The 70,043-nt window shown below is 35.8% G+C and overlaps 2 protein-coding genes and 1 long non-coding RNA gene across 3 annotated transcripts in view; 1 reads left to right on the top strand and 2 right to left on the bottom strand.

Moving 5' to 3' along the window:
* Positions 1-19,439: 19,439 nt before the first annotated feature.
* On the top strand, positions 19,440-39,266 carry LOC138328011 (uncharacterized). Its single transcript, XR_011209151.1, has 3 exons — positions 19,440-19,592; positions 22,553-22,745; positions 39,190-39,266. It is a non-coding gene; the product is annotated as an uncharacterized lncRNA (long non-coding RNA).
* Positions 32,880-40,891, bottom strand: LOC138328008 (oncoprotein-induced transcript 3 protein-like). Its single transcript, XM_069274571.1, has 6 exons — positions 40,721-40,891; positions 40,378-40,584; positions 39,436-39,600; positions 37,894-38,082; positions 34,429-34,522; positions 32,880-34,057 (listed from the first exon to the last, which is right to left on the bottom strand). Exons 1-6 carry the CDS (start codon positions 40,776-40,778, stop codon positions 33,883-33,885), a joined length of 888 nt encoding a protein of 295 aa, XP_069130672.1. The 5' UTR covers positions 40,779-40,891; the 3' UTR covers positions 32,880-33,882.
* Positions 40,892-67,021: 26,130 nt separating this feature from the next.
* LOC138328001 (mucin-2-like) overlaps positions 67,022-70,043 on the bottom strand; it is an 18,289-nt gene continuing 15,267 nt past the window's right edge. Inside the window, 1 exon segment of the mRNA XM_069274553.1 lies at positions 67,022-70,043. This exon segment is cut by the window's right edge and continues 2,145 nt beyond it. The gene's annotated coding sequence lies outside the window, so the exon portion shown is untranslated.

Here is a 70,043-nt window from a genome sequence, read left to right as displayed (position 1 = left end):
CATGACAATATGGACAAGCTGCTATCCAGCTGCCGATAAATAGCCCGCGCTTGCTTATTGCTAACCATACGGACAACTAACTATACCATATAACTTTGTAACAAACTATCGATTACGAACAAAATTATAAGTGAATCAGAAGTATGTACAAATTAGTTAAAAACAGTGTGCATGAACAATGAACCCAATTATATTTACATAGTTTTTTAGCATTAATATTTAGATTTGAATAACAACCTGTAACGTGGAGCTGTTGATCCATAAAATTGGTGTTGTTGACCATGAAAAGTGGGCCATCCATTTAATTATTAATATTATGATATCCCATTTAGGTATTTTAATTAAGAATTAAAAAAAAACCACCTACATAGTGTGGTCCCCCCTCCCTCCCAATTATTACTGTAATATTAAAGTAGCATGTTATAAAAGAGGTGATATTGTTGGAAAAATATGTGAATTTTGAACTTAGACATACTATACATTTAAAATATATGCATGTATATATATGTGTACAGTAACTCAGTCAAATAAAATGAAAAAAAAACATGGAACTTTTTGCAGGCTTTTTTCAGCGCCAAGGATATAAATTATCATCTATATACCAAAGTGCTTATTTTATATATATATATTTATATGTTATATTGACTGATATCCTCTTATATAACTAGCACATGGTATTATTTACATCCATGGGTGCTTTAAAATAAATGATTTTTATCCAGATATATTACAAAAAAGAGAGGTAACTCTTATTGAAATATAAAGTATCCGGAAATGTTGAACGTCACTTTTTTCAAATTTGACTGAAACAACATAATATGATAAATATCATAGAAAATATTTCAGCGCTATGACAATTATATGCGCTTAGAATTAGCTGCTTTTGGCTGCAACCCTCGACTTTCTCATTCCCCACCATTTCTTTAATCAAACAGTTTGAATAAGATTTATTATATTACTATACGCAGTTACAACGGTATATATTTTTCCAGAATGTTTGGGTCATTTCCGGTAGAATCTTCAAATATTAGAATCTTTTCTACATTTCCGGACACATGGATTTGTTATTTCTTTTCTCTCTCCTAGCGATGTCTGGAATGTAACAGATACCCATGATGATATTATGTAAGTTTAAACACTGGTTTTAGTTACAATCGTATATAATGAATGCAAATATTACCTAAAAATATGTTAACGTTTTAGGCCTATCTTCACGAGTGCATTACATGAGCTTGACGTTCTGTCAACAGTACAGTGTGAGTGTGTAACGTAAAAGTTAAGCTTAAATTGATACTCCTGTGTTATATAGATGTTAATTAAACTTTAAGAGGGTATTTTTTGTATATTTTTGCAATGCATTGTTGGCGGGGCGTCGGGCTCTGTTATATATATAGCTACATGTACCTGGGTAATATTGTAAAACATCTTTCTACTTTTTGTCTAGAAACATGTTATGGTTTTTTTCTCTCTCAGTCTCTGTGTTTTTTATTTTTTGTTTTACTACTACATTTGAAGTTATGTTTTCTGCTAAACACTATATTCTTTCTTTTTTCTCTCTCATCTCTCCTGACTACGCTTTATGCTTATTATTTTCTTGGCTATGGAACTTTGGTCTGACAGGTCGAATTATTCAAATGGATAATAAATAATAAATACAGATATCATGGAAGATATAAGAATTTTATCAGCTAATTGTCAGGGGCTAGGCGATAAAAACAAAAGAAAAGATGTATTTTTATTCCTAAGAAAACAGAAGTTTAACATCTATTGTATTCAAGACACTCATTTCACACCAGCAATAGAAAATCTTGTCAGGGCAGAATGGGGATACACATTTCACTTTAGTTCTTTTAAGTCAAACTCGAGAGGGGTAGCAATATTATTCAATAATAATTTTGAATTTAAAGTTGTCATGGAAAGGAAGGATACTGAAGGGAATTTCATAGCTCTAGACTTATCTCTTAGTGGAAAAAGAATAACTTTAATTACAGTGTATGGGCCGAATACAGACACGCCTGATTTTTACAACTAAATTTTAGATGCTGTTTTCAATTTTGATAGTGAAATTCATATTATTTGTTGAGACTATAATCTAGTCTTAGACCCAGACCTAGACTATAATCGAAGTTATAAAGAGACAAACAACCAAAAAACTAGAGATAGAATTATTGAGATTATTGAAGAACAAGGATTGATTGATAATTACCGACAACATCATCCAGACACTAGAAGATACACATGGAGAAGATCTAACCCCTTAAAACAAGCACGTCTTGACTTATCAGGAAACATGATAGGCAATATACACAGCTCTAATAGAGATACCGGATACCGTACAGATCATTAATCACCAAATGTATCAGTTAGATTTAATGATTTTAAAAAGGGTAAAGGTTTATGGAAGTTTGATAATTCGCTTTTGCATGATATAAAATACTTAGACACAATAAATAAGCTTATTTCAGAAGTAAAATTGCTATATGCTATTCCAGCATATAACATTGATTCACTTGAGAACATTTCTGATAGTGATATTCAGTTTCGAATTAATGAACAACTTTTTTTTAGAAACGCTCCTACTTGAAATTAGAGAGAAAACAATATCTTTGTCATCCTTCAAGAAAGAACAACAAAATATTGAAGAAGATACTCTATAGAGTCTATTAGATATTTAGAGGCAAGAGAAGACAATCATGATTTTGAAGAATTAGATGAAAAAAGAAAGAGTTAGAAAAAATAAGGCAACATAAATTGAAGGGTAATATCATACGTTCCAAAGCCAAATGGATTGAAGAAGGGGAAAAACCTACTAAGTATTTTTTTTAACCTAAAAAATCGGAACTATATTTCAAAAATAATTCCAGTTATAGAGAAAGATAATGGAGAAATCATTTCAAAACAAGAAGACATTTTAAATGAAGTAAGATTATTTTATGAGAATTTATATGCCAGTAACAGTAACGAAATTGAAGATATTGATCTTGATACTTTTTCAAATAATGATAATGATGTTCCAAAACTAAATCAGACAGAATCTATGTTGTTAAAGGGAATTATTTCTATTGAGGAAGCTGCTAATACTTTAAAGAAAATGAAGAATGACAAAAGTCGTGGTTCCGATGGCATCACTGCAGAATTTTTAAAATGTTTTTGTGGAAAATTAGGACACTTCATTGTTAGGTCTATTAATTATGGTTTTATAAAAGGGGAATTATCTATAACTCAAAGGCAGAGGATTGTAACAATTATACATGTACCAAAGGGGGATAAACCTAGACAGTTTTTTAAAAACTGGAGACCAATCTCATATTTTAATATTGTGTATAAAATTGCATCTGGCTCAATTGCATGTAGGTTAAATTTTTTTCTTAACAAATTGATAAGTAGAGATTAGACAGGTTTTTATTGCAGGTAGGTATATAAGTGAAAATACTAGATTGATCTATGACATTATGGAATTTGCAGAAGATAGTAATATACCTTGTATGCTTTTAATAATAGATTTTGAAAAGGCTTTTGATTCTGTTAGTTGGAAATTCATTACCAGGGTTCTCTCTTTTTTAATTTTGGTCCTGATATTTGTACACGGATAAAAGTTTTGCACTCTAATGCACTTTCTTATTTAAATCAAGGTGGAAATCTTTCAAACTTCTTTGAAGTCAAAAGAGGCTGTCGTCAGGGTAACCCCGTTGCTCCCTATATATTTATTTTATGTGTCGAAATACTTGCGATTAGAATTAGAAAGAATGAGAATATCAAAGGTATAAATATAGAGAGTATTCCAATAGTTCTTTACCAATATGCGGATGATACTTCCCTAATTTAAGACGGTAGGAAAATATCTTTGAAGGAATCTGTGTACAAGCTTAATAACTTTGCAATAATATCTGGTCTGAAAATAAACAAAAGCAAATCACGAGTTGTGTGGATTGGTAGTAAAAAAATATAGTGATGATATATATTTCCTTTCCCAGAATGGAATTTGCAATGGGGTATAACAAAATTTACAGTTTTAGGTATAAACTTTAGTGTTGATTTACATGGAATCCACAGACTAAACTATGATAAAAAATTAGTTAAACTTAAACCTTTGATAAATACCTGGAAGAGAAGAAATCTCACACCTGATAAATAAAATACATATTATCAAGTCTCTTCTGATATCTCAATTTAATCACCTATTCATAGCATTGCCAAATCCGGATAACCTATTTTTAAAAAATGAATACAGAACTCTATAACTTTTTATTGAATGGTAAATCTGAGAAGATAAAAAGAGATATAACTATTAAAAGTTTTCATGAGGGTGGACTTAAAATGATTCATTTAGAATCCTTTATTGACTCCCTGAAACTCACATGGATACGTAGGTTGTACACATCAGAGGGAAAATGGAACTTGTACTTTAAAAGGTTTGGTAATGAAAACACATTAGCGCATTGTGGTAGTGATTATATTTCAAAATGTCAACAAAACTGTAAAAACCTGTTTTGGAAAGATGTTTTTCAAAAGTTGGTGTAAATTTACTTTAAAGTCTGAAAATATTAAAAAGAAAAATTATAATGTTCTTAAAGTTCCTATTTGGCATAATAAATCAATAAAAAATAACAATAAAATTTTTTTTATAAAGAATGGTTTCAGAAGGGTGTTGTAGTCCTGAATGATATGATAAAAAATAGTGAAAATGTTGAGTTCTACAGTCTATATGAGTTAAATCAGAAATTTAATATGCATACAGATTTTCTTACATATCAAGGTGTAATCAATGCCATTAATAACCTTTCTCATCAGATGAAATTTCCAATAGGTTTTTAAATTACCTATTCATCCCCAAAAACTTAGAAATATTTTTTAAGCATATAAAAGGAGCAAGTGATTTTTATAAGGCACTGTGCCAGAATACTGCTGTTGCTATAAGAAGAAAAAAATGGGATGCTCTTTTTGGTTTTGACAATCAAAAATGGAGACAAAAATACATTATTCCTTTTATCGGTACAAGAAGCACAAAATTGCAGTGGCTTCAGTTTAGAATTAATCAGTATATTTTAACCTGGCCCTGCAGGTAGGGCATTAGGATTATACCTGCTGCCCCTATTGCATGATCGTAAAAGGCGACTGAATTTAGGATCTTATCTTTTCTCTTCTTCCTAACTGACTTTATCTTTCCTAATGCCTCCCTTGGCAACGCCTCACTTTTGGCCTTGAGTTGAGCGTTCGCCTCTGTGAGGAAGGCTCTGGGTGCTGTCCCCTAGCCGAGACACACCAAAGTCTTTAAAAGTGGTAGTTTCTGCTCCTGCTTAGCGCTCAGCATACAGGGAGTGGGACGACTGGTTGGCCCGTTGTCAGTAAAATGTGACTGGGTGGGGTGTGTTGCTTGGTGTCTTCGGCGGCATGCTTCAGTGATATAGCACTATAAAAAGGGCAACAGTTCCACTATACAAGACACAACATGAATATACCTCAGTCTCCCAAAACACGCACCTCGCACAACATACACGCATCATACGCATACATGGGAGGCCGTCCTTACATGGCCATAGCTGTTAATAGGACGTTAATTAATCAAACAAACAAACAAACAGTATATTTTAACCACAAATTCATATCTGTTTAAAATAGGCCTTGAAGACACCCCTTACTGTCATCAGTGTAAAACTGAAATTGAGACTATAGTTAATACATTATGGGACTGTGAAAATGTTCAGTTATTTCTATCAAATTTTGAATTCATATTAGAGATGCTTTTAATTCCATTTACGTTTAATGAGGAATCTTTCATTTTTGGACTCTCTTATTGTAAAAATTATACAGATAATGTTGTCCTTTTAGTACTAAAGCAATATATTTATAGTGCTAGATGTCTCCAAATTGGTTTATCAATGGATGCGTTTAAAAATCTTTTGAAGGATATGTACAGGACTGAAAAATACATTGCACCCACCAAGGGTGAAACACATATTATGAAATTTGTCAATGAGTGGAGAAAATGGGAAAGTTTTTTTTAAATAATGTCACTTTTTAAACTTTTTCTCTTAATATACTTTAATTGCTTTTTTGCATGATCTTGGTGTGGTATCTAATCTTTATACATATGATTTTATAAATCTCTTTGAGAATAATGAGCCTTGTCAGTCCATTGCCACTTCTTCTTTCTCTCAGTTCTTTCTACTATTCTCCTTTTTTACTTAATCTCTTCTTTTGCTTTTATAAAAGGGTGCAACTTGCAAATTTCTGTCATTAATCGTTCAATTAAAACTCAAGAAAATTACTATCATATTGTATAGGGAATACCTGGTACTGTAAACCACTTTGTCTACACGGCAACTAGTTTTTTTCAGATTTGATATAATTCAGTCGAGTATTATATATATGTGAAAACATATAATAACTAATTAATATATATAATGCATATATACATATCTACAGAGAGGGTAATTTTTTTTCAATGAACACCTTGAGAGTGCATTATATCTAGCGGCCCTTGTAAATAACTTGGTTTACATTATTCGAGAAGTTCAAAGTTTATAAATGAATATTACGATTTAAATAATGAATATTTAATATTATATGTAAATGCTTTTTGTACCCATATGAAATCTCTTAAAAAAATTTAAAAAATGCAAAAAAAAAAAAAAAAAAAAAAAAATATGGCTTGGGTATTATTTCAATATGTGTTATGTTGTTGTCTCTGTAGGTAAGATTATAGATCTCAAACTTGTTACATATAACCTTTAAAGTGTCGTTCAAGGTAGACACCTATGATTCTCGGAACTAAATGTTTCGGAGAACCGTTTTGTGATATATGTACTTTACGGATGACCTACTGATATTCTGTTACACTAATGCGTGTTATCTGATCTATCCGACAATGTTAATCCCGTAGACCCAAAGAACTGCATTACATATATATATAAAAATAGGATCATTAACCAAAGTAAAAAAAATGTTTCCGCGTGTAAATACGCAATAAATGACCATGTTTGTAATTGTAATGCGGTACAAATTTTAAATTGGCATTTAAACAAAAAAAAATATTCAAATGTCGAAATGTGCCTCTAATGCACCTATATCTGTACAGTAATTTATAGAAGGATTTGTTTGCGAGTAAAACTAGTATAACAAATTGTGAATTTATTTTGTCAGCTTCCAGTGAGTTATTACTTCACCTTGATTTTAAATGACCATTTCTATATTTCTACCTGCATCTAAAGGAACTTTACAATAATTTTAAAATGAATTCAAGAAACATATTGTTGTCTATTTGTTATGACTCATATAGCTTTATGAAATACTGAAACATGTATATCTGGATGATACATATACTAGTGCGCGACATTTTATCGTGATTTTGATTGACGGGACATACGAAACGCGATTTTAAACAGTTTCGTATTTAGAAAGATGACACATACCATAATCATCAACAATATTTTCATTTTTAAACAAAATCCCGCCAAATTTCATTAGTTCTTACTTTACCGAATTAGTCAGATGGATGTATGATATCAGTTTTATTCTATGATAATTAGTCCTAATTCATATATCGCCTGCTTTCTGTGCTTACTTAGTGCGTTGGACATGTATCGTACTGATCCTAACGAACTGAACTTTATGTATATTAAAACGTTGATGTAATAATCAAACAATACTCTGTTATGGTTCCGAGTTCCGTTTAACTTCAACGACACTCGGAAATGGGAATCGATCAAAAACCAAATTAAAGTGGAATTACCACTAGTAACTCATGGAAAAAGACAACAGGCAACATATGTCATCTGATCAAAATTTCTTTAGTCTTATAAAAAAAACATTAATTAATTTCTCTGAAGGAATTTTACCATAATGTTAATGAAGTCAAGAAAGAATTGTTGTCTATTATTTATGAATCATATCGCCTGATGACTGAAATATTGAAACACTTAGATTTGGATGATTCATATACTGGCGGGCGACATGTCATCGTGAGTTTGATTGACGAGGCATACCAAGTACGATTTTGAACGTTTTCGTGTTTAGAAACAACACAGTAATAATCAACAATATTTTCAAATTTTAGCATCAAACTGTCAAATTTCACTAATTCTTACATTCTTGCATTAATTTTCGTAACTCTTATCGGCAATTAAAAGAACAAATCTATTAATGAATGTTATAGATAAAAGGCTTCCAATTAAAAAGAAAATTGTTATCAGAGAACAGACCATTTTTTCATTAAGGGTGGTATTTCTAATCTATATAAGTTATACCATCAATAATGTAGGTATCACATAATCCTCTGGATTAATGTTCCTGTTTCTTCTCGTTAAAGTATAGTATACTCTTGTTTATAAATAATTCAACAGTTTATGGATTCTACAACTGATTGGTGTGATTTAGAAAACATATTTGCGTATTAATGGTCACTTCAAACTTTAAACATGTGTATAATTCCGGAACAAATTGAAAGACGAAATGTGGAAAGTACCTCTTAATTACGTCAGATAACGTAAAAACAATTAATGGAATTACATTGTTTTATATGGTTCGTACATTTAAAGTGTATTGTGTATAAATTCAATTTTGTCATACTGTTGTCTCAGTAGGTAAGATTATAGATCTCAAGCTTATTACAAATAATCTTTAAATTATCCTTCATGGTCGATACCTATGTATGGGTATTTCCGGGACTAAATGTTTCGCAGATTTTTTTGTGATTTATGTACTACACGGATGACCTACCGATATTCTGTTTTACACCAATGCATGTAATCTTTTCTGTTCGACACTGTTTATACCGTAGACCCAAAGAACTGCATTGTATCAATATACGATAGATTAACAAAAGGACACAAAAAATTCCTTTGTGGGCATGAGCAATAACTAAACAGCTTTGTAATTGTTACGAAACAGTAAAATGTTGCAACATAACTTAAATTGGCATTTAAAGACGCTAAATCAAATGACCAAGCGTGACTTTAATGAACCTATATTTCTTCAGTAATTTACAGCTTTAGAATTATTTCCTCAGTTTTATTTTAAAAGGCAATTTCTTTATTCAAATTTATTTTTATATATTTCTATCATAATGCTAAATGTAATATTGAAACAATATATATTCATGTATCGTCTGCTCCCTGTGACGACAAACAACACGTTCAAAAACTATATTTGTAAGGGTAGTAATTAAATCTAACTTTACACAAAGAATATCACTGGTCGGGGTCTCCCAAGCCCTTCGGACCAGATGATAAAATACAGCAAGTAATTGATGGAAACACGTGAAACTTATTCATTTTACCAGGAAAAGATCGGTAAACGATGACCGCTTCATTTCCCGTTAGCTTAGCCAAAAACCAAAGGATTTGAAAGGTCATACACAAAACTCGTTTTCTCACTTTTACGTGACTTTCAAATTGGTATATTTCTTTAAAAAGTACAAATATTAATTAATTGGCTTCATCAAACCACTAATTTTAATAATTTTCTGGGAAAAATTACGATAATATGTTCGGTAACGAAACATGAATACCCTTTTGATCGTCTTTTTCCAGAACGGGTTTTCGGGGGGTTTCATACAAAAATATATTATTAAATTGACTGAGAAGTTAGTAATCTGGAATATTGGGAACTAAAGATAATTAACAAAACTAGAATTCTATATCTAAAGGCAACATTTAGAAAGATATTCGAGAAAATTCACAATTTTTTCACGATAAAAAGACAGGATTTACTATTTTTATTGATCTTAATTGATATAATCTAATTCCTCGTATTATGCGAATTCAACATTATGAATATAAAGTCTTATCGAACAATAGGTAAATTATAATTAAGATCAACTTTCCTAGTTAAATTTTCTGACTATATTAGGATACAGGCCTAATTACTAGATGATCAAATAATGTTTGGTTACCAAATATATATACTGAGTGTAATATTTGCTGAACAGGTATTGTACTGAACCGAATAAAATGAAATTTATATGTATTGATAGTTGATGTAAAAGTCATAAGATAATAATTGTTTTTGACTGCATTTAATCAACGATATATATCACCTCACGGTTTGAGTATATACACACACTATGGGCAGTAACTCCAACTGATTCATAACTGCAATGTGTATCTGGTGATAAGTAATATACCATCCAATATTAGGAATTGGATATATTTTAGCATCAGCTAAATATGTAGCTAAAATAAACAGCCTTTTATTTTTTTTTATTAAACTGAAGTACATGTTTTAGGTTAAGATGTTGAGATGTATTGTTTTTCCATCAATATCTTCAATAGATTGTTTACTTTTTACCAATCTAATTAAAATTAGACATGTAATTCCGCTCCCACTACGAAACTCTACGTTACGCTTTCTAATTTTAATTAGATTGACTTTATACTTAATTTTTGTTTTTATTTTTTTTTTATTTAAAATTATATGTGCCATTATTCTTATTCTCACGAATCATGAAAAAATTTGAAAATAATTTATTTACCACAAAAAAAACCCAACATGTTGATAAGTACAATACTTACAATATTCATAAGCTTTGTTTTCATAGCATTGGTTTCTGGATGATTTGAATAAAGCTAGTGTAGGTAGGAACTAAACACTTTGTAATATTAAACTTAGCTTTGCATTTCAAGATTAAGATTTCGTCGTCCCATTAAAGTTAAAATTAGTATATAGTAAAATGAGATGCTGAATACAGCAGAAAATGCCATGACAACCAATTAGAGGCCTTAGTTTGGCTGAAATTGTCTTAGTATACAAATTATTCAACGAAGATTATCTCCAAGAGTTGTGTGCCCTTGGCCAATAAGGTAACGATTGTCCACTGCCATAGAGACTGATTGCTACTTAAATTAAACCGGAAATGAACTTAAGTCAAATTATTTTTTTTAATCATTAAAGAATAACATTTATAATATAAATTGTCAATTTTATATATTTATTTCATCCACTGGCTCTCCATTCTTTCCTAAACTATCACCATAATAATAAACATACATAGTTGACAATGAAAGTTCCTTATGTGAATTAAATTGTATGTTTATATTATTCAGTTGCATTAAGATACTAAAATGATCTTTTACGACCTAAAACCCGTAATCAAGCAAGCACCAGTAGCATAAAATATTACTGAATAAAATGTGTCTCTTATATAACGGTATATAAGTCCCTAAAATATGTGTCCATTATTTCATCCCTGTCCGGTACTAAAAGTTATCCGTTTCGTCACTTTTTTTTTATTGACTACTACATAAACCTGATTAGCATTGTGTTGTTCCGGAGGTTTCTAAATTCGATCAGATCAGAACATCGTGACCGATGCAAGTTTGTATGATACGCCGCTGTTTACACAAAACGAATGTGTTTAGCACTGTTGTCAAATTACAGAAGAGCATCGTTGACAGGTATCTCTAATTTTTTAAAGGTTGGTGTCACTAAACCACGGCGAAATCTATTATACGGTATAAGAAAGTGACTTCCGGTACCACGTGCACAGTCGGAACTTGCGCATAGCGGTTGTACACAGACTCTACACTCGACGAGGAAAACAATAGGGCGAGAGCACGCTCGCCCTAAAAAAGTTACTTTAGAAGATTAATTACTGTATATGACGATAGCAATTGCTGGGTTGTAATCAGATAAGGTTAAATATTGATAAAATTTTAAAAGTTATAAATAGTGATAATCGATTTCTTATACGAGTTTTACAAAATTAAAGTAATTATTTATGTTCCATTTTAAACAGATATTTCTGAATTTATCGTAGTATAAGCCAAGAAATAAACTGAAAATGGAAAATAATACTAGTCATGAATCATATAGTTCGATAGATGTAAATTCAATCGCACTAACCATAATAATCATATCAAGATACTGCTGTACATGTTTTATCCATAAATCGGTTCAGGTATTTTGACATACACCCAATAAGGACAGTAATGACTAGTACGTAATTGTCATACTTTTGATGACATCATTGCGTCTTTGTCATTTTATATCATGAGAGTAATAAGTAAATGTTTTATACATTTATCTTCACGTTACAGTGGAGTTAAATAACACGCTTGTGTTAACAAGGCAGACAATCAGGTTATCGACATTTGAACATGATAATTCGTGTTTCATTATCATCAATCAAAAAGCATACATAACCGTTTAACCAAAACGATATGTGTAGCAATGCAGGACAATGTAACGGATTTTTTCATATCTACAGACATACGAGTACTATATTGGAATGCGTTCAAGTGAATCAATAATATGAACACACTGGAGGATCATTGTTCAACGTTAAAATTATAGCTGCAGCCCCTTTGCATGAAATCATTAAACACGACTAAACTTGGAATTTTCTTCCTAATGCTGTCCTTGTCACCGCCTAATTCATTCTTTATATCCACTCGAAGAGATACAAATTACAATAAATGTTCAAAAATTCAAAGAGAGAAAGTTCAACACATTTTTGTTGTGAAAGAAAAAAGAAAATGATTAATTACACAGTTATTTAAACCTTGTCCTCGGCCGCGAAGAATACGTGACACTTATTTGATCAGGAGCGGATCTGGGGAATTTTGAAAGAGGGGCCAAAGGTTTGTTTGTTTATTTGATTATTTCAACGTCCTATTAACAGCTAGGGTCATGTGAGGACGGCCTCCCATGTATGCAGTGTGTAGCGTGTGTAAAGTGCGAGATACGTGTTTTGGGAGACTGCGTTATGTTCATGTTGTGTCTTCTTGTATAGTGGAACTATTGTCCTTTTTATAGAGCTATATCACTGAAGCATGCCGACGAAGACACCAAGCAACACACCCAACCCGGTCACATTATACTAACAACGGGCGAACAAAGAGAGGCATTAGGAAAGATAAACTCAGTTAGGAAGATGAGAAAAGATAAGATCCTAAATTTAGTCGCCTTTTAAGATCATGCAATAGGGGCAGCAGGTACAATTCTAACGCCCTACCTTCAGGGCCTAAGGACTCCATGGTAGCCGCAAAATATTCTAAATGCACTATTTATTGTCAAAATCATCTATTTCTTAGCTAAAAAATGGGTAAATTGCCATTCAAAATATGCTAATTCAATTCCATTCACAATGGAAAGTAAAAAATGTTAAAATCATTTTGCGAGTTCATATCTATGTCTAGTAATTAAACTGTAAGGAGGTGACACAAAACTTGCTCCAGATGGTTTAATATTCTATATAACCCAGATGTATGCTCTTGATGTCTTATTGTGCAGTGAAAAATTTAGTACTTAAAAATTGCGCGTAGATACAAGACTGGTCGTATGATGAAGGCATGGCCATCAATTCTTTGCTAGGATCTGAATTTGGTCCATGTCTTCCAAAGACAATTTAGATAAATTCTTCATCTGAGGCATCATCTAGTTAAAATAAATATCAATCCTACAAATATTAAGTTTGTTTGTTTAATTATTTATGTAAGGACGGCCTCCCATGTATGCGGTGTGTAACGTATATGTAGTGAGAAGTCTCAAGCTTAGGCACCATCTAGAGTTAAAAAGGTACCAATCCCACACATATTAAGTTTTGTTTGTTTGTTTGCTTGTTTAATTAACGTCCAATTAACAGCCAGGGTCATGTAAGGACGGTCTCCCATGTATGCGGTGTGTAACGTGTATGTAGTGCGACGTGCGTGTTTTGGGACACTGTGGTATGTTAGTGTTGTGTCTTCTGGTATATTGGAACTCTTGCCTTTTTATAGTGATATAACACTGAAGTATGCCGCTGAAGACACCAAGCAATAGACATCATCCGATCACATTATACTGATAACAAGCAAACCAGTTGTCCTACACCGTGTATGCTGAGCGTAAACTACCAATTTTATAGACTTAGGTGTGTCTCGGCCAAGGGACATAACCCAGAGCCTACCTCACAGGGTCGAGGATAGAGTAAGGCGGTACCAAGGAACACATTAGGAAGAACAAAGTTAGTTAGAAAGAAGAGAAAATATAAAATCCTTAATTAAGTCGACTTTTATCATCAAGCAATAGGGGTAGCAGGTACAATTCTAACGCCCCATTAAGTACTTGTGTAGTGAATCTGTCCCGGACACAGACGGTGACATATACGATCTGTAAATACTCCACCACACGTGTGCATGTTTTTGTGAGACTGGGATGGATATGTCAATAGCTTAAATACAGATCTTGCAGATCCGGTGCTGTGGGTGTTGATTGATCCACAATCCATGAGGATATATTTGCTTGTGTATGTGTCTAAATCTATCAAGCCACATATATGTGTCACGGTTCCTAATAGCGTACTTAATATATAGTTTCCAAATCGGTTTTGATAGGCACTCTGTCTTGGTAGTAAAGCGCGAATAAAACAATTAAGATGTACTTATTTTTTTGTGCAGGTAGGGTGTTAGAATTGTACCTGCTGCCCCTATTGCATGATCGTAAATGGCGACTAAATTAGGATCTTATCTTTTCTCTTCTTCCTGACTGACTTTATGTTTCCTAATGCCTCCCTTGGCGCCGCCTCACTTTTGGCATTGAGTTGAGCGTTCGCCCATGTGAGGAAGGCTCTGGGTTCTGACCCCTGGCCGAGATACACCAAAATCTATAATAGTGATAATTTCTGTTCCTGCTTAGCGCTCAGCAAACAGGGAGTGGGAAGACTAGTTCGCCCGTTGTCAGTATAATGTAACACGCTTCAGTGATATAGCACTATAATCCACTATGCAAGAAGACATAACACGAACATACCGCTGTCTCCCAAAACACACTTCGCTTTTCACACACGCTACACACTGCGTACAAGGAAGGCTGTCCTTACATGATCCTGGCTGTTAATAGGACGTAAGAATATTCAAACAAACATGTTGTTTGTTAGATTAATTAACGTCCTATTAACAGGTCTTACATGACCCTGATGGTATGTTCGTGTTGTCCATGATTATATAATATGTAACTAATTCTCGGATCCCTGTGCTTTCATAGACTTTGGTGTCTCGGCCAGAGGACAGAACTCAGAGCCTACCTCACAGGGGAGAGCGCGCTCAACCAAAATGCCAAAAGTGGGGCGGTGTCAAGGGAGACGTTAGGAAGAAGAGAAAAGAAAATATCCTAAATTTAGCCTTCTTTACGATCATGCAATAAGGGCAGCAAGTACAATTCCAACGCCCTAACTGCAGAGTATAATGTATTGACTGATAACTTAGCCCCCAAAACGGCTTCGGAAATGATATCCATTGATTTATAACAAACCAAAATAAGGATGCTTTTTATGAAAGTCTAGATCATCCTTTTGGCAATAAAGATGCAATCGAAGAAATGACTGGCACTCACCTATGGTGGTTTTAATCTTTGCTTGACTTTGAAAGTCTGTGACAACTAACGTTTTAAACATTTTTTAAAACATACTTATACAGTGCGATAATACACGGCTGTGTTTAACCTTTGTAACTGTGTGATATGTATCGTAGTCGAACACGACCCGATTTTTGACGGGTGACTGCTCTGTTGTTTAGTTCTCGCGCACGTTAGTTTTATTTCACAAGGAAATAAAACAAAAAATCGGCTTCGCGGAATCGCAAGTCGACTGCATCAATGAATTGTTACACAAAAGAATCTCAGTTACGTCATTCATCAGCAGTGTCGTATCGTTAGAAGGACAAAATTAATGTTTCGTTAACGTTTTTAAAACTGCATTGTCTTTAACATAGCCTTGTGTGTCGTGTAAGTGTAAATATCCAGTCTATTACTCAAGCGGTGTTTTTCATTCAAATCCCAATAGACATGTTAAGAGATGTATTCCAGGTTACTTTAAGATATTTGTTTGTTTGATTATTTTAACGTCCAATTAACAGCCAGGGTCATGTCCTTAAGGACGGTCTCCCATGTATGCAGTGTGAAGTGCGAAGTTCGTGTTTTGGGAGACTGCGGTCTGTTCGTGTTGTGTCGTCATGTATAGTGGAACTGTTGCCCTTTTTATCACTGAAGCATGCCGCCGAAGACACCAAGCAACACACCCCACCCGGTCATATTATACTGACAACAGGCGAACCATTCGTCCCACTCCCTGTATGCTGAGCACTAAGCAGGAGCAGAAACTACCACTTTTATAGACTTTGGTGTGTCTCGGCCAGGGGACAGAACCCGGAGCCTTCCCCACAGGGGCGATCACTTAACCCAAGGCAAAAAATGAGGTGCTGCCAAGGGAGGTATTAGGAAAGATAAAGTCAGTTAGGAAGAAGAGAAAAGATAAGATCCTAAATTTCAAATGACCACGAAGATCGGCAGTAAAGACTTCCGCAATCTGCCACTTATTATTTTATAATGGATCATATTAATAGATCGCGATTACTAAGATGCCGATTATTCAGACAAATATGAAACTCAAGTAGGAAATTAATATACATGTATATATTGAAAATTAAAAACAAAATGTATTGAGGATCATATTAGCACAATCATTTTGACTCACTTTTGTAAATATCAAATTAACCTCTAACAATGCTTTATAAGATTGTTGATTGTCCTCGGTCAGTCTTAATGCCGATTTCGCATTTTTTTATTTGATATTGATGTCTTAATAATAATGCTAGCTAAATTCATTGAGTAGTTAAAAGTTGTAGGTTTTTAGTTTTCAATAAATTTTGAATATTCCTCTACAACTCAAAATATTTTAAGAGGTTACGAAATTCCGTTTAGTTGATGCCGATTGGACATTTTACATTGAACATGAACTTTGGTACATTTACAAAAATAATGTACAAAAGATGAATCACCTCTGGTAGATAACATATGATCCTGTCTGGCAATGGTTCCAAATAACCGTTACATGACCTTTTAAGGTCAATAGCTATGCATTTACATTCCAGACCAAACGGTTTCGTGGAACCTTTTTTGTCTGTATAATTATTGCACAGGATTGGCATGGTACAGTCTTTTGTGTAACACATGCATACATATCTTATCCATCAAACACGTATTTTAACCCTACGTACCATAGGTTATACAACTATATTCTTTTGTGTAACACATGCATACATATATCTTATCCATCAAACACGTATTTTAACCATACGTACCCTAGGTTATACAACTATATTAACTATACGCTTGTAAGAAATATAAAGTATAACTGAAACTTGCATGAAATGATCCTGACATGGTCCCGACAAAGTGTTGTTATTTTTCGGATTGATCCGAAATCCAAGATGGCCGCCACAGCCGCCATCTTGAAAACACATTTTGAACTTCTTCTCAAGTTCTACCGGTGCGGTTTGGCTGAAATTTGCAGGAAATGATCCGGACATGGTCCCAACAAAGTGTTCTTATTTTTCGGGTCGATCCTATATCCAAGATGGCCGCCATAGCCGCCATCTTGAAAACACATTTTGAACTTCTTCTCAAGTTCTACCGATGCGATTTGACTGAAACTTGCATGAAATGATCCTGACATGGTCCCAACAAAGTCTTCTTATTTTTCGGATTGATCCGAAATCCAAGATGGCCGCCACAGCCGCCATCTTGAAAATACATTTTGAACTTCTTCTCAAGTTCTACCGGTGTGCTTTGGCTGAAACTTGCATGAAATGCTCCTGATATCGTCCCGACAAAGTGTTCTTTTTTTCAGGTCGATCCGAAATCCGAGATTGCCGCCACAGCCGCCATCTTGAAAACACATTTTGAACTTCTCAAGTTCTACCGATGCGATTTGGCTGAAACTTGCATGAAATGATCCTGACATGGTCCCGACAAAGTGTTCTTATTTTTCGGGTCGATCCGAAATCCAAGATAGCTGCCACAGCCGCCATCTTGAAAATACATTTTGAACTTCTTCTCAAGTTCTAGGGGTGTATTTTGAACTTCTCAAGTTCTACCGATGCGATTTGGCTGAAACTTGCATGAAATGATCCTGACATGGTCCCGACAAAGTGTTCTTATTTTTCGGGTCGATCCGAAATCCAAGATAGCTGCCACAGCCGCCATCTTGAAAATACATTTTGAACTTCTTCTCAAGTTCTAGGGGTGTATTTTGGCTGAAACTTGCATGAAATGATCCTGACATAGTCCCGACAAAGTGTTCTTATTTTTCGGGTCGATCCTATCTCCAAGATGGCCGCAACAGCCGCCATCTTGAAAATACATTTTGTACTTCTTCTCGAGTTCTACCGGTGTATTTTGGCTGAAACTTGCATGAAATGATCCTGGTATGGTCCCGACAAAGTGTTCTTGTTTTTCAGGTTGATCTGAAATCCAAGATGGCCGCCACAGCCACCATCTTGAAAACACATTTTGAATTTCCTATATGATTATTGCCAAGGTAATCAGATGACCGTTAAGGCCCATGGGCCTCTTGTTCTTGGATAATATTCCTCAAAGAAAACCAAAGAGAAGGAGGAATGTTAAAGCTACATCAACAGCAGTATTAACAGCTACATCTTCTGACAACATATCAGGTACTTTATTTAAATTATATTCAAATTGTTTCCCTGCAGGAAGGGCATAAGAATCATACCTGCTGTCCCTATTGCATGATCGTAAAAGGCGACTAAATTTTATCTTTTATCTTCTTCCTAACTGACTTTATCCTTCCTAATTCCCTAGTTCCCTTGGCATCGCCTCACTTTTGGCCTTGAATTTTGAACTTCTCAAGTTCTACCGATGCGATTTGGCTGAAACTTGCATGAAATGATCCTGACATGGTCCCGACAAAGTGTTCTTATTTTTCGGGTCGATCCGAAATCCAAGATAGCTGCCACAGCCGCCATCTTGAAAATACATTTTGAACTTCTTCTCAAGTTCTAGGGGTGTATTTTGGCTGAAACTTGCATGAAATGATCCTGACATAGTCCCGACAAAGTGTTCTTATTTTTCGGGTCGATCCTATATCCAAGATGGCCGCAACAGCCGCCATCTTGAAAATACATTTTGAACTTCTTCTCGAGTTCTACCGGTGTATTTTGGCTGAAACTTGCATGAAATGATCCTGACATGGTCCCGACAAAGTGTTCTTGTTTTTCAGGTTGATCTGAAATCCAAGATGGCCGCCACAGCCACCATCTTGAAAACACATTTTGAACTTCTTCTCAAGTTCTACCACTGCGATTTGGCTAAAACTTGCATGAAATGATCCTGACATGGTCCTGACAAAGTGTTGTTATTTTTCGGGTCGATCCGAAATCAAAGATGGCCGCCACAGCCGCCATCTTGAAAACACATTTTGAACTTCTTCTCAAGTTCTACCACTGCGATTTGGCTGAAACTTGCATGAAATGATCCTGACATGGTCCTGACAAAGTATTGTTATTTTTCGGGTTTATCTAAAATCCAAGATGGCCACCACAGCAGCCATTTTAAAAACACATTTTGAACTTCTTCTCAAGTTCTACCACTGCGATTTGGCTGAAACTTGCATGAAATGTTCCTGACATGGTCCTGACCATTATACGATATCTAATTAATTTCCTGTATGATTATTGCCAAGGTAATCAGATGACCGTTAAGGCCCATGGGCCTCTTGTTCTTGGATAATATTCCTCAAAGAAAACCAAAGAGAAGGGGGAATGTTAAAGCTACATCAACAGCAGTATTAACAGCTACATCTTCTGACAACATATCAGGTACTTTATTTAAATTATATTCAAATTGTTTCCCTGCAGGTAGGGCATAAGAATCATACCTGCTGTCCCTATTGCATGATCGTAAAAGGCGACTAAATTTTATCTTTTATCTTCTTCCTAACTGACTTTATCCTTCCTAATTCCCTAGTTCCATTGGCATCGCCTCACTTTTGGCCTTGAATTGAGCGTTCGCCCCTTTGAGGAAGGTTATGGGTTCTGTCCCCTGGCCGAGACACACCAAAGTCAATAAAAGTGGTAGTTTCTGGTCTTGCTTGGCACTCAGCATACAGGAAGTTGGACGAATGGTTCGACAGTTGTCAGTATAATGTGCCCGGGTGGGGTATGTTGCTTGGTGTCTTCGGCAGCATGCTTCAGTGATATAGCACTATAAAAAGGGCAACTATACAAGAAGACAAAACACGAACATACCGCAGTCTCCCAAAACACGTACCTCGCACTTCACCACACACGCTTCACACTGCATACATGGGAGGCCGTCCTTACCTGACCTGACCCTGGCTGTTAATAGGACGTTAAAATAATCAAACAAACAAGCAAATCGAATTACTTTATCAGATTATAGTTTCCATATTATTTTATCACTTTATAATTCTTGCATGTATGGTCTAAAGTTTGTGTAAAAAGAATTACTGTATAAACACAAATCAGTATTTAGTATAGCTATGTTGTAGCTTCTATGTAGATAAATGAACAGATGTACATTTAGTTTTTAGATTTAAAGTATGTATTTGCCCATCATTAGGTTGTTGAAGTCAGTCAGTGGTTTTTCCAATCTTATGTTTTGATTTTGATCTGTTCGAGTAAAATCTTTTAATTCAGAAGTTTTTTTTTTAATTTTAGCCATTTCTTGGTCCGTAATTTTTTCGAGTGCTTTCTTTAAATCAATAGTAGAATTTGTTTATGTAAAGGTTTCGTTGCAAAAGCACTATAAATTTTAATTTAAGGATGTATTCTGCTGAGGGGTCAAAAATATCTTGTAAATAGATTTTTTTTTCTTATGACTTTTTTTATTTCAAAAGGAGTTATTGACAAACAAAAAAATGTAATAAAATAGCTTCTTGAAAATACCTGTCATTGCAAAGTTTGAGCAAAAAATTGTAAATGAAAATGCATGTGCTGCCATTTGTTTCTTATTTTCATCTGGGTATGATTGATTATGTATCGTATGATTTAAATACATTATTTTAGCTTTTAAACTAAAAATTATCCAAATTGTTGTAAATACGTAATACTCTCAAGCGTACTCCAGACTGGTGATGATACTGTCACCTGCGCATGGTGCATCATCAATCCAGAAAGAGACACTATAAATTTCTCTACTACATTGAACATCATCCATCAATGTTAAGAGAACTTGGACATGCTTTGCAGGTCTACATCATATACTGTATATTATACAGTTAACATTAATTAGCTTAACAAACTATGTAGTAAAATCTACTCGGGTGTGACCTCATAATCCACTAACCAATGTGGATTTTAAGGTCATCTGACCGAAGGTCAGGATGACCTATTGTCATCGTGTTTTGTCCGTCGTCGTGCGTAAGACTATTTATACAAAAGCCTATTCCTCCTTCATCCTTGGATGGATTTCATCCATATTAAATATTATATTTAATGTAAATGAGCCTGGTCCGACCCCTATGGGCTGAGGGGTGGGGCCCCAATAGGGCAAATTTTCTTATTTTAGCTTTAAAATCCTACTTCTCCTTCATCCTTGGATGAATTTCATCGATGTTTAGTGTGAAACATCAATTGGGAAGGACATTTATTTATTTTTTTATATAAATGAGCCTAGTCCGACCTCTAGGGACTGAGGGGTGGGGCCCCAAAAGGGCAAATTTTCTTAATTTTAGCTTTAAAATCCTACTCCTCCTTCATCCTTGGATGGATTTCATCCATATTTGGTGTGAAACATCATTTGGGAAGGACAATACTATTTTATGTAAATGAGTCTGGTCTGACCCCTAGGGACTGAGGGGTGGGGGCCCAAAAGGGCTATTTTTCTTAATTTTAGCTGGTCCACGTCCTGTTTTCAGGTTTCAGTCTCCGATCTCAATGAAAATTGGTCTATAGGGCTTTTAATTGATGCTGAACAATGTTCAAACATTTTCGTAAAGACTTTGGTATTCCAAGATGGCCGCTGACCAACTTCCTGTTTTAAGGTTTCAGTCTCCGATCTCAATGACAATTGGTCTATAGGGGTTTTAATTGATTCAGAATGGGGAACTTTATATAATGACAATCTTATTTTATAAAGGACCGAGCTAATATCCATGGGGATAGTACGGTGGAGGTCCAAAATGGGAGCTTTGCTGAAATTTGGCTTTAAAATCTGACTCCTCCTTATATTGATCCTTGAATGGGTTACAACCATATATGGATGAAGGGCTACCAAGTTTGTTCAACAAATGACATTTACCTATTTCAGAAACTTACATATTCAACTAAGGAGTTCCTTGTATTGTTTATATTAATCCTTAACCACTACTTTATACTGTGACTTTGTTATTTTGTGCCATGAGTCAGTTGACCGTTAAGGCCCGTGGGCCTCTTGTTCCTGGTTCGACAATTTCTTCGTGTCTGCATCTCGGAGTCTACATTGTGATTGTGTGGCCTGTCGTTTGAGGTAACAACGTCTGTAACATTCCCTATTGAATGTTGTATCCTAGACGGATATAAGAAATTATCATAAGCTCCATAATACGGCTTCAATCTGTCATGATGTGAAATCTTTTCATCAGAATTCCTGTTTCTTTTATTTTATATACCACGTCGAATATATATCCTGTAACTATAAATGGTCCTTCCCATCTATCCTGCAGTTTTGAAGATCGTCCTTTTACACGGGAAGTAACTCTAATCCAAACTGCGTCTCCAACATTATATTGAACTTTATTGGATCTGTAATGATAATGCCTTTTTCTGTCTGTTACTAGCGGCTGTCATATTATCTCTGGCCTCATCATGTACAATCCACATTATTTCCTGCATGTCCTTAACATACTCTGATATGGAAGGAGGGTTATCATCTGGAGGCTTTCCAAATACCAAGTCTACTGGAAGTTCTAGTTCTCGGCCTAACATCAGAATACTTGGTGTAAGTCCGGTACTTTCTTGTACTGATGACAGGTATGTAAATGTTGCTAGATGTAGATGTTTATCCCAATCTCGTTGATCTTTAGTAACATATTTACTAAGAACATCTTCTAGTGTCCTGTTAAAACGCTCTACAAGCCCATCTGTCTGAGGATGAAAGGGTGATGTTCTTGTTTTATCCATGTTTAGGACTTCACATAAGCTCTGAAATAACTATCAAAATTGTCCACCTTGGTCTGTTAAGATCTGCCTGGGTACTCCGAATCGACAGATAAACTAATTTAAAAATAAAACAGCGACAGTTCGAGCTTCCTGATCTGACATTGTGTAACATTCTGTCCACCTTGTAAAGTAAACGGTTTTAACAAGAATTTATTTATTACCTAGAGTGGACTCAGGTAATGGACCAAAAATATCTATGGCTACTCTCTCAAGAGGTCCTCGGATCTGATACCGTTTTATATGTTCACGTAGTTTTCGTGGTGGTCCTTTACGTTTTTGACATTCCATGCATTTCGTACACCAATCTTTTACAGTATTGGAACGGCCTGACCAATAGAAACTGGTATTTTTTGCTCCTGCATAGCGCTCAGCATACAGGGAGTGGGACGACTGGTTCGCTCGTTGTCAGTATAATGTGACCGGGTAGGGTGTGTTGCTTGGTGTCTTCGGTGGAATGTTTCAGTGATATAGCACTTTACAATGGCAACAGTTCCACTACACAAGAAGACGCAACATGAATATACTGCAGTCTCCCAAAATATGCACCAAGCACAACATATACGCAACACACTGCATACATTGGAGGCCGTCCTTACATGACCATAGCTTTTAATAGGACGTTAATTAATCAAACAAACAAACAAACAAAAAAGCCCTGCAGGTAGGCCGTTGGAATTGTACCTGCTGCCCCTATTGCATGATCGTAAAAGGCGGAAAGAAATCAGATTTCTTAGTGCGAACTTAAGGCCAGCTGTTCTCATGCGTGACAAAACCTTTGCTAATCTTGAAATATGTGAATCGAAGTCTGTAGAATTTTCTAGACAATGATGTCGTCCAAATATATAAGACATGTCTCCCAATGTAAACTGGCTAATACACACTCCATTAGGCGCTCAAACGTTGCAGGAGCGTTGCAAAGACAAAAGGCATTACATTAAAATTAAATACTGCAGTATTAGTTCTAAAAGCTGTCTTTTCCTTATCAGATGGGTCCATTTCTACTTGCCAATATCCTGACGCTAAGTGAAGTGTAGAAAACCATTTGCTTCGTTTCAAAGCATCTAAAGAGTCATCTATTCTAGGAATAGGGAAACTATCAATGGAAGTGGCTTTGTTGCGTAATAATGGCCCTGCAGGTAGGGCGTTAGAATTGTACCTGCTGCCCCTATTGCATGATCGTAAAAGGCGACTAAATTTAGGATCTTATCTTTTCTCTTCTTCCTAACTGACTTTATCTTTCCTAATGCCTTCCTTGGCACCGCCTCACTTTTGGCCTTGAGTTGAGCGTTCGCCCCTGTGAGGAAGGCTCTGGGTTCTGTCCCCTGGCCGAGACACACCAAAGTCTATAAAAGTGGTAGTTTCTGCTCCTGCTTAGCGTTCAGCATACAGGGAGCGGGACAACAGGTTCGCCCGTTGTCAGTATAATGTGACCGGGTGAGGTGTGTGGTTGCTTGGTGTCTTCGGCGGCATACTTCAGTGATATAGCACTATAAAAAGGGCAACAGTTCCACTATACGAAAAGACACAACACGAACATACCGCAGTCTCCCAGTACACTCACCTCGCAAAACATACACGCAACACACCGCATACATGGGAGGCCGTCCTTACATGACCATAGCTGTTAATAGGACGTTAATAAATCAAACAAGCAAACAATTGTTGAGTAATAAAAATCTGCACAGATTCGTAAAGATCTTTCTTCACAACAGGAACTATGGCAGCAGCTCAAGGTGACTTACTGGGCTCTATGACCTTGGCATCCAACATCTGTTGTATGTCTTTATTTGCGTCCTCACGTTTGCTAACAAGAATCCTCCTTGGAGGTAGCCTAATCAGTTAACCGTTATCAATACGATGATTTATGATACCTGTTTTTCCCAAATCGCTTTTGTCTTTAGCTAACGCATCCTTACATTCTGTCAACAGATGATGTACAGCTGTATGTTGTTATGGAGTTATGTGCTCTTGACATTTTTCATCTAATTTCTGGAGATATTTTGGTAGGCCTTCATCTTGACTTACAGATCTCACTTCTCGGATGTATGGACTTCAGTATTTTCTTTGGGTATACTAACCAGTTCTCCCTTAGCTGCCATAGTACCATTGTATAGGCCATATGCTTCATTGTATATATTTGCCACTCTAATAATGATTTTGTTGTTTTTTAGGATCAGTCAAGGACCTGGCTACCAGTATTCCTTCTTTGGCTAAGCGCTGACTTGATGGCTCTACTAAAACTGCCTTAAGGTCAGTGTCTGATGTAGAAATACCAACAATAATTGCGTTGATAATCATTTCTGACTCTGGATGTATAACTACATTCTCGGCTACACTGATGGAAAATACTGATCCCATTTGACTATCTTCCTTGCATTGTAGATTGTCATAATCAAAATGTAATATTGCCTTCCTCACAGGGGCGAACGCTCAACGCAAGGCCAAAAGTGAGGCGGTGCCAAGGGAGACATTAGGAAAGATAAAGTCAGTTAGGAAGAAAAGAAAAGATCAGATCCTAAATTTAGTCGCCTTTTACGATCATGCAATAGGGGCAGCAGGTACAATTCTAACGCCCTACCTGCAGGGCCAATAAATCAAACAAACAAACAATTGTTGAGTAATAAAAATCTGCACAGATTCGTAAAGATCCTTCTTCACAACAGGAACTATGGCAGCAGCTCAAGGTGACTTACTGGGCTCTATGACCTTGGCATCCAACATCTGTTGTATGTCTTTATTTGCGTCCTCTCGTTTGCTAACAAGAATCCTCCTTGGAGGTAGCATAATCAGTTAACCGTTATCAATACGATGATTTATGATACCTGTTTTTCCCAAATCGCTTTTGTCTTTAGCTAACGCATCCTTACATTCTGTCAACAGATAATGTACAGCTGTATGTAGTTCTGGAGTTATGTGCTCTTGACATTTTTCATCTAATTTCTGGAGACATTTTGGTAGGCCTTCATTTTGACTTACAGATCTCACTTCTCGGATGTATGGACTTCTGTATTTTATTTGGGTATACTAACCAGTTCTCCCTTAGCTGCCATAGTACCATTGTATAGGACATATGCTTCATTGTATATATTTGCCACTCTAATAATGATTTTGTTGTTTTTTAGGATCAGTCAAGGACCTGGCTACCAGTATTCCTTCTTTGGCTAAGCGCTGACTTGATGGCTCTACTAAAACTGCCTTAAGGTCAGTGTCTGATGTAGAAATACCAACAATAATTGCGTTGATAATCATTTCTGACTCTGGATGTATAACTACATTCTCGGCTACACTGATGGAAAATACTGATCCCATTTGACTATCTTCCTTGCATTGTAGATTGTCATAATCAAAATGTAATACTCAACTACCCATCTTGCAGTGATGTGAGTGTAGAAAAGTCATGTACCAAAATAGCTGGAGTGCTAATATCAGCCATGGCCATACGGTGCTTCACCAATTTTCCACTGATCTCCAATGTTGCGTGAATAGCCCCTTCAGACACTAGCAAACTTCGGTCAGCTACCTTAAAACTGGTATGATGTTTACTCAGTACAGGTCGATACTTAACATCAGTAGCAACACATTTATCTGAATGTAATACTGAAATAGTGAAACCTGTGTCCAACAAACAATTGATTTCTACCCACATACTATACCTGGTATAAATAATCAATCATATTTGGGTTTTGATTTAGCCTCAACCATCTTTCCAAACCCTTGATAATTACTTCCGGCTGACATCGGGTTTTCTATCTCAACCTTCTTTAGTTTCCCGCCTTCTATCCAGCTTTTGCTTTTTTCTCATCTGCTTTCCTCTTCATACAATCTCTTCTTATATGGCCTGGTTTGTGACAGTAGAAACATTCCCGATAGTTTATGTTGTTGTCCTGTAATGCAGCAACTTTGTCTGTTAATTCACTCAGTTTATCATCTAATACAGATGTGTTGTCAATGCTAACCTCCTGTTGACTTCTAATCGTTGCCCTTGTAGAGCTTCGCTTCCTACGTCCGGTTTGAAATGCTTCAAACTCTGGAGCAATTCTTACAGTATAAGCTATTGTTCTAGCCTTGCCCTGATGTATGTCCCATTCCATATCAGCATAATTTAATGCTTCAATTAAAGTTGTTGTCTAATTTCATGTGGAGCTCCAGGATAAGCCAACCTAACAAGTCGTGTAATATCTTTTGCAAGTTCTGGCGAGGTTTCATCTTTCTTCCTCAATCTTCCTGTGATTTGAGCTTTGTGTATTTCAGCTTGGTCCTCAGGCTGAAATCTGTCTGTCAACACTGTGACAAGTTCATGATAATTCAATCTCTCGTCCATCGTAAAATCACTCAACATTCCCTGTGCTCGTCCCCGTAATCCTGTAGCAAGCTTCAACGCCATCATCCCATTTATTACATCTTGACACTAGTTCAAAGTGTACTAAGTAGTCTTGCCAGTTTGCTTCGCCAAGGATGTAGCAAGCTTAGTCCCTAGTGATGGTTTACCTCCCTGCTCCTGTTGACTCCCTTGTTCTCCCCACCCTGTCGATCTTGGACCCTATATGCCCCCTCCCTCTCAACCTCACTCTGAGTAGGGCCAGACATACGGTTAAAAGGTACATCTCTCATGTACCTTCCAACACTATCTTGTAAAGATACTAATTTCTTTTGCAGTTCATAATTTCTCTGTTGTAGCTCTGATTCCCGAGAACTACTTCTATAGCTTGAGCCTATGTCCACAATGTCTTTCCTGACATTACTCCGGGATTTGGATTGGTGTATCTAGGTTAATGTCCGCCACAGTTTCCAAAGACATCCCTCTAAATACTTTGGGACGTACGCCCAAACTGCTGTTGTCAACATTACCACTGGTAGCAGTTGTTACTCTGAATTGTATTTCTCCACTTGGGGAGTGTAAATTGGTAAATCCACACTACCCAATAAATCCACCTCATCTGCAACTCCTTGAGGAGTTTCTTCAACATGTTTATCTTGTTGATCTGTATGCACTTCTGATATCATTCCATTAGTTGCCATGGTGAATGATAATGACCTCAAAGTGTTGGGGTCAAGGACACTGTTGGATGACTGAGAAAAACTATCCCACCGCTGCTACCAATTGTAACGAATTGTAATTCAGGCTCTTGCCCTCCTTTACACTCTCATTACAATTCTGTTTCCTTGTGGGTCAAGTCTGACCAGTACAAGTGTGGTCACAGACCACTTTTCTCAGTCTATTATTCTTCAGGTCCTCTTGGACCACTAGTAGAAGTATCTTCGAATTCTATAACCATACGCCTTGTCAAATTCTTATTTATCACTCCCAAAACACTTAACTTAAAAGAAAAGAAGAAGTCCAAAGATAAATTACTGATTCTTTGTATTATAAAACATTTTCAAATTTAACAATAACAATTAATATTTACAAGATATTGGTAATGAAAAATGATATTGCATTATTATAATAATAAATACATGGACAATATTGGCAATTATCCAATTATGTTTTCTCAAAGAACAACTCCCTCTTTGTACTTCTGAATTGGTAATTTTGGAAACTTAGAGAATTGCCCATAGAAACTCACAATAATTTAGGCATTCTGCCAAGTCAATAATAAATTAAGCCATCATTTTTCAATAATAGGTCTACAATAACCTTAAGTGAATTTCTGATAATAGAGTAACTACAACCCATCTTAGGAGACAATATTATAATTATAAGACTTATAAAAATATGATGTCGGACACCAAATATGGATGTAATCAAAATGAGGATGAAGGAGGAGTAGGATTTTAAGCTTAAATTAAGAACATTTCCCCTCTCTGGGCCTCAGCCTCTAGGGGTCGGAGCAGTCTCATTTATATAAAACATGATTGCCCTTTCCCTACAATGTTTCAATCCAAAATTGGTTGCCATCCATCCGAGGATGAATGGCCCTACAGGTAGGACATTAGAATTATACCTGCTGCCCCTATTGCATGAATCGTAAAAGGCGACTAAATTTAGGATCTTTTCTTTTCTCTCTGACCGACTCTATCTTTCCTAATGCCAACCTTGGCACCGCCTCACATTTGTCCTTGAGTTTAGCGTTCGCCCTTGTGAGGCAGGCTCTGGGTTCTGTCCCCTGGCCGAGACATACCAAAGTCTATAAAAGTGGTAGTTTTTGTTCCTGCTTAGCGCTCAGCATACAGGGAGTGGGACGACTGGTTCGCTGGTCATATAAAGTGACCGGGCAGGGGGTGTTTTGCTGGTGTCTTCGGCGGCATGCTTCAGTGATATAGCACTATAAAAAGGGCAACAAGAAGACACAACATGAATATACCGCAGTCTTCCAAATCACGCACCTCGTACAACATACACGCAACACACCGCATACATGGGAGGGCCGTCCTTACATGACCATAGCTGTAAATGGGACGTTAATGAATCAAACAAATGGTCATCTGAAACCTTTCCGAATTTAGTTCTGGTTGACGTCGATATATGACAAAAAGTGGGACCGATGGTGCAGGCTGCTGATTGTACCACCAAGAACTCTTTGGCGTTCTACAACCCCAGTTCCTTAAAATATGTATAGCGGTTGCCATGAGAAGGCGCTAAGTAAATTGACAGATATCATGAAAAGAGAAAAAAAAAAACAAAGAATCCCTAGCCACTAAAGAAAACACTTTCATCAACTTTGCTAAAGGCAGATATGGATGACAGACGTCTGTATGATCCAAAGAAGGAATTTATACATACACATGAGAAATAAGGTGGATTGTGTATTCAGATACCATAAGGTGAAATGTTTGTCTAGATGTTCTCAAGTGGTTACGGATGACTTGACAGTTCCATAGGAGTTACGCTATGATGAAGGATTTGAAAGGAGGAAGACGAAGTATTAAGGTTTGGAAGAAGATACCAATACCCTAGAATGTAGGAATTGGTGTTCCTGTTTACTGCACGTTCAAGCTATTGCCAACATTGAAAGTAATGGGTAGTGACAAGAAATCAACTGGATTTATTGTCAAAAACTGAAGAGAATGCGCCCTATAGATCGCAGTAGAAGTGACAAGGTGTGAGTTAGGTGTTATCTGCAAATGGGCAATGATTTGGTCAATCGCTGTTGACTTACTACTTTGAGGATGTTCCAGTTGAGAATTCGATAAAGCCCATAAAAGATGATCCTCTGATGACGCCTGCAGAGTTGCAAATTAAGTCATTTCATATATATCAACATTTTCAGAGTGGTAACTTGATTTTTTGCTCGATAATTTACAGAGTGAAATACGGAAACAACTTTTAATTTAAACGGCCATCTTGGATTTCAAAATGGCGGTCATGTAAAAATAAGAATCAAATTATTTATGTATCAAACACTACAAAAATATAAGTACTCTCACTATATTTGCTTAAAGTCAGTTTATCCATTTAAATGCATGATATATCAAGATATAGCTCGCAAAGTTGGCGGCCATCTTGAAATATAACATGGCGGTCCTTCTAAAGTATCTGGTTTTTGGCCTTGAGTTGAGCGTTTGCCCTTGTGAGGAAGGCTCTTGGTTCTGTCCCCTGGCCGAGACACACCAAAGTCTATAAAAGTGGAAGTTACTGCTCCTGCTTAGCGCTCAGCATACAGGGAGTGGGACGACTGGTTCGCCCGTTGTCAGTATAATGTGACCGGGTGGGGTGTGTTGCTTGGTGTCTTCGGCGGCATGCTTCAGTGATATAGCACTATAAAAAGGGCAACAGTTCCACTATACAAGAAGACGCAACATGAATATACCGCAGTCTCCCAAAACACGCACCTCGCACAACATACACGCAACACACCGCATACATTGGAGGCCGTCCTTACATGACCATAGCTGTTAATAGGACGTTAATTAATCAAACAAACAAACAAAAAAGCCCTGCAGGTAGGCCGTTGGAATTGTACCTGCTGCCCCTATTGCATGATCGTAAAAGGCGACTAAATTTAGGATATTATCTTTTCTATTCTTCCTAACTAGCTTTATCCTTCCTAATGCCTCCCTTGGCACCGCCTCACTTTTGGCCTTGAGTTGAACGTTCGCCCTTGTGAGGAAGGCTCTGGGTTCTGTCCCCTGGCCGAGACACACCAAAGTCTGTAAAAGTGGTAGTTCTGCTTAGCGCTCAGCAGAACGGGAGTGGGACGACTGGTTCGCCCGTTGTCAGTATAATGTGACCGGGTGGGATGTGTTGCTTGGTGTCTATGGCGGCATGCTTCAGTGATATAGCACTATAAAAAGGGCAAAAGTTCCACTATACAAGAAGACACAACATGAATATACCGCAGTCTCCCGAAACACGCACCTCGTACAACATACACGCAACACACCGCATACATGGGAGGCCGTCCTTACATGACCATAGCTGTTAATAGGACGTTAATTAATCAAACAAGCAAACAAACAAATCCTAAGTATCAATAATATGGGTGTAGACGTTTAAAAATGTTAATTTGATTTTTTGCTCGATAACTTACTGAGTAAAATAAGGAAACAACTTTAATTTAAACGGCCATCTTGGATTTCAAAATAGTGGTCATGTTGAAATTAAAATAAGAATCAAATTATTACGATGGCCCGTTTGAGCCTGTCAAATTACAACTACGTTATTGAATAAGTGTACATGACCGTTTACGATGGGCAGGACATGGTAACGGCGTGTGTTATTGGGAGACTGGTGAATTCCAATTTTAACCTTAAGTTCAGCTTTGATCGATATCGATATTGCAGCGATAACGTGACAAACAATTAAACGAAGACCACGTCCACGTGTTGTAGTCTAGTAAAGATAGGGTGTTACCCCATTTTTTTCTTTGATTTTCATACAGATATGACTGTGTTTTATGCAAGAAAAACAGTCGCCACAAATAGAATTTGAGAAAGTGTTTTTCTTAAACCCAAAACAATCAGAAAAATAGGGATATTTGCATAATTTGCCAATTTTGAAGCCAAATATAAACTTACATGGCTATCATGAGATACTGGAAAATTACTGTATGGCAAGAACGTTATAAGGACAGCACAGATTGCCAAAAACAAAAGTTGAAACCAACACAGGGAAAAAGTATGACAGCATGAAAATTGCATAATTATGTCCTTGTATCGGCCAAATATGCCTCTGTTGGATTGTTAAGATAAAAAAATGTTATCATCAACAATACCGTTGATGCTCATTTTGATGGAAACTTTTTATATAAAACTTGTAGGCTATATTCACCTAAAAGTGACAACTATATCAGGATATCCCCAAATATAAAAGACGTGAGTTCGGTCAAATCCTCATGTAGTGCCAATTGGACTAAACTTCTCTAATTGGCCAAGTCCTCAAGTTGAAATATCAAAAATATGAATATCTATTTTGTGACTAATCAGATTACAAAATCCTTTTGCAGATATTACCACCATAATGAAGCGTTCTTTATAAAGTGAGATTGAAGTTTCTTTTTGATCAAATATTTGAATAGGTCAGTTTTTCATTTTTTCCATAATGGAACCGGATGGGAGTTACATAATTTTCAATGAGATAAAGGAATAAAATAAAAGTTCAAGTTCAATTGTATAGCTGAAAAATCATCACAGTTCTGATTTATTTATTGGCAAAATTTTATAACAAACATATTTTGGTATTCAGCCAAATTAACGTGATAGGAAGTTTTTACTACTAAATAAGATGTGCATATTTATACCGTTTTTACAACAAATGATCAAAATAACAAGTACAAAATATACAAAAAAGGATATAACATATTTGGAAGCATTTGCTTTTTTTTTCCGAAATATTAACTACCAAAATGGGTGTTTTGCCAAAAATCTAATTATAAAACACTTCAAATTGGCACGATCAGTCAACTTGACAGGTTAATATTTGTTTTTTCTAGCTAATGTATTATCGATCATGCATTAATATCAAAGAAAAAGTAAATCCTTTACGACATAAAACATAAACTGATATTGTTTAGGGTAAGATTTTATAAATGTTTGCATCTAACAAAATAACAAAAACGGTAATGCTAGATAAATTCAAACGGTTTTGAGCCGATTTCATCCTTCTTTATTTATTGGATAGACTGAAAATATTGTATCTTTTCAACTTATTTGTACTAACCTAAAGTTTGTCTTACTATATACCCGATTTCATATTTCAAGTACTGCAAAAATAGCAGATATTGTACTTTAAAAGTAGTCAAAAGTGTAATTTCTTTATATTTTCTTATTTTTCGGGTGTTGAAAAAACGACTTTCCGAACATATGATTTTTGACGACTTTTTTCATGGTAAAATACTAAGATCCTCCAACTCAAAAAACAGAAAACAAATTCTGTTGCAATTATTTGGAGGTTAGGCCTCTATTTTTCGTATTTTACTGGACTATTGCTTTCCGTATACAGACAATAATACCTGCTGAAGTCATGTTTTTCAAGACAATATTTAAGTTTCATTTCTATGTTTATAAATAACAATTTGAAGAGCACATACTAAATAACTGACTGCATTTATATGGAATGTTGAACATGCAAAGTCTCATGCTTTCTTCAAACTTTGAACGATTTTAACGAAAAATCGACCTTAGCCGCTCCACTAAACCCGCATACATGGGATGCCGTCCTTACCAAACCCTGTTTGTAAATAGGACGTTAATTTAATCAAACAAACAAGCATTGAAAATGTTGCCTACCGTGATGATAATGCTTAGAGTGCAAAACAATAAGCCGTGTTTAATGTTTTCACTGAACATAGATATACATTGAAAAAAAAAAACGTTGGAAAAAATGACGCTGTGTTATCAAGTTGGTGGAAAAGACAAAAAAACATTTATAAGAATGATGATGCACATTGTCTTACTTATCCACTGTGAAAATATAATTGGTACTGCAAATGCAAATTACGCACTTCGATCATTAAGCCATTCCTGAATAACATTGTGTTGATATAGAATGACGTGATTGTTTTTACTATTAAATGTGATGAGTGTGAACAGGTGCTCCGCCTTTCTCCACCGCCACAGTCGGTACAAACAAATCTGCATATACATGTTCATTCTGGTTGTGATAGCGTTGAGCCGGAACACAGTACGTATTATTTCTGTCTGCGTCCACTTTGCTGCATTTGTAGGCTTTGTACAGGAAAATTCTACAAATTGTTTAAAAGAAAAAAATAACAATTCTTTATATTGTGTACAGTACTTAGACACGGAAGGTCAAAATGGAAGGATCGATATGGCGATTGTTTACAGAACCAAACATTACACAACAGTTTCAACTTGAAGATTAGATGATATACCAATTACCATATCTAACCCATTTTCTTTGTCCCTTTGTGTGTTTGTGTTACAGTTGGTACCATGTATAGTGTTAAAATATATGTTGATACAATCTTTACCCTCTTTATAAGAAGCTTTGATAAACAAAATAGAGTGTCTTCTTACCATTAGCCGCGTAGTAAGAACATACTATATATTATATCTCCATTACACATCAATTTAAATCCATAAGTAATCTTACCCTAAGACAGCAGTTGCTATGATGACCAAGAGCACTATAACAGTAATAATAACTTCAGAGCTGACGGGTTTCACGATCGTCATTTGGTTGTTTCCTGACAAAAATGGAAGATTTTTCTCAGCATAATATTACTAGTAAGTAAGCGAAATGATTAATGTACATACAGGTTCAAAATGTGGAAAAAAGATGAATATGCAATATCAAAAGGATAACCTAAATATTTCGTCGATTGCACAAAGAATGCCTGCTCTTCCACACCGCACGTTTCTTTTCACCAAATCGAATAAATATTCTCAGGATCTGCTATATATCGATCCGTTTCCTGTTTGAAAAACGTATTTATTGTAGATTCACCTCTGTAGTCTTTGAAAACGGCATTAACAGGATGTAAAATGCGAAATGTTTATTATTTGAATATTTTCGGGAGATATTAAATTCATGAATTTGAGTCAAAAAATTGTATTGGCGCGCCGTCCGTCTGTCCGTCAATATTTCCTTTAAATCGCTACTAGTCATAGAGTTCTGCATGGATTGTAACCAAATTTGGCCACAAACATCCTTGGGGGAGGGGGAACAGAACTTGCATAAATTTTGGCTCTGACCCCCCGGGGGCAGGAGAGGTGGGTCCTAATAGGGGAAATAGAGGTAAATCCTATAAATCACTACTTGTTCTAGAGTTCTGCATGGATTGTAACCAAATTTGGCCACAAACATCCTTGGGGGAGGGGCGGGGCCCAATAGGGGAAATAGAGGTAAATCCTATAAATCGCTACTTGTCCTAGAGTTCTGCATGGATTGTAACCAGATTTGGCCACAAACATCCTTGGGGAGGGGGGAACAGAACTTGTATAAATTTTGGCTCTGACTCCCCCCCCCCAGGGCAGGAGGGGTGGGGCCTAATAGGGGAAATAGAGGTAAATCCTTTAAATCGCTTCTTGTCCTAGATTTCTGCATTGATTGTAACCAAAATTAGCCACAAACATCCTTGGGGAAGGGGAACAGAACTCATATAAATTTTGGCTCTGACCCCCGTGGGCAGGAGAGGCGGGGCCCAATAGGGGAAATAGAGGTAAATCCTTTAAATCGCTACTAGTCATAGAGTTCTGCATTGATTGTAACCAAATTTGCCACAAACATCCTTGGGGGAGGGGGAACAGAACTTGTATAAATTTTGGCTCTGACCCCCGGGGGCAGGAGGGGCGGGGCCTAAGAGGGGAAATAGAGGTAAATCCTATAAATTGCTACTTGTCCTAGAGTTCTGCATTGATTGTAACCAAATTATTAGGCCACAAACATCCTTGGGGGAGGGGAACAGAACTTTTATAAATTTTGGCTCTGAGCCCCCGGGGGGCAGGAGGGCGGGGCCCAATAGGGGAAATAGAGGTAAATCCTTTAAATCGCTTCTTGTCCTAGAGTTTTGCATTGATTGTAATCAAAATCAGCCACAAACATCCCTGGGGAAGGGGAACAGAACTCATATAAATTTTGGCTCTGACCCCCGGGGGCAGGAGAGGCGGGGCCCAATAGGGGAAATAGAGGTAAATCCTTTAAATCGCTACTAGTCATAGAGTTCTGCATTGATTGTAACCAAATTTGGCCACAAACATCCTTGGGGGAGGGAAACAGAACTTGTATAAATTTTGGCTCTGACCCCCCGGGCCCAGAGGGAAATAGAGGTAAAATCCTATAAATTGCTACTCTGTTCTAGAGTTCTGCATAATTTGTAACCAGATTTGGCCACAAACATCCTTGGGGGAAGGAAAACAGAACTTGAATAAATTTTGGCTCTGATCCCCCAGGACAGGAGGGACGGGGCCCAATAGGGGAAATAGAGGTAAATCCTTTAAATCGCTACTAGTCATAGAGTTCTATATGAATTGCAGCCAAATTTGGCCACAAACATCTGTTTTGGAAGGGGAACAAAACTTGTTGTATAAATTATGGCTCTGGCCCCGGGGGCTGGAGGGGTTGGGCCCAATAGGGGAAATAGAGCTCAATACTTTAAATCGCTACTAGTCATAGAGTTCTGCATGGAATGTAACCAATTTGGCCAAAATATCCTTGGGAGAATAAGAACTGAGTTTGTATAAATTTGGCTCTGGTCCCGGGGGAGGAGGGGGTGGGCCCAATAGGGGAAGTATAGGTAAATTCTATAAATCGATACTTGTCCACGAGTTCTGCATGGATTGTAACCAAATTTGGCCACAAACATCCTTTTGGAAGGGGAACAGAACTTTATAAATTTTGCTCTGGACCCCCCGGGGGCAGGAGGGTGCGGGGCCCAAGAGGGGAAATAGAGGTAAATCCTATAAATTGCTACTTGTTCTAGAGTTCTGCATGGTTTGTAACCAGATTTGGCCACAAACATCCTTGGGGGAAGGAAAACAGAACTTATATAAATTTTGGCTCTGATCCCCCAGGGACAGGAGGGACGGGGCCCAATAGGGAAAATAGAGGTAAATCCTATAAATCGCTACTAGTCATAGAGTTCTGAATGAATTGTAACCAAATTTGGCCACAAACATCCTTGGGGGAAGGGAAACAGAACTTGAATAAATTTTGGCTCTGGTCCCCCGGAGGCAGGAGGGGCGGGGCCCAATAGGGGAAATAGAGGTAAATCCTTTAAATCGCTACTAGTCATAGAGTTCTACATGAATTGTAACCAAATTTGGCCACAAACATCCTTGGGGGAAGGGCAACAGAACTTTATAAATTTTGGCTCCGCCCCCCCCCCGGGGGGGGGGGAAGGAGAGGCGGGGCCCAAAATGGGAAATAGAGGTAAATCCTTTAAATCGCTACTAGTCATAGAGTTCTACATGGATTGCAGCCAAATTTGGCCACAAACATCTGTTTTGGAAGGGGAACAAACTTGTATAAATTTTGGCTCTGGCCCCCGGGGGGGAGGGGTTGGGCCCAATAGGGGAAATAGAGCTAAATACTTTAAATCGCTACTAGTCATAGAGTTCTGCATGGAATTGTAACCAAATTTGGCCAGAAATATCCTTGGGGGAATAAGAACATGAGTTTGTATAAATTTTGGCTCTGGTCCCGGGGGCAGGAGGGGCTGGGGCCCAATAGGGGAATTATAGGTAAATTCTATAAATCGATACTTGTCCAAGAGTTCTGCATGGATTGTAACCAAATTTGGCCACAAACATCCTTTTTGGAAGGGGAACAGAACTTTATTAAAATTCCTTCACAAAAGAAACAATGAACCTGTATTCAGAACATTACTTGGCATTTCAAACCAGGTGAGCGATACAGGCCCTCTGGACCTCTTGTTTAATAGTGTATTATTATTTGATGAAATTAACACCACAGGATATAATATACCATACAAATGTTATCAACTGATTACACAAGTAACATCAACTAGAGATGGTGTTTGGTTTGCCAATAGTTTATACTACCATGAAAATGTTGTGGACGATTTAACTATCAAAATTACAATGTGACCTTGCTCACCAGAGTCTTGTAGGACGGATGTTGACGTAGTTTCAGGTGTGGTCGTCGTGGAATGTACCGTGGCACTTATTGTGGTAAAAACTGGCGTCCCAGGAGTAGTAGTTGTAGTGGTAGGAAGAGTCGTGGTAATGATGGTAGGGGCAGCTGTTGTTGTAGATGCGCAGGTAACGGACGGAACTGCACTGGGACCTGCAATTCGACGTGTTACCTACATTTTCTTATTACTTAAGTGAGGAAGGCACTGGGTTCTGTCCCCTGGCCGAGACACACCAACGTCTATAAAAGTGGTCGGTTCTGCTCCTGCTTAGCGCTCAGCATACAGGGAGTGCGACGACTGGTTCGCCCGTTGTCAGTATAATGTGACCGGGTGGGGTGTGTTACTTAGTGTCTTCGGCGGCATGCTTCAGTGATATAGCACTATAAAAAGGGCAACAGTACCACTATACAAGAAGACACAACATGAATATACCGCAGTCTCCAAAGACACACACCTCGTACAACATACACGCAACACACCGCATCAACGGGAGGCTGTCCTTACATAAACATAGGTGTTAATAGGACGTTAATTAATCAAACAAACAAACAAATGATTACACAACCTGTTATTTAATCTTACATACTTAGTTAATCGAAATATACATATGCTCAGCTGTTTACCTTTTTCAAGTCTTAACGACATATGTTTATGTATCAATAGATTGACATTTGATTGTGTGGATTTTATATAGTATACAACATAGGCTCGGGACCGTCTATAACTAACCACACCTACGATAATGTTGTATAATATCATATCACAAGCTGTGGCTGGTAAATAACTGTGCTTAATTTACATGTTTTGCCCACCAAGTTGGTTTAAAGTTAGATATTCCGTTGTAATATCATATTTAAATCTGTATAGTGGAAAGGTTATAGTGGAGTTAAAAAGATAAAAGAGAAAAAAATCTCGGAAACATCCGCCACCATCTCCTTCGATGGCCTCTTCAGATCCATTTTTATGGACGCAATTCACAATTACAATGTATGTCCGACGGGATCTTAACGTTTAAATTCAGTAATTTGACATCGTGTAGAACTATCAACAGTGAATGATTTCTTTTGCTTAATGTTATTTTTGCTATACACCATTGTTCATAAATCAGTAAACATATTCTATTTCGTCCGTCAGATCTCTACCGGGTATTATCTGGAATACTGTTTCATGTCATTTAATTGTTGCAGTAAAGTTAATGTAGATTAATGGTTCCTTAGTCATATTAATATTTAGAATTATACTTTGTTTTTGTTTTTTAGACCAAAGAGGCAGCGCAAAACAAAGCTATATGGGACGTTATATCGTATTATAGTGGGTGCAGCGAGTTGGACAAATTGCATTCGAACTGAAGTAAGTATGAAGGTTAACATAACGTGACCCGTAATGGTATATATTGTCATAGAGTCTTTGCAACGGAGTGAAAATGAGGATTTACATTTAATCAGATTGTTAATGATTTTTTAATTTATACCCCATTAATATTTCTTTTTTTATTTAGTACTTACTGACACAGTAGGCCTGGGGACAATTGGTAGCACTCTTGAGCTCATACACCCGGAAGGAACAGCAGTTCTTCACCCTGATATTGAAACTACCGTGGCAGGGAGAGAAAATTGATCTCATACACATTTCACGGTTTACAATACCTTCTGATGCATCTGGGACAGTACCTGGAAAATAAATACAGCAAAAGTATCTGTATTCATTGTATAGACTAAAGTGGCCGCGATGGCTGGGTGGTTAGGATGTAACGACATATTATCACAAGCCAACACCTTTGGGTCAAGAGTTCGAATCCCATGTGGGGCACTTGCCAGGTACAGACCTCTAGTCGGTATTATTTTCTGCAGACACTCCGGCTTTCCTCCACCGATAAACATAGCATTTCCTTAAATGGATATGGCTGTTAATAGGACGTTAAACTGATAAAATCCAAGTAATGACTAAGCCTTTTTTAACCAAATAGTAATGTAACAAACTTCAGCAAATATACAGTTAAATAGATAACAGCAATTTGTCGAACAAAAACGTGTTCATCTTATCTTATCAACGATAAAAGCGCAAGTGCATACGATAATCCCATTAGTATATACATTAATCCAAATTAATTATCTTGGTTACTTAGCAGGAGAATTAACCAAGTTCTGGTCAGGTAAGTTTTTCACATATTCCTAAAAACTGAAAGAATCTGTATAATCTTCTTTATCTAACTGAAACGACAAAATGTTAGTAAAGCAGTATGTCAATTCGCCATCCCCATGTCTGTTTGAGTACTACATTTTGAAATGAGGACACCATAAACAAGGCATGTAAAGTTTCCGCAAAAGTGTTTTTAACCATTATGCTATCTATTTCCAAATACATTTTTATTGATTTTTGTGATTAGGAAAGCATGTGTAAAGTTTAAGGTAAAAGTCATCTTTTGAAAATCTAGGATATAGACGAACCGTTCATCCAGAGCTGGTAAGATGTCCCACATCCACCATCTACCAAAACACTACTGTCGTTCGTCAGATCACTCCCCGCGTCCCCCACCAGTCTGTACCATTTAGTAGACAGGACCGCATCACAAATTTTATTTTCGTATACAGATTCTATGTGATTTGGTGCCCGCTCAGAGTCAGCGGCGAAGGTGGTATATGATAGACAAGGGTCTGAAATAGAAAATCATCAAAATAGTAATCGAGAAGGTAAAGTGTCGTATTCGTAAAATGTGCAATATTTTCTGCATTGTACACCTATTGGTGATTGTTACATTTTCTATACATATTTGCTTAGCACACACGTTACCTGTCGTTACAGCACGCAAGGCCTTACAGATGACAAGTACGATTATCAATATCCCCATGTCGCTCAGACGTCGTTACAAATCAGGAAGCCTTCACTACATATCAAGGATATTGTCCGTAAGTACTTACGATGGTTTTACATATGTACCACATAACAGATTTGGACGGGTGCCAATGACGTTGTACCCGGATGCTTCATATGCAGGTCAAATCGAGGCAATGCATTGGTTGTGTTTTCAACCATTGCACAATAGCTGTTTCAGCGTTGCTTTTAAACACCCCGCTATATAATTGGTGAATGGTAATACTAGTAGTAGAAATGAAATGCAGATAATTTTCTGCATGAGATACTTTCTGTAAAATATTACCGGTTGTTAAGGCACAATGCACAGTAATAACCCAATAGCATGAACGTAGTGCGTTGAACACATAAAAATTGTGTAATGAAAGCTCTCATTCTATTTAGATTGAATAACGAATACTACTGAAAACAGACACCTATCGCTTTGTCATTCCATCGACATTCAAATACAGTAAATTATTAAACAGTAGTTGTCCTATCTATTTCATGCAAATTAACTAACCAATCATATGTGAGACAAATCAGCTGTAATGTGGATTTTAAAAAATGGTATGCTTTACCAGCACATACAATACATACATAATGCACGGACTGTGCTTTTGTTATCTCATGTAAAAACAATACTTTTCCAAAAATAATCGTACTCATTTTTATTTCAAACTTAAACGAAGAACCGATTATAAGGATGGTGCCATGTTAACATAAATAATCACCCACACCCTTTGTACCTTTTAAATCTTCTCCTGCTTAGCGTTCAGCATACAGGGAGTGGGACGACTGGTTCGCCCGTTGTCAGTATAATGTGACCGGGTGGGGTGTGTTGCTTGGTGTCTTCGGCGGCATGCTTCAGTGATATAGCACTATAAAAAGGGCAACAGTTCCACTATACAAGAAGACACAACACGAACATACCGCAGTCTCCCAGTACACTCACTTCACACAACATACACGCAACACACCGCATACATGGGAGGCCGTCCTTACATGACCATAGCTGTTAATAGGACGTTAATAAATCAAACAAACAAACAAACAAGTAATGCTTAAGGGCAAAGAAGTAATTCTAACAGTGTGGACGAAAGATAACACACAAATCACAAGTATGTTTACACAACATAAAGAAAACTATAGAAATACGACACGGTAAAGGAGTATAGTAGGGCTTAACTGAACCTACACGTATTATAATATACCCCGTTATTGTATATTGTACCCCAGACCTATTGTTTTCTTTATATAACATACACGTATTTGTGTTCCATATGTATTGATAAAAGGAATAGATCTTCTTGTTATAATCTCTTTCTAACGTCTGTTACAATAATAGGCCAAACGAATAAAAACACAGACAAGGAAATCATACGCCGAGGAAAATATGATGTAATCGTCGTGAATTATTATCCTATGTTTACTAAATGAGCAATATTTATTTCTCCACAGGAATATCATACAGTATACCACTTCTAAGTACAGTATATATATATCCGTAGGCAATGCAGGTGGGGCATAAGAATTGTACCTGCTACCCCAAATAACCCTTATTGACATTGATATCGTAAACGGCGACTTTTAGGATTTCATCTTTTCTCTTCTGCCTAACGTTTCCCTTGACACCACCTGCCACTGTAGGCTCTGAGTTATGTACCCTGACCGAGACACACTATAGTTTCCATTCCTGCTTGGCGCTCAGCATTAAGGGAATTTTTACGACTGTGACCAAGTGGGATGTGTTGCTTGGTGTCTTCGGCAGCATGTTTCCGTGATATACAAATATACCACAGTCTCCCTCAAAACACAGACCTCGCACTTAACATACGCAAGACACTTCATTCACTTAACAGCCAGTGTCATATAAGAACATGTCAGGTTTGATGGTTGAGTAAAACCGGAGTACCTTTAGAAATTTAGCGGTCTCTACCTGGCAACCCCAAATGGGATTCGAACTCGCGACCCGGAGGTGGAGGGCGTATGTGAAAACATGTCGGGATATCTTAACCTCTCGACCACCGCGGCCCCTATAAATATCCTTAAATGATCCTAGCTGTTAATAGGACGGAAATGTAATTAACCAACCCAAACATTTTCTGTGTTTTTTTGTTTTTGTTTTTTGTTTTTTTTTGAGCTTTCAAAACGTTTTGTTGGTAGAAATATTATGCAACGTAATGCTTCATTTGATAAATGCAATACCACATCCTCGTGCACCTGATTATCTTGAATAGCTCTGTGTCTATTAAACATATATTTACGCAAATGCCTGTTTTATTTCTTGTGTGCATGTATTGATTTCAAAATAGCGCTTATTCACTATGTCATTTTCAAAAATAGCTATAACGCTGTGTCATAAGTATATCGAATATCCCTCATGTAGTAAACGCCTTTCATTGTGAAAACCAGGAAGATGACCTACTTCGTCTAATTTTAATTTCACGAATGCGTACATAACCTATCGTAAACAAGACCACGAAAGTGTGCGTGGAGATATAACGCTTGATTGCGCAAAATAAAGGGTTGACTTAAGTCGATATTTATTTGAAGCAAAAGGCCCATGGGCATTAACGGTAACCTGAGTTCGAATAAGGAATATAACAAAGACATGTAAGCACTATTAAGTCTATATAGGGAACAACCAACTAAATAAAAAAAGACCTTCGAAATGGCCCCTGTGTAGATTGAGACCAGGATAAAATTTTAACCCGGCCGCTGATTGGCTGGCTAATGAGCAACGTTTGTCAGTTACGTCCCCTTATCGCTAAAATAGATGGCGCGCTAGCCGTTGCGGTCCCAGTCCATTTCCGGTTTCGGTAAAGATGGTGTAAACACGCTTGTGAATCTGTAGTGTACAACATGTGTATGTCACTGAAACGAACGTCCTGGACATCTTTTCCTGAAGTTGGCCGACATGCGAGTAAGCGAATGTTTGTTGCAAGTCGTAAATTCTTTAGAGAGATGATTTCGCCAATGTGAGACGACGGGAATCTGCATGGAATGTTGACTAATGGCCATGCCTGGTGCCCGTAGGATGTTGACATACTGCCGATCGTAGTTATCCTGTTATCACATTGTCCGATAATTTATAGGTAATTATACTTTGGTGTAACTCGAATGCTTGTTGAATTATGTAAACGATATATTTCATTTCATTTGATGTTAAACAAATCATGTTAACACAATTTACATCGTACAATAGTAGTCAGTAGCAGGCTAGGCCTATTTGCGTTGACTGCAGCATTATTAAAAGAAGAAGAGTATATAGAAAACCGTATTTATAGCATTGCACGCTGATATACACTATAACTGGTAGGAATATCACAGATTGACGTTATGTATATGTATTTATTACACGTACTGTACATTTCTTATAACAGTACAGATGTTACTAGATTCGCATTCCTGTGTAACTACAAATACATTGTACAAATACTTGTATGTGTATGTGCATTTGTATACATGTACATGCAAGATATATATATATAGTTGAACAGTACAATTTCAAGCAAACACTGGATTGTGCATGTACATCTAGATCTGAACAATGATTGATGCTATGGAAATGTTTGATGTGCTTGATTAAAACTATCATAAAACTGAAATTAAATTAAAGAATATTGTGAAAGATTTTTTAACGAAGGAGAAACATTTATCCTTGATATTTTTTCATTGTTCCTTGAAGTAATTTTCATTTATTTCAATATTACAGTGTGGAGTTGACATGCTGTGACAATTAATTTGGTCATACAGAAATGATCTACATGCTAGCCAAGCATTGATATATATATTGTGTGGATACATGTAGTATTTTTGTATGTACAAACTACAGTCTAGTGAAAAAGTCAGTGTTTCAAAGATAAAAGACGACAGTGGGTGATTCTTCAGCGAAATTATGTAAGATTCTTTTAGGCTAATTATATAATAACCCAATGCATTAAAGCCATCGTCCTAATTAAAATGTTCAGCATACATCGGTATATATTGTAATTATAATTCATTACCGTCGTTTACATGTATATTTTTCTAAAACAATGATATTGTAGATCCAGAAATTGAATTATTTTGGTTTATTGCATTGATCTTAAAAACACATCAAAAAAACTTTTTGAATAAATCATCTAATATATTGTTAACTCTTTTCATTGGGCTGATTTATGTTGATTTAACTAGATATCTAATCCCATTTTCACAAGTCGAGATCTCAATAGTTTCTCTATAGCGGCTATTAATTTATTAAACTTTTAAGACATATTTAATAATAAGTGTAGTGTAATGTTTCCTCAAGTTCTGGTGGTCTATGTGAAGGTATGTTTACATTTACATGTAGGATAAAAATGTTACTTGATCAACCAGTAAAGTAATCTATTATTACCGGTAGTAGAGGATCTTACATGAGTGATCATTTCATATGAGATTTTATGAAACAAGTCGAGGAAAATTTCATTTTTGCGAGTCTTGGCGTGACAAGTTTCATAAAATCTCATATGAAATGAACACAAATTTAAGATAGTTTTTATCACATAACTACAAATACCTACATAACAAAGAATTTAGGTCAAAATGTATTTCGAAAATCCAACAGATGCCGCCATTTTGTCCCGCCATCCTCGTAATCTTGACGTCACGTCATTTTTCCTGACGTCATTTTATTGTTTCTGTCTTGACGTCACAATGAATTTCCAGCCAATGAAAATTGCTCCAGGTCATATTACACTAGTGACATATGCAAAATTATTACACGGGCGAAATCACTGGGTATTAGGCAGATTATATGATAATACATAAAAATATAATGCATACTTGTATAATAATAATATACATGTATATGGATGTATGTACACATGCAAAATGTACTGAGCTAGACCATGTGTTAAATTACTGATACTTAAAAGTTACTGAGTAAGTGATATCACATTTAATTAAGTTGTGATTTTTTATGTAATTACAAATTTCTTAAACCAATATACATGTTTTCTCCATTTAACCAGATATTGGTATATTGAATTGGTGGAGATGGGCAAAACTTTCAGCAATATCGCAAAGCCAACCCGAATCTGATCACATGTGCACAGAATGTAAGGGTCAAGATTTGAGTGGAAGAAAAATAGAGTGACCAGAGAAAAGCAATCTAATCTGGTCTGGCAGATGACCTGGGTCCTGACCTTTTTCAGTTTTGACTTCACCACGAATACGTACTACATACCAGGGTACCTGGTCACCTGATATATATGTGTAGCTACTACCAGTATATATATGATGAACCTACAGTGGCAGGCCCTACATGTACAGTAATGATTGCTTAAGACTGAGACTAAATTACCAACAAAATATTTCTTGTTTTAAATTCTATTAAAACAAATACAGTACTCGACCCAATAAGTGCCCAGGGCGCTTAAAAATTGATAAAAATGAAAAGGTGCTAATAAGTCAAAATTATTGCAAATTTATACCGTTTTACGTAGTTTTGGTCCTTATTTATGCCTGGGCAATAGAAATTGAGGCCTCAAAAGGGGGGAGGGGCGCTTATAGGGACATGGGCGCTTATTGGGTCGAATGCGGTAAGAAAGTTTTCAGCTAAAACAGTGTTTCCTTTTTATTTACACATCACTTTTCCTTCATTAGCACCATATATCCTACCAATATATTGCGAAAATCATAAATACTGTCTGGAACTTGGGTTTCTTTAGATTAGTGTCCTATTAACAGCTAGGGTCATGTAATTCAAGGAAGTGCCCGGTTTGTTGGTGGAGGAAAGCTGGAGTACCTGGAGAAAAAACACAGACCATCGATCTGTACCAGGCAACCTCCTCAAATGGGATTCGAACTTGCAATCCAGAACACTTGAATAAACTTGCATTTGATTTGCCTGCATGAATGTGCGATTAAAATTTCATGAGTTTCCTGTTCAGTCTTTTAATCATTTTATTCAATCTATATGAAAGTCTAAATGTCATTTATGAACATTTCCATCACCATAACGGATGTGATTTTTTAGGTCATCTGACCCGAAGGGTCAGGATGACCTATAGTCATCATGTTTTGTCCGCCGTGCGTTAACCGTCCGCCGTGCGCCGTGCGCGCCGTGCGCCGTCCGCCGTGCGTTAACTTTTCACATTTTGAACTTCTTCTCAAGTTTGACCAGTGGGATTGAGCTGAAACTTACCTGAAATGATCCTGAGATGGTCCCGACAAAGTGTTGTTATTTTTCGGGTCGATCCGAAATCCAAGATGGCCGCCACAGCCGCCATCTTGAAAACACATTTTAAACTTCTTCTCAAGTTCTACCGGTGCGATTTGGCTGAAACTTGCATGAAATGATCCTGACATGGTCCCGACAAAGTGTTGTTATTTTTCGGGTCGATCCGAAATCCAAGATGGCCGCCACAGCCGCCATCTTGAAAACACATTTTAAACTTCTTCTCAAGTTCTACCGGTGCGATTTGGCTGAAACTTGCATGAAATGATCCTGACATGGTCCCGACAAAGTGTTGTTATTTTTCGGGTCGATCCGAAATCCAAGATGGCCGCCACAGGCGCCATCTTGAAAACACATTTTGAACTTCTTCTCAAGTTCTACCGGTGCGATTTGGCTGAAACTTGCATGAAATGATCCTGACATGGTCCCGACAAAGTGTTGTTATTTTTCGGGTCGATCTGAAATCCAAGATGGCCGCCACAGCCGCCATCTTGAAAACACATTTTAAACTTCTTCTCAAGTTCTACCGGTGCGATTTGGCTGAAACTTGCATGAAATGATCCTGACATGGTCCCGACAAAGTGTTGTTATTTTTCAGGTCGATCCGAAATCCAAGATGGCCGCCACAGGCGCCATCTTGAAAACACATTTTGAACTTCTTCTCAAGTTCTACCGGTGCGATTTGGCTGAAACTTGCATGAAATGATCCTGACATGGTCCCGACAAAGTGTTGTTATTTTTTCGGGTCGATCCGAAATCCAAGATGGCCGCCACAGCCGCCATCTTGAAAACACATTTTAAACTTCTTCTCAAGTTCTACCGGTGCGATTTGGCTGAAACTTGCATGAAATGATCCTGACATGGTCCCGACAAAGTGTTGTTATTTTTCGGGTCGATCCGAAATCCAAGATGGCCGCCACAGGCGCCATCTTGAAAACACATTTTGAACTTCTTCCCAAGTTCTACCGGTGCGATTTGGCTGAAACTTGCATGAAATGATCCTGACATGGTCCCGACAAAGTGTTGTTATTTTTCGGGTCGATCCGAAATCCAAGATGGCCGCCACAGCCGCCATCTTGAAAACACATTTTAAACTTCTTCTCAAGTTCTACCGGTGCGATTTGGCTGAAACTTGCATGAAATGATCCTGACATGGTCCCGACAAAGTGTTGTTATTATTCGGGTCGATCTGAAATCCAAGATGGCAGCCACAGTCTCCATCTTGAAAACACATTTTAAACTTCTTCTCAAGTTCTACCAGTGCGATTTGGCTGAAACTTGCATGAAATGATCCTGACATGGTCCCGACAAAGTGTTGTTATTTTTCGGGTCGATCTGAAATCCAAGATGGCAGCCACAGTCTCCATCTTGAAAACACATTTTAAACTTCTTCTCAAGATCTACCGGTGCAATTTCGCTGAAACTTGCATGAAATGATCCTGACATGGTCCCGACAAAGTGTTGTTATTTTTCGGGTCGATCCGAAATCCAAGATGGCCGCCACAGGCGCCATCTTGAAAACTTATTTTGAACTTCTTCTCAAGTTCTACCGGTGCGATTTGGCTGAAACTTGCATGAAATGATCCTGACATGGTCCCGACAAAGTGTTGTTATTTTTCGGGTCGATCCGAAATCCAAGATGGCCGCCACAGCCGCCATCTTGAAAACACATTTTGAAACTTCTTCTCAAGTTCTACCGGTGCGATTTGGCTGAAACTTGCATGAAATGATCCTGACATGGTCCCGACAAAGTGTTGTTATTTTTCGGGTCGATCCGAAATCCAAGATGGCCGCCACAGGCGCCATCTTGAAAACACATTTTGAACTTCTTCTCTCAAGTTCTACCGGTGCGATTTGGCTGAAACTTGCATGAAATGATCCTGACATGGTCCCGACAAAGTGTTGTTATTTTTCGGGTCGATCCGAAATCCAAGAGGCCGCCACAGCCGCCATCTTGAAAACACATTTTAAACTTCTTCTCAAGTTCTACCGGTGCGATTTGGCTGAAACTTGCATGAAATGATCCTGACATGGTCCCGACAAAGTGTTGTTATTTTTCGGGTCGATCCGAAATCCAAGATGGCCGCCACAGGCGCCATCTTGAAAACACATTTTGAACTTCTTCCCAAGTTCTACCGGTGCGATTTGGCTGAAACTTGCATGAAATGATCCTGACATGGTCCCGACAAAGTGTTGTTATTTTTCGGGTCGATCCGAAATCCAAGATGGCCGCCACAGCCGCCATCTTGAAAACACATTTTAAACTTCTTCTCAAGTTCTACCGGTGCGATTTGGCTGAAACTTGCATGAAATGATCCTGACATGGTCCCGACAAAGTGTTGTTATTTTTCGGGTCGATCTGAAATCCAAGATGGCAGCCACAGTCTCCATCTTGAAAACACATTTTAAACTTCTTCTCCAAGTTCTACCGGTGCAATTTCGCTGAAACTTGCATGAAATGATCCTGACATGGTCCAGACAAAGTGTTGTTATTTTCGGGTCGATCCGAAATCCAAGATGGCCGCCACAGGCGCCATCTTGAAAACACATTTTGAACTTCTTCTCAAGTTCTACCGGTGCGATTTGGCTGAAACTTGCATGAAATGATCCTGACATGGTCCCGACAAAGTGTTGTTATTTTTTCGGGTCGATCCGAAATCCAAGATGGCCGCCACAGGCGCCATCTTGAAAACACATTTTGAACTTCTTCTCAAGTTCTACCAGTGCGATTTGGCTGAAACTTGCATGAAATGATCCTGACATGGTCCCGACAAAGTGTTGTTATTTTTCGGGTCGATCTGAAATCCAAGATGGCAGCCACAGTCTCCATCTTGAAAACACATTTTGAACTTCTTCTCAAGTTCTACCGGTGCAATTTCGCTGAAACTTGCATGAAATGATCCTGACATGGTCCAGACAAAGTGTTGTTATTTTTCGGGTCAATCCGAAATCCAAGATGGCCGTCACAGCCGCCATCTTGAAAACACATTTTGAACTTATTCTCAAGTTCTACCGAAGGGATTTGGCTGAAACTTGCATGAAATGATCCTGACATGGTCCAGACAAAGTATTGTTACATCTCTGGTTGATCCCAAATCGAAGATGACTACCATGACACTATGTCTAATTAATTTCCTATATTTAAAGGCCCTTGGGCCCCTTGTTTGAAATAAAATTTGTTGAAAGAAATTGAAAATGATCCTGACATGATCCTGACAAAGTGACACCATATATAATTAATTTTACTATTGTCAAGGTAGTCAGATGACCGTTAAGGCCCTTTGGGCCTCTTGTTTCTCTATTCACAGTATTAACTCTGTTGATCAAACAATATTTATGAGCATGAAAACATGTCAGATATGATCATAAACATAAATGTATTGAGAAATGTGCTTCCTCTTCTAATAGCAGCAATCACATTCCTACATATAATAAATGTTTCAATACAGGTTGGGTTGATGTTAATAACTACAAACCACTACAATCTACTACAACACCACTTAACACTACTTGCAACATGCACAAGAAGTTGAGTTAGTCCTGTATTTGGCAGTGCATGTATAATAATATGTGACTTGTCAAATGATAACCAAGTGATTAAATATCATTGACAAAAGCCACAGTGTTTTATTTCACAATGTATATACATTGTTTTAAAAGCATGCATTTTTGCATTGTCTGAATTTACATGTGTACATGTCCCTGTGTCAGGTTACTTGAATTAACATGTCCTTGAGTCAGGTAATTGCTTCATAACTACTTTTAGTCAAAGAATAAACATGTGCTTTGTCCCTGGAAAGTTAATATTAAAATGATAGTAATAAGTTACCTAGTACATGACCTAATAAAAAAAATAAGTTTATCTGTAAATGCAGCATGTCCACGTTGCTGACTTAGAATCATATAATTATGGTGGGTTTTAACATGTATTTTAACAATGCACACTACTGTCATGTCAGTATAATCGATGATGATTGTGAATATGAATTGGAAGAACTTATTGTATTGTTATAACTACATCACAAATTACACATTATTGTTATTATCTAAAAGAATCACACAAATTCACGTCAGATCATGTAAATTTAATTGTTTTATTTTACATGTAATAAAACTCGGCTATAAAATATTATGCCATGTCAATATGATTTAATAGTACTAAAATGTCACCAGAGAGACAATGACTCGTATTTAGAAAATATTTCATATTATATGTTTGAGAAAAATGAATGATTTGATTTTGTGTTATTTTCATGATTTTTACGTACATCCCGTATTTCTATAGGATGTACACAGGTACTGATCACGATCACCTCGCAGATTTCGTTCAATATATTGTATTTGTTTTGAGTTTTTAACAAGCTCAATCTTACAGCTGCATTCTTATATTAATTCATAAGCTCTGGAACTGAAAATAACTAGATTCCGAGGCTTGTTGGTACCAGAAATATAGCTACCGTAGATTTCTATTTAGTATTTACCGTTGCGAGAGACGACACTTCACGGGGTCAAAACACGAACCTGTAACTTTCTGTAAGTCAGTTCGTTTTTATTTTAGACAAAAAAACTCGAGCACCCATCGTTCCCAATTCTATCCATGGAGTCTTCAAGCCAATACAACTCGCATGTCAGCTCGCATCGTTCATATTTGCAGTCGACAAAATATAAACAACACAGCACATAAGACTGGCAGACATCTACGCTGCTTTAATTCCGGGACCGTAACGTGTTGCGCGCTACCTGTAAATCAGGGGCGATAATCCCCACAAATAAAAATGTTTTCTGACAGAAAATTATTCCTAGATAACCATGATATGAATTTGGAAATTCATATTGAGATTTAGGTTCAAAATATCAGTTTTGATAGTGAATAGGTAAAAACATTAGAATTTCTGGATTTTTTAATGCAAAATGCGCCTGATTTCAATAAAGCTACCCTGGTTGGAGTTTGAGCAGAAGGACCCAAACTTTTTTTTTCTATCTAGTGTTATATGAGAACCTTGACTTTAATTATAGAACACAATAGCTACAGTGTAACTAATATTCCTTTGTTTAATAATACAGTACAAATCTTAACAAAGTTTAATACTGTGGTCTATGAAAAATTATTTAGTTGCTCTCTATAGCGAACGCAACCGGAAGTATAAGAGTCAGTCACTGGAGCCGAGTGAGTCCATGGATACAAAGGTACGTCGCCAAGTTTTAGAATAATACGTGTCACCGTGACTATGCATGCAGTTTATTTAGAATTGGCCAGTAAGTTAATAGTACATATAACGTAGATTCAGGTAATTAGCACGGCTGTAAACGTGTGACATGTGCGTTTAACATCAGATGGGTACGATCACATGGGTGCGCGGTGCATGGTCTCCTCAGTTGTCAGAATTTAGTTCACGGAACTGTATGCATGTTCCGGTTTAGGTGAACCAGGAATTAGCGTTCAAATCACGAAATTAGGGGGTCAGTCGTCTCTGCCATATTGGAGTGCCGAAAGCCATAAAGGTATAAAACATAAGTTACAGCTTATACATTTGAAATTGGTAAGATTAAGGGGAGACAATTACATTGTATTACATAATGTCTAGTTTTGGGTGTGGTATTATACCTGCCAGGTATAATTGGTGGGAGGGGGGGGGCTTGTTGGGAGATCTTTCATTGTATTACATAATGTTCATCTCAGGTAAGCTAATAATTTGACTAATTGTACTGATTAATTGTAATATTAGGGCTATTTAGTTTATTAAAAAGTATGCATTTTATGTTATAATGAAGAAAAATACCATGTTGTGAATATTTTTCTGTTAATGAAACATATTAATGGTGTTTCAGGGTCATTCAAGATTTCCGGATATATGTGTTGGTTGCTCAGATTCCAGTCATGGACAAAGACATGCATCTTTTGTGCGCATTACAGGTTTGATCTTTGTTTAATTTGTTTATTTTAAAACAGAAAGGCTCTGGAACCATGTTTCTGGTAAATTTGAATATGTAAAAGGTTTGGTATATCTGGTTTTCTTCCAAAATCTGAACATTTTCTATATTATAGGGGTACCTGATTATGTAATGGATTATCTCCCCTTGGCTTGGGACTTTTCCAATTTTTTTTCATTATATTCAGAAAGTTTAATGATGTAACCAATAATTAACTTAAACAACATTAATACTATTTCAATATTTAATACATAATTTGCAATTAACCAACACAGTGTTAACACAGTGTGCAAGTTCAACATTTCATGTTTTCAGAATTACTCTGTGGGTGACTGTCCGAAGGTGAAGCCGTGTCCTGGACAAACCACTTGATCGATTAAGTTCATATTAGAGATTTTACATACAGCTGAAATACACTTTACATCATAGGTGAATATTGGAAGTTTAATTTCTGCTATATATATATATATATATATATATATTGGCCTTGAATTCAGTCAGTGATGATATCTATTCCTATGAAAATTGAGCAAATAATGCGCGTAAATTTATGTTTTGCTCGAGAACTTATATTTCTATTGTCCGATTTCAACCAAATTTTATATGTTGTTCAATATCAATGATATCTCAGATGAGTTTTATAATGGTGAAAATCTGCTAATGTTTGCAATAGTTACGAGACTTAACAATTGTTAAAACAGATAAGTCCTTGGTTTCCGCTCGATATTTTAAATGTTTATTGATAACTTCACCTAGTTATTAACAATATTTTCAACTAGAAATAACTATTTTTTGTGATACTGTGTAGGCGACACATCAACTTCCGTGGAATTCTTGTTTCCTATATAAACTCGAGTAAATTTGACCACTCTCCTTGGGAAAATCTGAGACCCTTCGATCTGTGAAGATTATTTGATTCTATCACATCTGTGAGAGGAGATTTAAGCACCTCCCCTGAGGTTGAGGGCCATATAATTCACAATTTTGATTGAGCTTATGGCTTAAAAAGTTTGTGCAAAATTTCTTTTAATTTGCCTCAGCAGTTATGAAAAAGAAGTCGTAAATGTAAGCTAATGTAAGTTGTTTACAGATACACGACGACGGACAAAAAACGATTATAAAAGGTCACTTGAGACCTCAATAAAAACAATTGGGCAGCAATCAATATTCATAAATCGTATGAAATAAGGTCAATTGAATAAAGTACCTTTTTTCATAAAAAGTGGTAATATTACTTGCTAAGACTTGGTCGGTATCATATATTTAGCCGTTCGCATTAAGCAGCTGGATGGCTATTCATGTCGCCTTCCGTCTTTGGTCCCTCCGTCTTTTCGTCCGTTATCAATTTTTATAACCGCTATTTCTCAAAAAGGAAAATCCAATATTTCATAAATTTCATATGTAGGTTTCCTAAGGATCTTAAATGTGCATTTTTCATTTTGGGACCGATTTGTCAACAAGATGGCCTACAGCCTGCCATCTTGGATTTTGATAGTTGAAGTTTGTTTCCGCTATTTTAAGAAAGTACTAAAAAACTCTTTATCAGATTTATAGGTTTCCCTAATATGTATATTACCTTTTCGGATCGATTATTCAACAAGATAGCCGACAGGCAACCATCTTGAATTCTGATACTTTGTTACTACTATTACTCAGAAAGAAATGAATGAATTTGTTTCAAATGTAATATGTATAGACATAGTTCCCTTGGGTGCTAGTTGAACATATTGTAATTTGAGACTGATCGGACATCAAGATGGCCGACAAGCAGCCATCTTGGGATTTGTCACTTTCTCCGATGAGTTTCGCAGAGATCTAGTTTCCTTAAAAACGCTCCACCGCTGACAAATGAAATTTTTCACTATCAAAAACAATGGTTTTCTTCCGTTACAAAAGTTACTTACTTTACACCATGACAAACATTTGAACTTCTAATTTTACTTTAAGTTAAAAATATAGTAATAATTAATCAATTTCATCGCGAAAAAAGTCCGTGGCACTATATCCTTTATGGAGTGAAGGACTGATTGTGCATTCACAAAGGCAAAAATAACTATTTCATTTTTTTTCTGTTAATTTTACATATATATACACGATTAAACACCAATTATTGTTCAAATGATGAATATCATTTATGCTCTGTCGCCGGTAGAGCATCTTTAAATTGAACTTGTATGGCTTTCTTGGTCCTGCATATCCATTTTGGGACAAATCCTAGCACAACAGCTTTATAATAGAGCTTTATAACTGCAAATCCACTAAACAAACAGACACAACACGAAATAACCGGTCTCGCACTTCATAAACGCTGCACACAGCGAATTCTTATCCCCGCGAAAATAAGTTCACAGTATATCTTAATGGCAATTTTTATTTCTGTACTATGGATAGGTTTACAGTATATCTTGATCACAATTTTATTTCTGTACGATAAGTTTACAGTATCCATTGCCCCTTAATACTCCATCAGTTGTTCGTCCATTTTTACCTCCAAACATACGAGGGGTAACTAAAAATACGAAACTTCGATGGCTCCAATATCGTCTATCCCACTATATTCTTACTACAAACTCTAGTTTATGTAAATATGGTGTCGTGCCCAGTCCTATGTGCACACTTTGTAACTCCGAAAGAGAAACAATAATACATTTAATGTGGGAGTGCCAAGAGGTGCAAAATATGTTAAAAAAATTAGACTCTTTTAGACGCACTATACATTCCGTTTGCAGTAAATAAGCTGTCTTTTATCTTTGGACTTACGAACAATGGTATAAATACTGCTGTTGATAATGTTATAATTCTCATTATTAAACAATATATTTATAGGAACAGATGTTTTAATAAATCTCTAAATGTTCATGCATTGGTATACAATATAAAAGAGTATTACAACACACTAATGCATATATCAAATGGACAGAATGACAGTTTAAAAACAAAAATTGCCAATACCAGGAGTAAGTGGATAAATCTTATCCACCTTAACATATGATTGTCAAAGCTATCTGACAGTTCTTTTATAATTAAATATCCGAAACAATTGTGATGTTACGAGCCACATCTCAAACAAATACATATTAACCACTTTCCTCTGCACCTTTCCTCTATTTTCTCAACTTCACATTTTCCTCTTCCTTTTACTTTCTTTTTTTTTCTTCTCCTCTAAATTTTCTAGAATTAAAAATTTATTTTCATTGTTTTGTCAAGAGAATTATTATAACTGTGAGTGTGCTAGGCTGTGTGTAAGAGTATGTTTAAGGAATCACAAGTATTTACTTTAAAAGTTTTATGTATGAAGGTTTGAGGGTGTTTAGGTGTATATGTGTGTGTGTGCCAATGGAGTGGTGCCTATTATAAAATTATGTAAAACTGTATATTAAAATGTTAATTATGAATTTACCTTGTACATGTATGTTTGGGTATATATAATGTATGTGTATGTATGTAGGTGTGTGTGTGTGTAAGGGTGTATGTATGTATGATCGTTTATGCGTCGATATACAAATGTATGTGTGAAAAGGTGATCGCATAAAAAACATATTGAATTAAATTATATGAAATATAGATGATTAATTGTAATACCAATATGATTTGATAATAAAAGAATTATAAAAAAAAAGTTTACTGTATATCTTGATCACAAAATTATTTCGGTACTATAGATAGGTTTACAATATATTTTGGTCACAGTTTTTATTACTGTACTATAAATAAGTTTACAATATATCTTGATCACAATGTTATTTCTGTACTATAGATACATTTACAGTATATCTTGATCACAATTTTATTTCTGTACTAAAGATATAGTTATCATTTATCTAATATCGTTTATAAAAATGCATAACAAATACCAACTTAAATAATAAGTCTATTTAAAAGGAGATTACAGATAACCGATTTACCTGTGGGAATGTGTTTTGCATTCTCTTTATTAAAAATCAACTTTTTTGCTTGCTAAGAAATTTTTTGAGTAGAAATTATTTTTTAATCAAAATGTATAGTCCATTAAATTACACGATGAACATAAATCCCGTATTTCTGAATTCGATACCAAACACGTAAATGCCATACTTTAGTAATAATGTGAAACATGCCATATTTCTTTCAAGCTTAACCGGAATAACCAGAAGGACACTAATATATGCATTATGCCTGTTGTCTTATTCTTTTGACAATATAATGTATATGAATACTCTGTATTTATGTATATTGTTAATAAAATATTTCTGAAATTATATAGATACGTTTACAATCTATCTTGATCACAATTTTTATTTCTGTACTGCAGATATATTTATTATTTATCTAATATCGTTAATGAATATGCATAACAAATAAAACATAAATAACAAGTCTATTTAAAGGTGATTACAGATAACCAATTTATAAATGTGTAATACATTTGTGAGTGTACCTCTATTCAAAGCGATCTAGCGATAGTTGATCTCGCCTCCATATAAGGTACCCAAGCCTTGTATACCTTATACCTTATTGGCCCTGCAGGTAGGGCGTTAGAATTGTACCTGCTGCCCCTATTGCATGATCGTAAAAGGCGACTAAATTTAGGATCTTATCTTTTCTATTCTTCCTAACTGACTTTATCCTTCCTAATGCCTCCCTTGGCACCGCCTCACTTTTGGCCTTGAGTTGAGCGTTCGCCCCTGTGAGGAAGGCTCTGGGTTCTGTCCCCTGGCCGAGACACACCAAAGTCTCTAAAAGTGGTAGTTTCTGCTCCTGCTTAGCGCTCAGCAAAAAGGGAGTGGGACGACTGGTTCGCCCGTTGTCAGTATAATGTGACCGGGTGGGGTGTGTTGCTTGGTGTCTTCGGCGGCATGCTTCAGTGATATAGCACTATAAACAGGGCAAAAGTTCCACTATACAAGAAGACACAACATGAATATACCGCAGTCTCCCGAAACACGCACCTCGCACAACATACACGCAACACACCGCATACATGGGAGGCCGTCCTTACATGACCATAGCTGTTAATAGGACGTTAATTAATCAAACAAACAAACAAATGTATACCTTATACAACGTACATGTCACACAACACCGCCGGTGTAGTAGTTCTTCAATAAAGATCATGTATGTACACAAAGCATTTAACAGGAAGTCAATCGCAATTCTTGATAGCTTAGATAATTGGATTCGGCTTAAATTGTAGCTATAAAAAGAGTATTACTCAAAGTCTAAAGGCACTTATCTAGAATTCGAATCTCTGATTATTGTTCTAAGGGAGTGGCACATGGGATTATTATACCTTTGTTTTGTAATATGTTCGTACACTTTCAATTATTATATTGTTTATATAGTTACATGAGATGGATGACTATTAAGGTGATTCAATCTTTTTCGATGTTTAAGATTGTAGTTGTAAGGGATACAACTCATGATATTTTTATGCAGATTCTTGAATTATGACTGTGCATCAAGCTATTCAAGTTTTGGAATGACTATGATTTGATTTAAATACCCATTTTTGAAGTTTAAAGTTGTGGATGAATTATATTATTAATTTTAAAAATAACAAATGAAAGATTCATAGCTTGTGTATTTCTAATTTATGTGAAATATATATTAATTAAAGATGCTCCACCGACGATAGAGCATAAATGATACCCATCATTAGAACAATAATTGGTGTTTAATCGTGTATTTATATGTCTAATTTACACTAAAAATAATTTAGAATAGTTTATTTTGTACTGCATTCTATATAGGACATAGTGCTACGGATTTTTTTCGGGAGGCAATTAATTATTTTTCATATTTTTAACTTGAAGTAAAACAAGAAGCTCAAACTTTTCAATGGTGGTAATTGTGTAAAGTAAGTAACATTTGTAACTGAAGATAAACACTAAATCGTCTGCTCTTGTTTTTGATAGAGAGAAAATACCATTCGTCGCCGGTGGAGCATCTTTAATTGACATTTATATTTATTTTGAAATAAAATGAATTGGCATCTAGACTATATGTAACTGATCTTGCGGTTCCCGAGCGATGTTCATTGTGATATTTGTCACGGTATTGTACTGTAGTTGATTCCAGTCGTACACAAACAGTCAAATTGTCCACTCTTCTCCTGAAATATATATATAATTCACTACGTAACAGTTGACCCGAGACATTCTGTGTAAGTTAAAAACCAGCTTTATCGTATTGTACTCTTATCTATAAAATAGCATAAAGGAAAGCAAATGAGCGTAAATAAGTATTCTTTTGTCGTTTTGTTCACAATGCATAAACCCAAGATACAAACAATAAGTTGGGCGAATCACTTTTTGTCAGCTTATTTTATATAGAGATTCGATCAGTTAGAAGTGTTTCTTCCTTGTCAAAAGGTTAAAAAACAGTGATTGATTATCATGATTACATAACTCAAACGTTTTCCAGATTCGATAAAACAAAATGGACTCGTTCCTTACGATGTTGTAGCTTTTTTAAAGTATACGATAGCGCCGCCGACGATTACTGTGATGGGGAGGAGCACTACATCAGCCACTGTGACACTGTGATCACACCTGACGCAAACGACAATGTATTTATCATGAATGTATATTCTGTATTGATTTAAATACATAAACATGCCGGACGTTTGCTCATGAAAATCCAAAAATTTACTTTCAAGGTTCCATTGATTATCCAACATAAGATATAATCAGTTTTCAATGACGGCTGAATGAGAAGAAGATATGGCCACCTTTTTAACATGTTGTTGACGTAGATTTGCGTAGTTGGAAGTTGAGGGTTCAGAAACAAACAAAAAAACCTTTTCCTGACATTTTGAAAAAATAATTAAAAAGCGAAAAATATCTCGTTAAAACACTTGCTTTATGAAATATTACATAGACAAAGGCGAAGTCGTTGGATACATTTTGTATCTGCTGAAGTCATTGCATACAAGGCAAAGTCGTTGGATATCAGGTGTTTTATATGATAAAATGTGTAAAGATTGTGAATGTTTTAATGTTCTCAATCTCATAAAAAGAAAACGTGACATCGCAAAAACGGGAAAGTTCAAAAGCGATTGACTCATCTGTGATCCCGCCAGGTGTACACTGAAGTTGTCCGTTCTTATAGTATGTTGGTGTTTTAACCTCCAGATTTAGGAAGCAATTATTGTTTTCTATAAATTGATCAATTATAAAAACCAGCTTTATCGTATTGTACTCTTATCTATAAAATAGCATAAAGGAAGCAAATGAGCGTAAATAAGTATTCTTTTGTTGTTTTGTTCACAATGCATAAACCCAAGATACAAACAATAAGTTGGGCGAATCACTTTTTGTCAGCTTGTCTTTGGACTATTTATGTAGAGATTCGATCAGGTAGAAGTGTTCTTCCTTGTCAAAAGGTAACGTAAAAACAGTGATTGATTATCATGATTACATAACTCAAACGTTTCCAGATTCGATAAAACATATGGACTCGTTCCTTACTTGTTGCTGGCCTTTTTAAAGTATACGATACGATAGCGCCGCCGACGATTACTGTGATGGGGAGGAGCACTACATCAGCCACTGAGACACTGTGATCACACCTGACGCAAACGACAATAAATATCACTTATCATGAATGTATATGTCTGTATTGATTTAATACACTAACATGCCGGAATTGTATGGAGCTCATGAAAATCCAAAATTTACTTTCAAGGCGATTGTCCAATATAAGATATAATCAGTTTTCAATGACGCATGAATGAGAAAGATATGGCCACCTTTTTAACATGTTGTTGACGTAGATTTGCGTAATTGGAAGTTGAGGGTTCAGAAACAAAAAAAAAAACCTTTTCCTGACATTTTGAAAAAATAATTAAAAAGCGAAAAATATCTCGTTAAAACACTTGCTTTATGAAATATTACATAGACAAAGGCGAAGTCGTTGGATACATTTTGTATCTGCTGAAGTCATTGCATACAAGGCAAAGTCGTTGGATATCAGGTGTTTTATATGATAAAATGTGTAAAGATTGTGAATTTTTTAATGTTCTCAATCTCATAAAATGAAAACGTGACACCATGGAGACTAAATTCTCCATATTCATGACTTTGATTTTATAGTACGGAGGATAGACAAGTGTTTTCATGGTGTGCGTAGGCCTATCTTGAAAGTAAAGACGGGGTAAAGCTGATGATACTGTTTTGGATAGGCTACCTGTATTTTTTTTAACCTGTACATGACCTGTTTACTTAATATTCGCTTAGACGCTCCAACAATTGTTCTTCGACAATAAGATGTTCTTTATATTTAGGTGGGAGAAGTGACCGTACACACATACCGACGCAACTATGTTTATTACCGTTACAATGCTTGAATACATCTTTTATTTTGATATAGAATACTCAATAATAAAAACTCTTTATTGTTATTTTGAAATTCGTCAACTTATGAAAAATCTTATCGAGGTAAGAACTAGAAGTAATCCGAACATGCACTGCGTTTGTATTCATACGTCATTGTGATTACGCTAATTTGAAAGCAACTCCCCTCCCGTTGACTATATAGGGGCATATGTAACTACAAGTATATAATATGCAAAGACGGAATAGTGGTAATCAAAGAAGTAAACTTTTGATACATAAGTATGGAAGTATACTGTAGTATTATCATTGCCGTACCATGATTCCTGCATAGAAAGATTTGATGTTTAAGACAACAAAACAGCGGCTTTGCCAGCGATATTTAGAAACAAATGTTTAACTATTGAAGGCAATTGAAACGGAGGCTTACACTACATTCAAATAGAAAATCCAGTAAGTCACAACTCTTCGAAAACAACAAGTTCATAAACAAAGGAAACGTAAATACGTTTAAATCACCAATGTAACCAATGTTTTACCAGAAATCCTAGTGTGTAATTCCCCTACCAGCTGCTCTCCGGTAAGACTGTGTGGTTTCCGAACTTAAATCCTGACCTGATATATCTCACCACGACGATATTACGCATTGTGAACAAATAACCATAATTTTGGACAAATCTTCGAAGATGTATATCCCACACTCGGAAAATAACCCTAAGTGAAAACCAAAAGAGGTACGAGCTGCTCATAAAATAGGACGGAACAAACGGAAACTTTGGATTGAAGCTGGAAGACCTAGAGGTAATCAGTACCATACTTACCGTGAATATATATCTGAAAAAAATAAAACATTTCCGGTTACAACACGACAACGCATATATCGAATACGAAACAAAAATAAATAAAGAGCTGGATGTGACGTCAGACTGTTCTGGCAACTGATCAAAAGGAGGAAAAAGCAACAACCGAGCACATGTAATGAAATTCGAATTGGTGAAGTGTCCACGCGGGATCGTAAAAGTATTGCAAACCAGTTTGCAGCATTCTTTGAAACATTATACTACTCATTAGATTTATAAAGGCAACAACAAGCCGAGATCAAATCCCGATAACTATCGATCCATATCGCTGCTACCTGTAATGTACAAGATATATGAAACTATCATTCATAAACGACTTGTTACCTGGCTCAAGGAAAACTGTTCGGCGTTTCCAAATGAACAACAACAAGGTTTTCAACGTTTCATTGGTTACGAAACAACGTCGTTCATCCTACAGTCAACGATTTTTGCAAACAGCGAACAGCATAACAAGGTATTTGCAGCTTTCCTGGACATAAAGAAAGCGTCGATACCGTTTTTCATAGGGGACTTATACAAAAAATGAAGTGGAAAGGAATCAATGGTAGAATATTAAGCATTGTGGAAAACACATATTCAGGATTCAAAAGCGCTATTCTTTGGAATGGAACTAAATCGCGATGGATCGAGATGAAGCGAGGATTGCGACAAGGTGGGATTATGTCCACGTTATACTATTTGATCTTCATCGACGATCTCCTGAACGACTTGTCTAAATCTAACTCTGGTACCCCACTTAATGCTTTACATTGTGGTAACCCTACACTTGCTGATTACATCACCTTACTCGCCCTGTCTCATCGCTCCTTACAGTATATGCTTAATATATGTCAGGATTATTCAATGCAGTGGAAATTTTCATTCAGTACTACCAAAAGCTGTACCATGGTCTTTGGTGGTCGATTCGATAAGTATATTTTTCAATGGAGATTAGGTGGAGTAGAACTGGAAATGAAGGATAACCATGAACACCTTGGAATACCTATATCTAACAACATGTCATGTACAAAAAAGATTGAAAAGAGCTATAAAAAGGGACGCGCATTGCTGTTTGCTATACTCGGTATTGGAGCAAACGACTGTAAAGTAAACCCAATGATATACCTCAACCTATATAGAAAAGTTTTATTTATTTATCAGTTTTGCGTTTCGTGTAGATTGTGGTATTGCTTGAAGTTTCGTAACGCGCATTTAGATCACCCGCAATTATAACACTGCCTTGTCGACTTGCCATCTGCACTCTATGAATCTGAAACATGGAACAACATTCGAACAAACGATAACAACAAACTCTCCCGATTTCAGCACCTAGCAGTTAAGAAAATTCAGGATTTTCCTACGCGCACAAGATCTGATATCGCGGAGAGCATGCTCGGTCTGTTTCGTATTGGAGCAGAAATTGATAAGCGAAAACTACAATTTCTCCATCGACTCATAAAGCTACCAAACGATTACCTTGTTAAGAAAGTATTCTTAGCGCATGTATATATCTACATTGTATCTAAACGGCGATGTTCCGGAACAAAAAGGATTCATACCAGATATTTGTGATATCTGAACAAATTACAACTTAATGGATTTATTCGCTCGTTATATCACTACCAAGACAGAGTTTCTTTCAAAACCGAATTGGAAACTGTATATTAAGCACGCTATTAGAAACCGTGAAACTTATTTGTGGCTTGAAAGAATGAACAATCATAGTGACGTCGACAGATTCAGATACATACACGGGCAGATATATCCCCATGGATTATGGATCAACGCAACATCCACAGCAGATCTCGCTTGTGCGAGATTTGTATCTAAATTATTGACATACCCACCACAATCTCAAGAAAAAAAATGTAAAAATGTGGTAAAGTATTCACAGATCTCATCCACCATTACGTCACACATTGTGACGTCACCGTATGTATAAGAGACAGATTCACTACACAACTACTTGATATTTGTGGTATTGATACATTTTAACTGTATATAATGCCTCAGACGAAGAATTTGTCCTAGCAAAGACTTTGAATTGATGGCCACACGCTTCATCAGAGCAGCGTCCCACGCATTCCTGTCGGCTTTGGACAAGTTCTAAATGAAATGACTGTGTAATTTGTTAATTTTTTTCTTTCGCGATAACGAAATGAAATAAAGAATGAATGAATGTATGCATAGATGATTTATTACTGTAAAATTTATAACCTGTACAGTAGAGTATACCGGTCTACTTGACTCTATGTGGTTTTTGTTTCAAATAATAATAATAATTAACCTACATTTTTATCAAAATGTGTTTATTCTTTCCATTGAATTTTTTTAGGAGAGGGAGGGATTTACTTATATATATTATAATTAAATTTATACTAAGAACCTATATATATATACATGTATACTATGCAATTTTGTTCTTGATGTGTCATTAACCAAGCCCGTCATCATTTTACCCTTTATGTTATGTTTGACCTATTTATTCATTCATGTGGAGATTTCTGAGTAAGATAATGTTTTCGTAGTAATTTGTCGATGGCAATGTGCCAATAATCTATAAAATAGCTTTATGACTCTTCAAAGTCGTTAGCCATTGTAATATAATCTTATTGTTCAGTGGAAACATATAGATACTTAAAAACGTGCGCACTATAATTTTTATGGATTACCTTTTGTGTGTTCAATCTGGTTTAAAAATTCCAATAAAGTTAGTGGATTTTTAAGATAATAGATTTAATCTAATATTTTTTTTTTCAATTCTATTTGCCAAAAAATAATCCTGATAGAAAAATATATGTTTTCCTTATAAAAAGGATTTACGGATGTTAAATATATATTAAAAGACAAACACATATAACACAGAAGTGAGGACTGATATGCATTGTTAGATACAACATATTTTAAAGTTCCTTATCTAATCATTTTGTTTTTCCCCTAAATGTTCTGTCAACATGTTTATTAATATCTAATTAACGCTAAGTGTTCCCAATGAAAACTTTGAAATAAAGAAATATTGAATTACAAATTGAATAGTTGTTATCTCAAATTAGCAAAACCAAGGTAGCAATAAAAGCTTAGTTACATTAAACTTAATATATTATGAAGAGCTTTAATATTATCGTACATATGTACATGACAACAAGTCTACTATGCATGTATATACTTGAGGGACTACGTCATAGTTCTATACCTGGAAGACGACAACACGACTCCTAACAACCTTATGGTAAACAAACATTAAGCATGACAGCAAAGAGTCGGATTACTTAGAATGTCTATTATAACAATATAGAAGCTATACCATATTCATCCATACTTATTATTTTCAAAAATATGATTTGCTTTGGTATACTCACTAAATAAATATTGAAACTATGAAATGTGCCAAGTTTTAAGAATAGGCATTTACACGCGTTATCTTTTAATCGACTGTATATGCCTTGTATATGATGTAGGCCTATTGAAACTTATAAGTAGTGTTTTATTTCTTTTGAAATCTCAACCACTAAATGTAAATGTAACCGTTCACATAAAGGTCATATCATTTGTTTGTTGTTTGCCTTCCAGAACACTTGTTCTTAACTTACGTGCCGCGATGATTGGTTAAAAGATGTCTCGTAATATTACCAGATGCCCTCCACCAAGAGAGTGAGACCGGGTACTGGCGAAATATCCATGTTTTTTTTAGTGATATTTAATTTGATGATATTTAGTGACAGATTTCTGGTACAGAATAATATATCCTCTACACCAGACTCAATTATGTACATAATTATATGATAACAGTTACTGATTGTAACATTACCACAGTTGTCCTTTAGATTATAAAATAAATCGATGTGTTTTCAATGTTTGTCCAGTTCATTTTTAAGACAATTTAATTTCTTAGCACAAACAACTCTCCCTGGTAAGTAGTTCCACTCCCTTGGTATCCGTAGTGGAAAACTGTTTTTTTTCTCTCTACAGTGTTATATTGTTAAGGGTATACTTTTTCTATAATTCCGCACCCTGACGAAATGTCTTTCTACATCTTCAAATATCCCGTAACTTCACGATCGTACATTAATTTGATTATCATGTAAATCTCTATCATATCTCCTCGCTGTCTCCTGAACGCTAATGTTGGTAACTGTAGATGTTTTAGTCTATCTGTGTATGAAATTTTTTAAATTTCAGTGACCGGATTTATTGCCCTTTTTTGCACACCTTCGATTTTTTCGATGTGTTTCGCTTTTCTCCGAGTACTCCGTCTTTTCCTTAACCTGACAGGTAATTCGTTTTAAAAATGACCCTGGCTATTAAATGGCGTTATAATATCAAGCCAACCCCAATGCTCTTATTCATCTATCAGCATATGAAATTGTTCCTAGTTCAATTTAAATTTCAACAAAATTGACATATATTATTTACAGTCAACAGGATTAGACAGCAGGCAAGTCCTACCTAATTCTTCTCCTTAATTATCCCTAGTTTTTTATGGTTGGAATTAATCCGAACAAGTTTAATGGATGTTGTATCATCTTAATCACCACCGCTGGTAATAAAACGTATTTTTGCTCATTAAATGATTATTAAGCACCCGCAATATCTACGTTTAGCTGATGTTAGCCAAATAGTATTTAGGAGATAATATGAAAAACACCGTCTTTTATAATTATACGATTGTGACATTGATAATGACCATGACGACGACACGTAATGTTCCCGTATCCACGTCAATTAGGAACACCTCGAACGAAATGTAGTCATTAATCTTAATATGAAAATGACAACTGTCTTAAGTTTGTTAATTCCGTAAACAGCACGTATAAAGTAACTATTCCGTGACAGCAATTATAGGTTACGGATATGTTAAAACTATCTTTTAAATACGACAGAAACTACTAAAGTGCATAAAAAATAGTTTTGTCAATCGTAATGTCGTATTCATTTCAAAATGAAAATAAAACATTGTTTCTGTAATTGTGTGTTTAAAAACAAGTTTAATATCACCTGTGGATAATGAAAATATATACAAATGAATGCAATATAAATCATGTACTAACAACGATACTACTAACAATGTTTTTTTGTTGTTTGTTTTTTCAAATTTTGTTTTTATTCAATAGACACATAGATAACATTATGTTCCTTTCAAAAAAGAACTTGCACACAAATTTCCATATTTAAATAGATTATTCTAATCTTGAAAACAAACTTTCACCGCTTTCACATTATTTACATTTATTCGTTATTAACTCTCAATCATTCATATCCATTCAAATTAATTGATATTTGTAATTGCAAATAAATAACTTACATTGTGTATACATACCAGGTTAATATTGTCATAAAATATGTCAGGTAAGGGGAGGCAACTCTAATATAAAAAATCGGTAGAAGGGAGATTACTCCGTATCACCTATTCTGATATTCTTGATATTCAGAGGTGCACATATTATGTAATGTTATTTCTTAATATGTACTTTATTCTTCTTTTTTTTACATTTTTAAATCTAACTTCTAATTAATCCATAAGTAGTTAAAACATAATAGTATTATAATTGATATCAACAACAAGGGGAGCTAACTCTCACATATACTTGACTGATAAAAGAGTAATTATAAATACATATTTTGTAATAAACTTCGGTATTTTGAAACTAGCAATTCCCTTTTCCCATTTTGTTTGATTTTTATGTATAAGGATAGATTATCTTTAAATGAGTCTTTTAAAATTTTAAATGCTGATGTAGGAGAAGTTGATTTGTTTTGGTATTTTTTTTATATTCCTGATCGTCCATAAAACCAATTTAGTTGTAATTATCACTGTGTTAGATATTGCATTTTTCAATAAATTATAAGTGCAGTCACCGAGCATCATGTTCTCATCATCAATATTCCATGTCATATTTACAGTGTCAAAACTTTCATTATTGTAAAGATTAGCATGTATTATGTCTAACAATTGGGTTGTGAATAAACAGTTAAAAAACAAATGGGTTAAAGTCTCATTTTCAGTTTTACACATATGACAAAATCCATCGGATCTATTCATTAGACTTAAAATGTTTTCGGTATATATTACCCTATGTATACTTTTCCATTGAAATTATTTCGTTTTAGTTGTAATTACATAGTCGATATTTTTTAAAAATTTCCAAACATTCATCCAATTTATTTCCTTCTGAAATTGAGTATTCCTTTTAATTTCTGTTTTTGGTCTTATAATTGGTGTAGTAATAGGATGCAGGGTTTTCAATTTAAGTTATTTTGGCTTTACAATTTTAAAATGATTTACATTAAAACACATATCTCTAATTTATTGTTAAGATATATATGTTGTTTGTGTTCTGGTTCATTACCTTTAATAATTTCAGTATATTTTCTAGGTATAGCTTTATTTATTTTAGAAATTTCGGCAATCCAATTATGTTTAAATATAAGTTTCCTTAAAAGTTATTGGTTGTTGATTAAGTTTTTCCTGTTCTCATCCCATATGTCAGACACTTTAGTGATTCCACTTTTCGAAAAAGAAGATAAAAATAATGGTTGATTATTATGTTGTATGTTTTTGTTACCGAATAATGGTTGTGACAAAAATTTGTGATATTCCATTAGGTACTATTTTAGATTTCATATTTGACCATGCTTTCAAAATAGTGTAATAGAATTTAGGAATTTGATTGCTAATATTTAATCCATTCAAGTCAGAACATCTAGCTAGAAAATTGGTTTGCATATATTTATTATCAAATTTTTTAAGTAGTGTTTTCCAATAGCATTCCATGCCTCAGTTTTTGTGTGCATAATTCTGTAAACTGTTTTTAGTTGTATATTTTCTACAAAGTCTGTCAGATTTATCATTTCCATTCCTCCATTCAATTTACTATTACAACAAACTTTTCTTTCTATGAGATTGACTTTCCCATCCCACATGTAGTCCCATATAATTTTGTTTATTTCCTGTACATACTTTTCAGGAATTTTTACTCTTGCTTCTATCTCAAATCCTAATAAGGATATAATATAAGATTTGATGGTTGGTGTTTTCCTTTTAAAAGTGAGATTTCTTGTTTTCCATCCTTGTAGACAATTCCTAATCTTCTGAATGTTTTCTTTCTATATATTATCATTATTTATCACGTCCATGAAAGACGCCTAATGTTTTTACAACAGTTTTTGACCATTCTATTTTTTAATATCGGCTCTTTGTTTTTCCATGGTCCTAGTACTCTCTATTTTATTATAATTTATTTTTGCGCCTGATGCATCTTCATATATCTTTAGAAGTTTAAATGTTTGTTCTATAGATTTTTCTGTTTTATTCATTAGCTGTGTATCGTCCGCAAACATATTTAATTTGGTTTCAACATTATCTGATCCTGGTAGCTGTATTCCTTTTAGTTCTTTATCAGATCTGATAGCACATGCTAGTGGCTCTGCCTGTATAATATAAAGTAATGGTGCTATTGGGCAGCCTTGACGGGTTGATCTTGAGATTTCAAAATAAGTTGATGTATAGCCATTTGTCTGTATACATGTTTTTGAGTTTATCTAGATCATATATATCCAATTGCAAAAAGTATTTCCAAATTTGAACTCACGTAAACATTTCAAAACCTAATCCCACTCAATTATGTCAAAAGCTTTTTGGTCTAAAAATTTTATCGATCCTTCTTCATGTTCCCTTTCACAATAGTCTATTACGTCTTGTAGAAGTCTATTAGCATCCATTATGTTTCGCCCTGATACAAATCCTTTTTGGTCGGTATGTATTATTCTTGGTAAAAATATTTTTACTATAATTACTTAAATTTTTTGCAATTATTTTGTAATCAGTATTTAAAAGGGTTAGAGGTCTCCAATTTCTAATATGTTCTCTTTCATCTTTTTATACAACAATTTTATAATACCTTTATGTTGAGAATTTGTTATCTAGAAGTTTCTAAAAATGTCCATAATCAATTTTGTAATCTCATTTTTAATCAAGT

This window comes from Argopecten irradians, chromosome 7 (assembly GCF_041381155.1).
Source record: "Argopecten irradians isolate NY chromosome 7, Ai_NY, whole genome shotgun sequence".
NCBI classification, from domain to species: Eukaryota; Metazoa; Mollusca; class Bivalvia; order Pectinida; family Pectinidae; genus Argopecten; species Argopecten irradians.
Note: the sequence above shows the minus strand (reverse complement) of the source record. Positions and strands in the feature narration are given on the sequence as shown.

Bases quoted from the DNA above. Each gene is read 5' to 3' on its own strand.
- LOC138328008 (XM_069274571.1), bottom strand. From the start codon at position 40,778: ATGGGGATATTGATAATCGTACTTGTCATCTGTAAGGCCTTGCGTGCT. The intron at 40,585-40,720 runs GTAACGTGTGTG...TTTCTATTTCAG, and splicing joins CTTGCGTGCTGTAACGACAG to ACCCTTGTCTATCATATACC. The intron at 34,523-37,893 runs GTGAGCAAGGTC...CATTTTTGTCAG, and splicing joins ATCCGTCCTACAAGACTCTG to GAAACAACCAAATGACGATC.